Below are 72089 nucleotides of genomic sequence, written 5' to 3' on the forward strand. Positions count from 1 at the left end.
TGAAGTAGAAGTGATGTACAATAAACTTCACATAAGTAAAGTGTACAATTTGATGAGTTTTGACATATGTATACATCCATGAAACCATCTCCACGATCAAGATAATGAACACGTCCATCAGTCCCAAAAGTTTCCTTGTACCCCTTAGTCATCTCCCCCTTCCACCTCCCATCTCCAGGTGACCACTGAGCTGCTTTCTTCTTAGCTGTTTTCTGACCAGGAGCTCTCACCTGGTGTTGTCCCAGGCCAGTCACCCTCCTGAAATTCATTCTGCCTACCAGTGTTCTGGGTTCTAGCCTCAGACTTCCTCCCACTCCTACCCCCTGGCATATCCCGTCAGCTGGGGTCGGACAAGCCCTAGTTCCAACCTCTAGATGATACTGGATGCATTTAATTCATCCTAAACATGATAATTCTTCAGTTAGGAATTCACTTTTGGTGGCTAATATGAAGTTACAATAATAAACACTATTTATAGAACAGCTCATTGGCACCAGGAATTGAATTACACAGTAATATATAATAATAATTTTTTTCTCTCATAGCCCTCACACTAGCCATATAAGGAAAGTCCTCATTCCTCCATGTTGCCCATGAGAGGATATCATGACTGACTTAGTCAAACGCCTTGCTGAAATCTGGATATACTATTCTGTAGATTCTTTGCTACAACAATTTGAAATCCTAGCCATAACAGACTTTTTCTTCTGAAATGCACTATTTCCCTCATTAGAAACTTTCCTGGTGTGGTGTGCTATACTCAAGATAAAACAAAGCGTTCTCTTGGGGGCCAGCCCCGTGGCTGAGTGGTTAAGTTCACACATTCTGCTTTGGTGGCCCAGGGTTTCGCCGGTTCGAATCCTGGGTGTGGACATGGCACTGCTCATCAAGCCATGCTGAGGTGGCATCCCACATGTCACAACCAGAGGGACCCACAACTAAAAATACACAACTATTGCTGGGGGCCTTTGGGGAGAAAAAGGAAAAATAAAATCTTAAAAAAAAAAAACACAAAAAAAACCCCACAAAGGGTTCTCTAGATTCAGAGTCACTCACAATACTCTATTATTCTGTATTGATCTTGTTTCTAGTAGACCAGGAATTTTAGATGTTTTGTAGGTAGTCTGTATTTGAAATAAATATTGCTTGACTCTTGATATGGCTGATTTCCAAACTGATCAGAAAGAGACCTCTGTTTGCCTTGGCAGGGGATGTGAAAAGCAGGATAACTCCTCCTAATCCCACAAAGATGATGTGTGAAGTGGATTCTCCCATTTGGAATTTATTTATATTAGTCCCGAATCTGTGGAACATCTGCTTTTAGCATCTGATGCTAGCATTTTCTTCTCATGAAAGGTGATTTTCTGGGCAAAATGTAACAAGAACATTACAGGACTACTAGGATTTTTTTTCTAAATTGTAGCAAAGATATTATCTAAAGTCATAGACGCTTTACCTCCAAAGGTAAAACGATACAGATTAAATCTACATTAAAGATTTGGAAATATCAACAATGGCGACAGCAAAATACATTTGTTTTAAGATGCATGAAGCTAGTTCATTCAGTTTCATAGACATAAACCATGAGTGAATCTAGTGTCATTTCATTGTAGGGCCCCTTATACTTGTATCACCCTCGGGGACATGAAATAACTGGCCTGTTATTGAGCTCCAAGACTTTCCCATTAGGCCCTTGGACAGCATGGTCTCTGGTCCTGTTCTATCTTTAGGGAAGTGCTTCCTTCCAGTCAGTGACTACATATAAATTTGGTTTTCTATAGTTTTTTCAGATCAAGCTCCTTTGCATACTCATTCATTCATTCAGCAAAGATTTCTTGAGCATCTACTATATTCTAGATGCTTGTGATGCAACAGTAAACAAAAGAGAAAAAGTCATGGAGATGATATTCCAGTAAGGAGACAGATAGTAAACGAAATAAATCAGTAAATACACATGGTATGGTATACGGCGATATGTGCTGAGATGAAAAATAAAGAAGGGAAGGGGATGGGAAGTTGTGTGTGTGTGTTGGCAGAGGGATTACAGTTTTAGAAAGTGAGTTTCCCAGAACACAGGGCTTAAAACTAAAGCTTATGGGTTTTTACCTCATTGGTGAGAAAATTCTAGGGAAGCAAGAGTGAGAGACAGGAGTAGTGAGGCAGAGAAGGTGGAGAATCAATGCAAGGATGGGTCCCACAGTAGTCACCGCTTGACTATCCAGAGTGACTTACGGCTGCCTCTCACAGGACCGACTTCCAAGAGGACGTAAGAACCATTATGTCTCAGGGCATTTTGTCCAAAGAGAGGAAGAGAGAAGAATTTTTCTGTGGGCTCCTGTATCCCTTTGGGGCATTAACTTCACCACAATTCTGGGTTGCATGTATGTGGGCAGCAAGCAGGTCCTGTGGCATCTTGCATAAGTGGGGAAGTTCTGAGGTGTGAGATGAGGGGCGTATGGTGTGGGCATGAAGGGAGGTATTGCTGGGTTGTGCCCATGTGACATTGGTGGGAGCCCCCACGGGGTTGGATGTTGAAGTGGCAACTGGAACAGAACTAGTGGCCAAAGCCCTGGAGACAGGAGAAACCAATAGGATCTGAGGGGCTGTGTATGAAGTGTCTGATACAGAAAGAGTGGCCAAGGGCAGGAGGCCCATCAAGAAAGTGACATTTAAGTAAAGGCCCTAAGCTGTGTGATTATGTGGAAGAAGAGAATTTCAGGCAGAGAGAATATGAGATAAGGTGGTAAGGTGGAGGTATATCTGGCATGTTCGAGGAATAGGGGAGGCCAGGGCATATGCAGTGGTATGAAGGGGAAGGAAATAGAAGAAGAGGAGGCTGGGGAGGTAGCTGGTGGTCAGCTCACACAGGGCTATAGGTCTTAGACAGGTTTGGGGTTTTACTCCAAGTGTGATGGAAAACCATTGGGCAGGGGGAGGTCCCTACCAAGTTCTGGCATGATCTGAGTAATGAAAGGATCCAACTCTGGGGCTGCTATGTGGAGAGTAGACTCAAGAGGCCAGGGTAGAAGCAGGGCAGCTGGTCAGGAGGCTACTGTGGTGTCCAGGTATGAGGTGGTGGTGACGTGGACCAAGGCGTGCAGGTGGTGAGAGGTGGCTGGATTCTGGATACACTTTGAAGGCAGAATGCCAACAGGATTTCCTACTGGATTGGATAGAGAGGACATGAGAGAAGGAGAGGAGTCAAAGATGCTTTCAAGGTTTCTGTTCTGAGCAACTAGAAGAGTGGACTTGCCACTTCCTGAAATGAGGAAGACTATGAAAAGAAGAAGGTTCAGGGCAGAATGACAGGAGCTCAGCTTCAGATGACTAATGCTTGTGGTAGCAAGTGGGCAGCTGGATGGTGGAGAGATTAGGACCAGAGATGTGACTTTGGGAGTCGCCAACAGATAGATCACGTTTAAAGCCACCAATTTGGATGAAATCACCCAGAGGGTGAGTGGAGGTAGGAAAGCAGAGAGGTCTTAAGCCTGAGCTTAGAGGTGTTTAGAGGTTGGGAGGATGAGGGGAAAGAGCAAAGAAGATTGAGAAGGTGTGGCCAGAGATAGAGAGAACACCAGGGAGGTGCCGGAGCCTTGAACCAAGTACAGACAAGGCTTCCCATGTTTGTGAATTGCAGAATAATAGCAATTATGGTAGAAGGCTGCCCCCTTCCTTTGTGGGTACCTCTCAAGGGGGAGCCACCCTAAGTTTCCACTTTATTTCCTTACCTGTGAAAGGGTAACAATAGCATCTCTCTTAAAAGGTTGTTGTTAGAAGATTCCACAAAGAGTCTCATAAACTGTTAGGTAACATGCTCAAAGAAGGCTTCACAACACATGTTAGTTACATCAATGATGTCAGTGCTCAATCTGGTCCTTCTTTATTTCTCTCTTGTCCTCTCCTTTGTCTCTTTCTTTTTTTTTCTCTTTCTCTCTCTCCTTCTTTTCCTCCCTCTCTTCCTTCTTCATTCTTTTTTCTTTTTTGGGCAGGAAGAAGAACCTGGAGGGCAGAGTTTTGCTTTGGAGGGTATTTCCTCCAGCATGTATAATAGGATGTTAAATGCAGCGTTTTATGTTTTTTCATGAGTTTTGACTTGTGGCCAAGTCCCCAGAAGCCTAAGAATAGTGAATGTCAGATCACCATAGAAGAAATGCTGAGATTGTGAAGTAGGTTTTGTGACCCTCAGCTCACGTTGGGGTATATAAGAAATCTGTGAAAGAGGCAAAAATCAGAGGGAGAGAATTTCTTTGGAGAGAGTTGTCAGGGTGCTGGGGTTTTTCCCTCACAAGAAGCCAAGTGAGCCAAGAGTACCTTTTGGGGACTTGACATGTGTCCCTGGACATTGGGGCACTCCAAGGTCTGGCTCCTCACGCATGTCTGAAAATCTAAAGGCTAAAGACAGGCTGAGCAGCTGGCCAGCAGCAGAACAGAGAGACAAGACAGCTCAGTAAGCAGCTGAATGCCCAGAGCTGTGCTCTTCTAGCACCAGTTTTGACTGCACTGAAGAAATCCAACTGAAAGTCATCTTGGAAGGGACCCTGGCTGAGAGGACCACTGGGCACGGCGGGGCAGCCCCAGTAAGGGGTGTGCAGTGTGAGGGTGGGGGACTGCCTGAGGCCAGGGGAGGTCATAAGAGCAACATGAGGCATCATTCAAGTCAAGGGGAATGGAATCTTCTTGCCATTGGACTCCAGAGCTGGATTGCCCAGGTTCAAGTGCACGTTCTGCCATTTTCTAACTGTGGGCAAGTGACTTACCGTCTTTGTGTGTTAATTTCTCCACTGTGCTGTAATAAACCTATTCCCAGGGAGCACCTGCACCAGGTTACATCCATGCAGGTCTTTCAAACTCTTTCCTCTAATCCTTCCTGCCCTGAGCTCAAGTCTAAGGTTCTTGAACCAGACACAGTGAGTTGGAGGGGAAGATAGGGAGAAAGAGGGCTTCCTCCTTCCTGATGTTCAAGGCTCTTCCTCTCTCCTCCCCAATAAATTTCCCAACCTAAGGCGGGCCCAAGCAAGGGAGAAAGGAGGATCTTTAAATAAACACAAGAAAAATAAAAAATGAAAATATGGGTAAGAGATTGCATTGGTCTTGCCTAGAGTTGTTATTATCTGGAAGTGACTGGAAAGGCTGTAAGATCATCCTGAGACGTTACCCAGGGTGGGGAGGACAAAGACCAGAAGGGGCTTAAAGTGGGCATTCGCAGAAAGGAACCAAGTTGCTTTTTGCTCATAGCGAGTCACGTCTGACAAACTTTCAATAAAAGTAAATTTAGGGCTTGTTTTGAAACTGGCTTTTCCAGGAATTCCTTCCAATTCTGCCCATAGGCCTTTAGAGCAGAGAAACGTCTTTCAACCCTCTCACTCCAGGGATCTGGTAAGCAGTGGTATTATTTCCGGGAGTGGTCACTTCCCTTCCGTGATCTCCAAATGTTGCTTGAAATATTGGAGTTTCCGATTTCTCTAGGAGAAACCTGGGCATATTCTGAGATGAGGAAAGGTGGGACTTGTTGGCCTCAATGCAAATCATTCACGAAGAAAACTTTGAAAGCCTTTTTCATAGCTTTGATTTTTGGCAAAAAGCTTTGCTAAGTTATTCCCCAAGGTATAGGAATTTTTCTGGGTTTTTCTAAGTGTCTTGGCTATTCTTTATTCTTGAGCAATTTTCTAATTTTATTTATTGTTATTTTGCTGTTATTCATATTCTTCCAAGAGATCCCCCTGTGGCTTGAAAGTTCCAGCTTATATTTAAAGTTGCCCCTGAATCGTCTGTCTTCCTTGCCTTACTGTTCAGGTATCTGTCATTTTGGCAAATAACAGTTACCAGCTGTGATTAAAATATGGAGCCAATACTTTAGGACTGACACAGAAGATGGTCTTCCTGCAGGACAGATGGCACCTCCGGCATTGCTCAGACGGGCCATCTAAGCCCATGTGGCCTTGGATGGGTGCCTGAGGTCAAGGGTCAAACCAACTTGTAAGTGGGCTCCAGGCCAGCTTAACAGATGGATGAGGATGGAGACAACTAGCAGACCACACAGGGCCTAAAGAGAGTCTGTGCATAGGGAGAGACTGTAGCATTTTACTGTCTCCCCAAAGAGGCCCTGGTACTTAAACACAAAAATTATGATTAACCCCAGGAGTGAGGCATTTAGAGAGAGATTTCTACGTGTCCCTAGTCAAATGCCCTCAGGCACAGAATCAAGTGAGAGAACTCTGAATCTCAGCCTTTGTCTGAATTGACCAAAACAGCTCCTTTGGGGCAGAAAACTGGGACTTTCCATGGTCTGATAATGTTCTCTCTTCTGGCAAGTCCTGAGGGTAGAGTGAGCACTCTCTGTCTGTGTGGTCCTGGGTGATCTGGACACTGAGTGATGGCCCCTGCTGGCTACGGGGGCAGAATGAGGGGTGGTGAGGCAGCCCAGGACTGCGGCGGAAATGGGTTTTCAGGACTTTTCCTCTTCCTCTTTTATAACATTTTCCTCCTGTCTTTTTCTTCTGCAAAGTGTTTGTGCCATAAATACCCTGCCTGTTGCACAGCTGACATTCTGGAGTCATCTCTGTCTGTGGCAGTTGGCTGGCTCTGGGTCCTGCCAGCCAAGTGTCGCAGGTGCCCTTGCAGAGGACAGGGCTGGGACGATAAAGAACAGCATGTGCTGGTCTGCAGATCTAAAGTTATTTTTGTTCAACAGGCAACACGCTTACCTGGCCAGGAAGGTTGGAAATGCAAGACGTCCAATGTGTGCATTCCAGGACACAGGAGCGAATTTCTAGGGAAAGCTAGAGGCAGGCCAGGGAGGCAGTGCACCTGGAGGCTGTGTAGTTGGAGAAGGAAGGGAGATGGACCCTGTGCAGACAGATGAGCTGGAGTAGAACTCTGCTGATGGCAAAGGAAATGTGCCATGATTGGCATGTGTTCTTCCTCATTCCAGGTGACAGAAAAGGCAAACAAGTGGGACAGCTGAGTGCACTGGTAGCTAAATTTTTCAGACTCAGTTCTACTTTAGGCTGCATATCTGAGTTAGAAAGGCTTGATTTCCTCCACCCAAAGAAGATGGCTTACAATGGTGTGCAAGATTCAGTAGGGTAATCACAGAACTGTCTAATAGAAGAGCTGGCATGCAGGTGAGGCCCAGTATCCTAGGTGTACCTAGCTGGGCGCCACCTTTATAAAAGTGTGTGGGGAAAGGTACCTACTCCACGTTCAGCACTACACTCATAGCCTTGGTTCTTTGCCCCTATCCAGAACTTATTTTACAGACCTCACTGTTGGCTAGACGTTATCCTCAGCACATTACAGTTGTCAACACATTCCATTCCCTGTGACATAGGTACTATTATCGTTTGTGTTTTACAGATGAGAGATTTAGAAACTATTGCAAGGTCACACAGCTAGTGTGATGCAGACTGGAATTCAAACCCTGGCTCCAGAGTCCATACTCTCATCTATTTGACTGTGTTCTACACCCCATGACTATAGGTAATTAGCAATGCTCATGTCTTTGTGCATTTCTCCCCCACCAGATGGAGAGCTGCCTATGGACAAGAATCATGTCTGGTTTACCTTCATTTCCTCCCAGCAAGTAACACAGTGTTTGGTACCTAGTTGGCACTCAGTGAATGTATTTTTAAACCACAACTCTTGGTGCCAGTGGCCATGCCATTATCTCCTCTGTGGCACAAAATGTAGAATAAACAGCTTTCATTTTTATTTTGCATCCTGGCTCCCACTCAGACTGTTTGCCACACTCCTCCTGGGGCTCTGTGCCCTTGACTCTTCCTGAATGTTTATTACTGCAGGAAGCAGCTCAGGATGAACAGCCGGCTGCCAGCTAGGTGTGACCAACCTCTCGGGTCTGTTTGTTCCGGCCACAGATAGCCACCCACGGCACAAAGCGGCACTTTGGAAAGTGCCTCCTCCCTCAAGATTTCTCTCCTCTGCCCCGGGAAGTTGCCTAGCAACCTCACTTCTTCTGTCTCTCCCCGCTTCATGTGGAGCACCATTCTTATTTTCATTACTCCATCACCAACCTCCAAACTCTCTTCTGTGCTGTTAACCCTTTGCATCTCTCTGCCTCAATGTCCCCTCATCAAACTTTACGCCATCTCCATTTTCAACACAAACTCAGCCTGACCCAGAAAGCGTCCCTCATTTTCTTGTCTTTTACAGCTTTGCAGAAGTCTTTATAACATCCTTTTAGTATTAACCTCAAGATCAAACTACCAAAGAGAAGCAAAAAAACCACATTAAAACAAAAAAATGACTAACCGGAATTTCCTAGGGGATTTATTCAGGCTTCACATAACTCTCTTTTTCCCCCTTTAAAGAAAAATCAGATCATATCATATACCCATGATGTATGATACCATCACATGTGTCATCTGTGGGACATAAAGATGGGATGTGATATAACATAACATATGAAAGTAACATGCAACATTTTCACTTATTCTGGCACCGTAAGATGTTTTTCCTCTGTTTGCCCCACTTCAGGGCCTAAAGAAAGGAAAACTCCTGCCTCTCTCTTGAAGGCCATCAGCAACAGTGGCCTGGTAATTGCTGGTATATTTGCTGCCATTTTGCCTGCTGTTGGCTAAGGGTGCAGCCATTGGAGACAGATGACAGCTGGCGCATCTCCAACCCCACCTCTTCTACAGAGAAAGGCAGGCTCCCTGGAAAATAGAGGGAGAGTCACCCCTTCTCAATACTGGGCCAAGGCATTTCCTTGGTCCCGGCCCTGAGTTTTCATAAATACATGTATGTCTCCTAGTTCCTGACTCCAGACTATTTCATCTGCTAACCAGAGAAAAGTGCAGCATACTGCCTCAGTCCTGCTGTCAGAGGAGGAAACAGGAAGAAGACGAGCTGGTTAGGGTCCAGGGCTTTATTTCACCAAGAACACACAACCAGTGACCTTCTGCCATCTATAGCATACAACCAGCAACCTCCAAAGTGACAAACTGCTGATAGGATAACAGGACTCTACCACTCTGGTGGTCCCCAATGTTGCTTAATATTCAGAACAATCCTCAAACACAGATTCCAACCCTGTGTGGCTTCACAGGGACCTCTGTGATCTGACCAGAACAGCCTGAGAGAGGGGCATGGGTAACATCAAGGACAGCACAGCTAGGTGTGCCTTTGCCATTTGTCAAAGGGGAGGGGATTCTAGACTCTTTCAGGATCACCTTGTATAGTTGTTTAGGTTGCACACCACACAAGCTGCACAACCACGTGAGACAGCTCTGGACCTTTTAAAGCTCATTCTTATTCAGCTGTGGGGAGTGTCCATAATTCCTCCACCTTCATGCTCCATAATTTTTCTGTCTCTCGTATCTGTTCTACTGAACAAATAGCTATTTGTATAACCATATTTGCTTCATATTGGACTTTAAAATTGATTCCAAAAAATTCTAATCTGCTTCTCTTCTTTTTGCTGAGGACTGGTTTCCCAGTCAGGAAGAGGCAAAGGTGGATGGAAGCAGGGGTGCCATTAGATCCAAGCTCAGGCTCACCTCTCCTTGGCTGAATCCAGACTCCCAAGTTCTCTTTCTTCTCTGGGTGCACAGCCTCGTGTCTAAATCTAGTCTAACAGCAGAAGTGTAGGAGGGGGCAGGTGGGAGAAGCCGGATCCCGGGTCCAAAGAGAGCTGCACAATTTCATAATAAGAGTCTTTATCTAAACTCTCGTCCCTCTGGTAGTTGCACTAGACTAGTTCTTTCTTCCTTATCTCTTGGGCTCAGGAGACTGGGTTGTGTTAAAATTACTGCCACAATCCATGGCAGGAGAGCTGGCGGGCGCGACGGGGCGGGCAGAGTGAGGTTGCACGCAAATTTATGTCACAGGATGAATTCTTCTCTACGGTGTTTCATTCCTGCAGAATTGTTTTCAAGACGTTAAGTGCTGAGCTTTGGGGGAACTTTGCTCAATGGAATGAGACTGGGGGAGAAATGTCACCCTCAGGAAAGACAGGTATTATATTAGCTTTATATTCCTGTTACATTGACAAAATCACGACTGTTTACAGAGTGCTTGCTCAATGCCAGGCACTTAGATAAAGACGTGTTTACATTAATTTTCTCACTAGTTTCTGTGAAGTAGATACTGTTAACTTTTCCTATTACACAGATGAGGAAACCAAGGCTCACGGAGACTGAGTCACCTCTGGTGGCTAGAGACCATCCAGATGTCAGAGCCCAAATGCCTCCTTCCAAATGACCTCACTTTAAAAATTCATTCTGCTCCGAAATAATTTCTCCCCTAGGGCAGAAAAATCCACAACCAACAAAAGAAGAATCAAGAAATACAGTTAACTGCTGACAGGCAGCAGCAGCTGGGAATGGCGTCTCCCTGGACCTACAGGCCCTCCAGTGACTGAGTCGGTTTTGAACACAACCTCTCCCTTCTCCTCTCAGCCTCCCCCTGATGCGCTAGCTTGGAGCACAGATGCTGGATTCATTTGAAGGAGGCGCCCATGAACCTCTTTTCCCTCCATTTCTCTTTCCGGTTTGCAGATTAAAGGAGGAACCATGTGATCCTCAGATCAAGAGACACATCCAAGGGTGGTTTGGCTACATCTGCTGCTGTCTCTGTGCTCTCATCTCTGCTGCTGGGTCTGGCACATGCTTCCTTCTACACTTGCTTGAGGTTTGTAATCTGAGGTCCACTGCATTTCTGGGAGAAATAAAGTAAGCTACCTGGTCGGCATAACTACTCCTGAGGACTTAGAATTCACAGTCAGAGGAATGGAAACCAAGAGAAACAATAAGACAGTTATCTCCTCTTGAGTCATCTGTAAGCAGGTTTTGATCAGAATAGGGAGACACAGAACCACCAAACTCCCACAAAAATCGAGTCGTCTGGGCCCCAAGACTCAGCAGTATAGACCAATCATATTAAAATTGGAATCAGACTCTCCATGCCAATTTGCTGTTCCTCCCAAGGACAGCCCCACATAGTTGTGTAGGTTGAACACTGAACAACATAGGGAGCACCACCACGACATAAATACAGAAAATTTGGATATCTATTGCAACAAATTTCTGGCAGAGAGCAGCAAAGTACCTTGATGAAGGGATGCCTTATTGTAATTCATACAAAGCTGCCCCATGGGCTAGTGGTGAATCTTACTCTTCCTGGTGAAGAAGGCATATGGCTCAGTGGCAGGGAAACCCTGAAGTGAGGACAGCGGTAGACAGGAAGTCTGCGTGAAGAGGTGAAAGAGCACCCGGGTTTGAAGACTGCTTTGCCACTTACCAGCATCAACTCTGCATAAGTTCCTTAACTTCTGAGTCTCATTTCTTATCTACATGATGGGCTTAATGATAGTAGTACTAATATTGCAGGTTTATTGTTCAGACTAATAATATACACGTGTGTGTGTGTGTGTGTGTATGTGTGAGTATGGTAGGCTATATCTATCTATCTATCTTCCTATTATCTATCTATTGCCTGGCCTATGTTAGTCATTTGAGAAATTATAGGTGTTATTATTATAAACCAGAAAATTCGAAGTTAAAGCCAAGATCCTTGGTTGGCAATATGCCACAGCAGGTCTGCTCAAGTTTTCCAGCTAGCCCTCAAATAAGAAAATGACTTACAGGTGACAAAATTGGTCAAGAAATTCAATATAAAATCAAGGTTATCTATGATCTATAGCCAGAACATCCAATACCAACATGAAAAATTTTAGAGCATTCATTGTTTGCTATGATGAAATTCTGTTGAGTTGCAAAAAGAAAATGAATAGAAGATAGTAGGATTTCTGAACAGGTACAAATATTCACTTATTCCTTCTTTGACAAATTGCTTACTCTGTGGCGAGCACTGGGCTATGAGGTATTGAAGCAGATAAAAAGGTGTTAGTATGGATTAGGCTAAGTAACAAATAGACCTAAACAGTAAATGTGTCAAGACCGTAGAAGACTGTATCTTTCTCATATAAGTGTTCTGAGGGGGTGCTCAGGATGAGAGAGCAGGTTTCTTCCAGGTTCCTCCCATCTGTGGCTTCTTCATGCCTGAAGACCTCATCGTCATCTGCTACTAGCCAAAGAAAGGGCAAAGAGCAGAGGAGCAAATGTGATGACTTTTTATGGTCCAGGGCAGGAGGTAGCCCATGTGACTTCTACTCACATTACATTGGAGAGAACTGAGTCATGCAGCCACACCTAACTGCAAGGGAGGCTGGGAAATATTGTTTAGCTTTGTGCCCATGAAGGAGAGAACAAATATTGTTGGGCAGCTAACGGTGACTTCCCAGGAGGTCAATCTCAGGTGATGGGACCATGCCATACGATGACTGGGAATTCCTGGACATGGAAAAAGAACATTTGAACAAACTGTGATTGGAAGTGAGGGGGAGAACAGTGCTGTGTTCTGAACAGAGTCACTGGGAAGGCTGTGAAGTGAAGAAGCAAAGCATGCCAGCTTCCACAGAGGGAGTTGGCAGCCACGAACAAACAGGCGTATCTTTACCTGTGTACAGGGTGAAAAGAGACCGTCAGCCACCCAGGAGAGTGTTACCATCAGTGGTGCTGTTTGCTGGCACTCAGGATACCTTCCTGACCTGCCTCAAACTGTTCCCAACCAAGGTCAAGTTGCTCAATCTGGGTCTTGCTGAATATACTTCAACTATGTCCTCTGTGCGGGGAGAGGGGAATCACTGACTCGGAAGAAGAACTCTACAGGGGAAATGGATGTGATAAAGAAATGGATGTGATAAAGGGCACATGTGCAGGTGCTCCAGGCCCGTGAAGACCCATCTCTTCAGCTCATATGGAAAACTACTGGATCACCTAGATCTGAATTCTGGTCCTTACAACAGATCTGTGGATCTGTTGGGGTGGGGGGCAGAACTCTAAGGTGGCTCCAAGATTCCACCCGCTGATGTACACACTTGTATAATCCACTTAATTATATGTGGAACCTGTGAATGTGATGGGATAGTTGCCCTCTTGATCAGTTTATGATAAACAGCGAGGGTGCTGCGTAGGCAGTCTCATTACATTATACTATGTAAGACTCACAATTACACATTATATAAAGCTTCAGCATAGCAAAATGGAGAGAAACTCTCCTGCTGGGTTTGATGAGGTAAGCTGCCATGTTGTGAGATGCCATGTGACTAGCACCCAAGGATGGCCTCTAGAGCTTAGACTGACCCCTGGTTAACAGCCAAGAAGAAGACAGGAATCTCAGCGCTACAACTGCAAGGAACTAAATTATTCCAGCGACCACGTGAGCTTGGAAGATAGCCCCAAGCCTCACATGAGATTGCAGCCTCTGCCCACACCTTGATTTCAGAGCAGGAGACTCAGCTAACTTGGGCCTGGCTTCCTGATGCACAGACACTTTGATATAATAGATTTGTGTTGTTTTAAGCTGCTAAGTTTGTGGTAATTTGTTACACAGCAATAGAAAACTAATATAGGGTACCTAGGTAAGTCACAACTTTCCTGAGCCCCCAGTTTTTTGTTTTTTTGTTAACGTCTAAAATGGATGTTACTTTTAGATTTATCGTAAGAATCACATGAGATAATGCATCTAAAAGTGTTTTATAAATGATCAAGTTACCCACACTGGTAGAAAAGGTTTATTAATAACAGGCAGTAACACCATAAATTTACGCTGAAGGGAAAAACAAGGAATTAAGCATTTGTTTTAAAAAAGTGTATCTAATTAGTGTTTATTTTTAGAAACCATTCTGGTCTTCCCTGCTATTTAATGATCTATTTTTTCACTCCTTAGCAATCAGAGTTAGCAAGGCCTTCTGGCAAGAAATTCAGTGTGATTCTGGGGCTGCAAACCAGAATGTCTCTGAGATGGATCGCATTGTGTAGGTTATTCCTATTTAAGAAGTAGCTGCGAGAAGGTTCTAAACATATTCTGCCCTCCAGGGAACTCAAGTTCCAAATCTTTCTGGAGTTGCTTTCATAGTGAAAATAAAAACTGGCCCAAAGACTTAAGGACAAGACAAAATCAGCAGAAACTATCAGCGTCATTGGCACATATTAGTTGAATGACCTTTTAATTTGTAAATCCTCCAAAGCTTTGTCTGTTTGACTGAATGGAAATATAGATATGAAGTGGTTTTGGAGAAAATTTGGGAGATAGGAAGAGAATATTGTCATTGGTCAGCCAACAGGTTTTTTGGAAAGATCAAAGAAATAAAAATCTTCATCATTGCTATTGAAGAATTTGCAATCTTAATTAAGAATTCAAAGTGGTCCAAAACTTTGGAAAATATTAGCCAAACAACTGACCAATGATTGGAAAGTATAGGTAAGCTAAATCTACATACCCTGAGATTACAGAGTACAGAGGTATTGTTAATGAAACCTCATATTTGCATTCTGATTTTGTAGCATTCCAATAATTTTAATGCATCCTACTCCATGTCTATCAGAATGGCTAAAATTAAAAAGTTTGACCATAATAAGTGTTGGATAGGACATGAAGGAACTGGAAATTTGACACACTGCAAGTGGGAATGTAAAATAGTACAACCACTTTGGAAAACAGTTTGGCAGTTTCTTAAAAAGCTAAACATATGCCTGTCAATGATCCAGCTATTCTGCTTGAGATATTTACCCAAGTGAAACGAAAGCATACGTTCATACAAGAAATTGTAAACAAATATTCATAGCAGCTTTATTTGTAATAGGCCCAAATTAGAAACAATCCACATGTCCATCAACAGGCAAATAGATACACAAACTGCGGTATGTCCACATAGTGGATTACTACTTGGGGATGAAAAGGAATGAGCCTTTGGTGCACAGCACAAGATGGAAGAATCTCAAAATAATTGTGTTGAGTGGGAGAAGTCAGACAAAAAGTACATACAATGTGATTTCATTTATATAAAATTCTGGAAAGTGTAAAGAAATTTATAGTGACAGAAAACAAATCAGTGGTTGGCCAGGGGACTGGTGGTGTAGATAGGGGTGGGAGAGAGGGATTACCAAGGGGCATGGGGAAACTTTTGGGAGTGATGGATGTATTCATTATCTTGACTGTGGCGATGGTTTCATGATGTATCTGTATATTAAAACATCACTATACACTTTAAACATATGTAGTTTATTTCATGTCAATTATACCTCAATAAAACTGTTAGGAGCAATTATTTTTACACATTTTTGAAGTTTGATTCTTATAATAAAAGTTCTGAAACTCTTAGGGAAAATATTATTTTCATCTTTCAGATAGGAGAAATATGGTTCCAAGGGAAAACTTAGGTTCCAAAGGACTCAAGTTAGGACAAGAATCTTCTCTATTCCAAGAACGTGTTTGCTACCTGGAGCTGTCTCTGCGATATCTAACAATCAAAACAGCTCCAGATCATTTCTTCTTGATTCTCTATTTCTTGGCATATTGGTTTCTGTATGGTAGCTGTTCTCAAAGTATGGTCTGCAGACCCCTGGGGATCCCCAAGACCTTTCAAGGAGTCTATTGAAGTCAAAACTATTTTCATAATAACACTAAGATACTTGCTTTTGTCTTGTCTTCACAGTTGCCCTGATGCTCCAAAGACAATAGTGGGTAAAACTGCTGGGTCCTTAGCACCAATCAAGCACCAAACCATATTAATGGTCATTATTTTCTTTACTGCTAGGAACTCATAGTAAAACAAACATAAAAACACTGTAAAATCAAAGCCATTTCTATTTAAGAATGTTCTTGTCAAAGCAATAAAAATTACTAATTTTATTAATTCTCAACTCTTGAGCATATGCCTTTTTAATATTCTGTGTGACAGAATGGGAAATAATCATAAAGCCCTTATGTTGCATACCAAGTTATGTCTATTGTCTCAAAGGAAAACGCTTGTGTGATTGTTTGAATTGCAAGCTGAGCCAGCCACTTTTTTCCACTGGATCATTTTTCTTTGAAAGAAGAGCTGACTAACTACGGCTATTCAGACTTGGGTATTAGGCAGACATTTTCTCAAAAATGAACTAAGTGAGCCTGTCACTTCAAGGAAAACAAGTGACAGTATTAGCTGTCAATGATAACATTTGAGTTATCCAGCAAACATTAGAAAAGTTAGAATTTTGGAAAACTTGTTGACATCTTCCCAATACTTTTCTAATAAACTAATGGTGATATTAATGAGTATGCTTTTTAATTACCGTATAATGAAATGTGTCAATATGTGGAAGGTCTGTATAAATTAGTGAGTCAATATTTTCCAATGACCACTTTATAACATGATGTTATAAAATCACACATGGATAAAAGAGCCATTCAAATTGGATTCAAAGTAGGCCAATGGGTTTACTATAACAGCATATGAAAAGTCCATGGATATGTTATCAGATTTGATTCTATATTGCAACTAGCCTCTAAGAAACTATCTCTTGTTGAGTTTTGGTGTAGTATCAAAGAAGAATATCCACAATTAAATCTATTTTGACTTCAATAGAAAAGGCTATTAAATATATACCTTCCTTTTCCAGCTACATACCTGTATGAGACTGGATTTTCTTTACATAGTTCAATCAAAAAATATCACAACAGATATGAGAATTCAGCTATCTTTTATTAATCTGGACATTTAAGAGATTTATAAAAATGTGATATAATGTCACTCTTCTTACTGCCTTTTTTTTTTGTTTGGGAAAATAAAATTATTTTTCATTAAAATATGTTATTTATGTTAACCTGTAATGAGTTTGTTACTATTTTTTAGTGGATTAATAAATAAATACTGTTTAAATCTGTTTTAATTTCTAACATGGCAGACATGGATAGACATAATCCACATAAACAAAATCTCTTTGGGGTCTGTGGTAGGCTGAAGGGTGGCCTCCTAAAGTTGTCCACATCCTAGTCCGCAGAACCGTGAATGTTCCTTGATGTGGCAAAGGAACTTTGCAGATGTGGTTAAGTTAAGGATCTTGAGCTGGGTGATTATCCAGACTATCTGGATGAGGCTGATGTAATCACATGGGTTCCTGTAAGATAGAGGCAGGTGATCGGGGGAGCTGTAAGGGATGTGATGACAAAAACAGAGAATGGAGTGATGCGAGAAAGGGATCATGAGTCAAGAAATACAGGTAGCCTTGAGAAGCTGCAAAAAACAGGGTTACAGACCCTCTCCTCAGAGCTTCCGGAAGGAATCAGCCCTGTTGACACCTTAACTTTAGCCCAGTGAGACTGATTTTGGACTTCTGACCTTCAAAACTGTAAGGTATAAAATTACATTGTTTTATGCAGCTAAGTTTGTGGTAATTTGTTACAGCAGCAACAAGATAAACAATACAGGGTCCTCAGTAATTTTTAAGAATGTAAAGTGGTCCTAAGACCAAAGAGTTTGACCTCTCTACAACTCCCTACTCTATGGTAGCCCAATGACAGCTTCAGTGGAATCAGATCCTGGACAGAGAGGAATGGCCCAAATACTACCCCATGGTCCAGAGAGGTCATTAGTGTAAGTGGTCCTTAGTGTACGACTAATCCAGTCTCTTCTGGAGCCCCAGGGTGATCGAAGATAACCTCGGAGTGCCTTCAGAACCTGGAACATAGAATGTGCTCCATAATTATGTATTAAATAAAGGAATTAATAAATGGGCCTCCTGTTCTTTGTCACTTAAACAGCCACTCAAGACAATAATATGGTTTATGGAGCACCTCCTCAATGCCAGGCACTGTGGGCCACTTAATGCTATTAGCTTTATTCCATACAGCAACCTGCAAGGTGGGTCCAGAGGGGCTGAGGGACTTGCCTGAGTCACATGGCAGGTAAGTGGCAGAGCCAGGTGTCAAATCTATGTCAGTCTGACCCTCAAACCCAGGTTCTTTCCTCCATGGTCTCCGTGGATTTGGAAGAATTTACCCAGTGTCAAATAGGCAGTAACCGACAGGTGGTATTTATGTATTATACCACATTAATTTCATCTGGCCAGAAAGTAAGGATGAACCTAATCAGAGAGACAGGCCTGGGTGGGGATGGGCAGATAGGAAGGGTGAGTGGGCAATTAACATTTCTTGATTGCTCGTGATGATCATCAGCTACTTTTATTTCGTCAGGCATTGTCTTCTGAGCTGGCAGGATCTCTTTGGCAATTTGTCCAAAAAGCCACTTGTTTTCATGTGGATGAATTTCTTCCTCTCAGATTTTAAATGAAAGGAATAGATAAGTTCATAGTAAGGAAACAATGGCTTAGTTGCTTGTATCTCTGTGACAAGCATTATCTAATACAATTTACTGGAAATTGTTATCATTATCGGCCGTCTTCTGGCGGCAGTGCGCACTCAGAATGGAGCGTTACCAGGGTGCCTCTGATCCTTAACAATTTTTCTTTTTGTTCTGTTTCATTAGTAGATATTTTCTTGCTTTGCCCTTAACCTAAAATAAAACATCAGAGGGCTGACCAGTCCCTAAGGGACCTTTAGCAGTTTCTTCACTGTTGGATGGCTAATAAGTTAATTAAGCTTCCTGTTAATTAACTTTAATAATTAGCTTCGATATGGTCCTACCAAATGGTTATTACCTTGGCTACAGACTGTTAACTCAGTCTGTCAATCAGAATGTCTGCCCACATTACTGAGGGGCAACCTGACCTGTTGGGCAAGAAATACAGAACTTCGCCAGCTCCTTTTGTCTTTGGGAGAGCAGAGCGCCAGAAAGGGAAGGAGGATCTGTATCCAATCTCTTAACATCCAGACTTCTGGCCTTCTTAAGGTATCTGTCTTTTAATGAGGCATTGGCAGAATGAGTCATCTTGTCCTAATTTAAATCTAATTCCAAAAGACAGATCTGGTAAAAAAAAAAAAAAAAAAAAATGGACCGATTTTGGAGGGTTTTTTTTTTTCTTTTAAAGGAACCTTTCCTTTTTTAGAAAGACTGACTCACAAGAAGCCCTCAATGGTAAATCAGTGTCTGTGCTGGGACTGCCTTTCCAGTACGCTATTTTCCAACCCCCCATTGGCTTGGCTTGTCCACGCCTAGAGACTATCACTGCCCTGCAAGAACACGGGCAGACCGGCCAGCGAATAATGAACGCAGGCTTGAAAGCAGCACGCAGCGCTCTCTGGCCACAACGCCCTGCTAATAACTTTTAGAACTGCTTGATGTCAGGCCGCACATGGTGTGGAGATGATACTTGTCAACTAATTTGGCTTTTAATAGTCTGAACATCCTGACTGATCTGAGGTTTTTCTGTAGCCAAATCGTCTTGCCTGTTAAATGTGTAATGAATGTATTTAGGAAACTTCATTTTACGTGTTTAGAAAAACGGCCTTGAAGACTCGTTCGTGCTCTGGCCGGAGAGCCTTGGGGCTACTGGAGCCGGGTGCTGACACGCAGGCACACGAGGGGGCAGGGGTGCCAGCCCGCCTCCCTTGAAGCGCTTGCTGCCTTTCTGTTCAGAGCTTCAGAAGAAAAAAATAATCCCAAATGCTGATATTTTTAGTTCCCACTCACTCTTTGACTATGAATAGGAATAGGATTGAAATTTCCACCAGTCTTCAAAGCAGACTTACCTTTAAAGCAAATACCAAGGGTTTGAAAACTCATTCTAGGTGGAATAATGTCCACATAAACAGAGGAGGCCTTAGAAAAGAATCAAAGAAAACAAAAGCCCTAGAGCTTTCAGCAGAGTTGGGTTAAGGTCACCTCCCCAACCCTTATGACCTCCACAGGGAGGGAACAGCAGTGGCTTCCAACCTGAAAGAGAATACACCAGTGTCACGGGAGAGAGGGGCCAGCCTGGAGTCAGGGCTGGCCCCGGTGCCTCGGGGCGGTCCAGCTCTCTCCAGGGTAATTGGATCCCTTGTAAAACCAGTGCTGTACTCAAGGAAATGACCTACAGGGACATGCTGGGGTGGATTCAAATATTTTCTTGTCACCCTACAGCACCAGAGACTGGAGGGAGGCAGGGATAGAGAAGGGAAGGGAAGGGAGGGGAGAAATGCAGAAAATAAAAACTAAAACATGGCCGAGGAGCAAACACATGCTGATGGAGTGTGAGTAGAGGAGAGACCGCTCAAAGCCCTTTTGGCTTTTATATGTCCGTCATTACCAGGACAGCTGAGCGCCAACAGTGGGAAACCAAATCAGGATGTGCCTTGTAAACTTTCATTACCTCAGCCCTTCTGAGGAAGTCACCCAGAAGCTCATTCCAGCTGCCTATAAAACCTGGTAGGAACTGCTGGCCAATTCCATTAAAAAAATTTTGGGGGGGGCCATGAATACTCAAAAACACCAACATCAGATACATTACTTTTCTTTTTCAGATCACAAAGAGGAGAAATCATCATGTTTCCTATATTAATTTAGGAATCTGGAACATATGAAAAAGTTGTAAATATCATCTAGAACCCCTCATAAAATCTAATATATGGTCCAACATGTCTCACACTCAGCATATCTTCAATTCCTCTGTTCCCTTGTCCTTCTTGGCACACCCAATAAAATCCCAAGCTTGGATCAGATCTGCTGTCCGTCTTACTTGTTCCTGCATCTAGTCTGCAGAAACTGTCAACGTCATGCAGCGTGGGGCCAATATAATATATAATTCACAACCTCTCTCTTCAGCTGGGCCCTCATTGGCACTTTTCATTCCTTTTCCTAAGCTTGGGTTCCAACAGCTCCCCATCTCCTCCATGACTCGTGCAACAATCTCCCCTAAGTCAATAATATAATCCCCACCAGGCTTCTCCGTTCCTTCTCAGTCCTCTGTTTCCTGTTTTACCCTCTGCCCAGGCAGCCAGCTCAGAACCCAGAGAGGCATCCTCAGTCTTACGCCCTTCTGTGTCTTCATCCACTTCTAGTCTGCAAGACCTACCAGAGCTCTCTCTGAAATGGTTCTCCTGTCAGCTCCCCTCTCTCTGTCTCCACAGACACAGTGGGTGTGAACCCAGGTCTTATCACCTTTTGCTAGATTACTGCAATGGCCTCCAAATGTTTTCCCTTCCTCCTGTCTGGTCACTGTATTGTCACCTCTTGTTTCTTGCCTCACATCCTTTGTCCGCCTTTTAAATGAGCCATTGCTGTGACAATCAGCTTCCAACAGCACCTCACCTCAGCTGCCCTAAGGCTTCCCTTGCCCAGAGTGTTTGGTGCCTGCCAGAGAGCCCTGCACTCATGGACATCCTGTGGGGCCTGCAGAGGTGAGGGATTTATTGCCGCTCTTGACCAGTGAGGGCTGGAAGCCCCTGAACACATGCTCTCCTTTATGGGGTGGTGACCACCTGAAGAATGCATCCCCTAGGGGGCTGGCTCGGCGGCCGAGTGGTTAAGTTCGGGCTCTCTGCTTCAGCTGCCCGTGTTCGCGGTTTGGATCCTGGGCATGGACCTACTCCACTCATCACGCCATGCTGTGGCGGCAACCCACATACAAAACAGAGGAAGACTGGCACGGATAGCTCAGGGCTGATCTTCCTCAAGGACAAAAAGAGGAGGATTGGCAGCGAATGTTAGCTCAGGGAGAATCTTCCTTACCAAAACAAAAGAATACACTCTTGTATTGGTTTTCCCTCCTTCCACATTTTCCCATCCCTATTCCTGGAATCCCTTCCCAAAGTAAAGTACCTACATCAGCAGTGGACTCAGGCTCAGCACAAATGTAAAGAAGCGCAAATCCCTTCCTTCTAGGGCTCACATCTGAAGTAGGAATGGACCCGTTGTCAGATAAACATAAAACAAACACGGCCCAGGCAGGCATCTATCGTGCACAGAGCTCCCATGGAAGCCCTGGGGAGGGCACAGAACTTGGCCTTGGTGGGTCAGGGAAGTGTCCTCTGCTGGGTCAGAGGTGACGTGGAGGGTTGGGAGTGTGGGCTGGGGGGGCGGGGCCGATGTGCCATTAAATGCTTTGAATGAGCAAATTTAATGTTCTTAGGCACCTGGATTTCTTAACAAAGAAAAAAGGTTTAAGCTGCATGCTTTATTCCATAATATACTCTCTGGCTTGCCCATATTTTAGGTCCGTTAATTCCCACATGACAAGAATGTTACACACCTCACAGAGCTAGTTACTTAGTTGGTGCATATCGGAGTATTTTATGGCAGTTTTGCAAAAGCTGAGATGACTGAGGAGAAGAAAAACCTAGCTGTCTCGACTCAACCTTAGCACTGGGGTGGTCACTACCCTAATAAGCAAGCATGTTAAGATGAATTAGGAAGCTTCCCTATTTTCCTGTTGACTCTTTTACTATAAGATGGCAATCTCTAGATCAACCAGCAGCAACGTACCCTGGAACGTGGATCCAGCACAGCAGGGCATATACCAGGCACCCAGCATCTGGCCAATGGGAGTCACTAGGTTTCTCCTGGCAACATTGGTCTACAACTCAAGCTGTGATGAATGCCTTCCCCTTTTTCTCCCCTCCCCAGCACCCGTCATCTCCTCCAGGGATGAAATCAGCTCTTTTCTCTATCTTTGCTTTCTGAGTCACCGCTCATTTTTCTCACCTGGGGTCTAACTTGAAGGCTTGGCAAAAGATGAGAGTAATTTATAGATACGTTAGACCTTGCCACCTTCATTTGAGCTTCCCTTCTGGTCTGGAGAGAGGCTGAACTTTAAGATTAACTAGGAATAGAGCTCCCTTTCTTTCCTTCTAAAATTGTTCTCCTTCTTTCTCTGATCCCCACTCCATTTTGGGGTCACGTTCTCTTTCCCACATATGCCTGTGTTTGGAGCTTCCCGGAGCCATGCAGTTTCAGGATGCTGGCTGATAGAGCATCAAATGAGGGAAAGCATTTTCTTTTTCATCCTTTTTTTTTTTCTATCCTAGTTTGCACCTAGGAGAAGTCACATTGAATACCAAGCTGTGCCTTGGCTATATGTACTTTTAGAAAAATGAAAGTAGCTTTATATATTCTGAACAAGGTTTTTAAAATGTGTCCTCAAGTTCTTTGATACTCCTGACATCAAAAGGTGGAGGCTAGCTCCCTTTCCCTGGAGTGTGGGCTGTACTTGGTGACTCATTTCTAATGAAGAGAATGTGGTGGAAGTGATGTTGTGTGACTCCTGAGGCTAGGTCATAAAAGGCACTGTGCCTTAGTCCTTGCTCTCTCTCTTGGATCGCTTGCTGGCGGGAGAGGTGGGGGAAGGCTCCCTAGAAGCTGATGCTCTAACCCCAGTCAAGTCTTCAGATGACTGCAGCCCTGAGGGGGCTGGAGGGGCTAAGGCAATATCTCTCTGTTACGTCAGAGTGGCCAAGGCTGTTAAAGCCATGACCAAAGACAGGGGTTACTTAGGAATTCTTAGTTTGAGAAGCTTGGTCCATGGACAGATAATGGAACTTGTTAGTTTTTTGTTTACTCTCTCTTTTCCCAAAGAATGTGCAGCGACTTACAGCAAAAAACTATGTACAAGGAAGCCATAAGTACAAATAGGAAATAGAAAATCAGGACCAAACAAGGAAATGATAGTTGCTGAGCATAAGAGGCAACATAGTTGCAAAGTTTAAACTTAACCATGACTGTGGGCTTCCTAGTAGCCATGGTAAAAATGGAAACTCAGCAAGCTCTGTAGCTCTTATTACTGACAAGGAAACAAAGCTTTTCTTAGCATCGAATTCTCTCGTGAGCTTTAATATAGAATCTGATCTAGGTAAAAGACAAGGCTCTCAGTCATACTTTTAGAGATGTTGTATTAGCAAAGTTCGTTTAGTCGTTGCTTGTGTTCATTAGGAAAGGGGGAAGGAAAGTGATAGAGCTGAGCACATGGTGAACTACAGAAAATAAAAGGAATTCCTTTGACCTAAGTGCTGCTAGGCTTTCTGAACGTGGCAGGTAAATGTATGTTAAAATATTTTTGATCTGAGCTGAGCCACTTGCTGTCTTTTCTCTTTTTCTGTTGGCATATATAGAGCATGAGATCACTTCTTGGGCAGTAATTTAAAATAGCCCAGTTTATCTCTCTGCTTATATTCCAGGTCTTGGTTTTCGTTTATCAATTCTTTCTGCTATCTTGGACTTTGCCTGAGAATGTGAATCCTGCGGCACATCCCATCGCATTCCACCAATTCCTGACCCCCTGTTATCCTCCCCACCCACCCTCGGCTTTGTTCAAAGGCCTGCAGGGAGGCTGCATGGGCAGTGGAATGCACAGACAGCAGTAGCTGGGCTGTGGGGACTGTCTAGGGGCCTAATTCGTTGTGGCAAGCTTTCTGAGAGCCCTGCTCCAGTGCATGCTTCTGAGGGCGAGCTTGCTGTGTTACTGGGCGACGGGTGCCATGCAGCGGGCCCAGGCCACAGAGATAAAGAAGACAAGTGCCCGTGCAGCTGCAGAGCCTGGGCTAGCGTGACGCACCTGTGCTCAAAACTGAAGGAGGCATCTCTCTCAGGGTCGGGCAAGGGCGTCTCTCCTGCCTCATCCTGGTCCTGTGTGGCTGTATCTGTTAGGGTTGAAATTATGAGCTGAATTATGTGAAGATGTCCAGCATGTGGCCTGGCAGGTAGTAGATTTCAATTAACGTTGGTTTTCCCCTTTTCTTCTCCTCTTTTCTTCTCTATCTCTTCTCCTCCCTTCTTGCTTTTTTCTTTTTCCTTCCTCTCCTTCCTCCATTCTGCAAGAATCTGAGAAGCAGAGCTGATGTGTTATGAATCCTTTTCTTTAAATCTTTGCCCTGGCTTTTCCTCCATCTGGAATTTTAGTCCTTCTCTTCGCTTAGTTACTCCATCCTACATATCTTATAAGGATAAGCCTTTGCTGACCTCCCTTTCCAGGTCAACGTTCCCCAGTGACTGTTTCCATTGCACTGAATAGCTCTCCTTTTTCATTCTCATCACATCGATTATTTTAATTTCATTAGTATGATTACCTGATCAAAACAAATTTTACATTTATTTGTATGATGACTTCCTTGAGACTGTAACATGATCCTGGTCACCTTTATATTCCCAGGACTCAGGACAGTGCCCGGCACGTAGCAGGCATCAATAATCATTGGTTCAATAAACCAATGAATCAGTGAATGAAAACGTCGAGTTGCATGAGTTGTGCCAGGTGTAGGCCAGTGATTCACGGCTTCTGTGTGATGAAGATGAATATTTCCATCTACTGGGGTGTGCTCAGCACTGAGGAGACCATGGACATCTCAGGCTGCTGGGCGCCAGATGCCCAGGGGACCAGAGATGTCACATCCTCACGTTAACACGGGAAGGACAGCAGGGCTAGATTAGGTGGCCTCATAAATAAAGTACAGAGTCTCCAGATCTTTCTTCAGTACTCACTACATACCTGTATTAGTTTGCTAGGACTGCCACAGACTGGGCGGCTCAAACAATAGAAATTGATTTTCTCACAGCCCTGAAGGCCAGAGGTCTGAGATAGGGTGTTGGCAGAGTCGATTTCTCCTGAGGCCTCTCTCCTTGGCTTGCAGGTGGCCCCCTCTTACCACGTCCTCACGTGGACTTCCCTTTTGTATGTGTCTGTGTCCAATTTTCTTCTTCTTATCAGGACATCAGTCACATTGGATTAGGACCCACCCTAACAACCTCATTTAACTTAATTACCTCTTTAAAGACCTTATCTCCAAATATAGTCACATCTGAGGTCCTGGGGGTCAGGACTTCATCACATGAATTTTGGGGGAACACAATTCAGCCCATGACAGTACTGCTACGGTGAACTATTGCTGACCAGCTGAGTGACCACAGGCAAAGTGTTGAATGTCTCTGTGCCTCTATTTCCTCATCTGAGAAAATAAAAGTATCGCCTCCGTGAGTGATGTGAGGTCAATGAGTTAACACCCGTGAAGCGCTTGAGACCATGGCGTGTGATGAGTACTCAGTATGTGCTCGCTATTAATGTTATTACTTAGCCCTAAGAAAATTATTGTGGGCAATTCAAGTATCACAATTGGTCTCTACCCGCAACATGTTTGCAGGACCCTTAGACTGAAGATAAAACTCATAAATAAAAGCAACTTGAGGCATTTTTCTTAACAGGTGGTTTCTCGGCCACCACTTGGGGAAGGGAAAGTTAAGGGGAGGAAGAAACCATGGCAACCAGACTTGGGTCCCAGCTGGGCCCTTCTAGCCCCTCAGGGCTGCAGGGCTTCCAGGCTCATTGGCCTCACACAGGGTGCTGGCTGAGAGGGGCCCCAGTCCTTCCAGGATTCAGCACTCTCCGTCTTTGTAGTCACCACCCATGGCTTTGCCCGGAGGGATGGATGCCCCTGTCCCCAAGTGTCAGAGCCCACTTTGTGGGCTATCCCCAGCTCTGTACTCTCTGCTCCTAGTATCCCATAGATTTTACTTATATATCTGTTTTCTCTATTACCATGTAAAATTCAGAGAAGGAGGGACTTTTGTCAGCTTGATTCATTGCTCTATATCCAGTTCCTAGATAAACGCCCAGTTCTTACTGGGCATTCACTAAATATTTGTTCGGTGAATGAATGAATGAATGAAGAATGAATGAATGAATGCGGCGTTGTGAGCTCTTGGCACCCAGGAACAGACTGAGGGTCAGGGACAGTGTTCCCTGAGTTCCCTGAGTGTTCCTATCCATTTACAGGCTTTCATTGACTGCAACAGGCAGACGTGAAGGGACCACCCAGTGCATTTTCCATCTGGTTCCGTCGGTCAGGAAGTCAGTGGACCTCCCCCCAGGATTGTGGCCATAGGTGATCCATCCCAGCTGCAAGGGTAGTAGTTGTAATAACTAACCTTTATCCTATTTAGACTATTTATAATTATAATCAACTCATCTCAAAAACTCTATAAGGTGGGTATTATTATTATTCCCAGAACTGAAGCACGGAGAGGTTAAATAACCACAGCCCACACTACACAGCTAGTAAGCAGCAGCTCGAAAAATTGAATTTGGATCTGTCTGACTCCCAAGTAGTTGCTTTTACTGTGAGCTCGCATCTCTTTTTGTTTTTGTAGGTATTTTAAGCTGTGTCAGGGGCTGTTCACCAGATGGCTTTTTAATCTCTCTCCTGTTGCTACATTATTAATCTCTAAATTGTTTAGTAGAGAGAAGAACTGGTACAGAAAGGAGGCATCTACACGGGAGAGGCTTCTTGGAAGAGCTGCTGACATTTCACGTGGGCCTTGGAGGGTGGGCTCGGTCTGGGTAGAAGAAGGCGAGACAGAAACACACCATAGCTGAGGAACAACACTGGAATCCATCAGTATGGCAGCTGCCATTATGGGGATCAAACAGACATAACCCACGTTACTAGCAACACGAAGCTGTGAGGCTGATTTTGTCAAATATTTAGCTGGTGATTGCTTCCTGCTTTTGTCTGCTTGGAAAGGGATAAAGAACTCCTTGCAATCTTCCATTTTCTGAAAATTCACAATGCACTGGATTTTCGGTACTCTTTCTGGAAAATGGTTGATGCTTCAGGCAGAGTTCTGAAAAGTAGCAAAGTCCCACAGCCTGGAAGCTTTCCCTGGGCATGCTCACTCCTCAGAATGCATCATGCTAAGCTTGGGACAGACAGCTGCCACATGCCCTTTGAATAGGCTGCGTGTAGGAGGCTGATAGAGTTCGATGTGGCTCCTCTGGAAGCTAAGATCCAGGAAGCTCTCTGGTCCTTGCATCCCCACAGGATGGAGTGGAAGGTGCCCACAGATGAGTAAAGTAGATGAAGGCTGGAAATCTGCAAAGCTAATTAATTCTGCCAAGTGTAAAGCATTTTGAACTTGCTCCACCCTTCCTATTTTCCATCTGTCTCATTATTCATCACAGTAATATTTGGGCATTTTGAAAAGAGTGATATTTTAACATGAAGCTATTCCAAGGAAAAGGAAAAATATCCTCATTTGGCATAAACCAGCCATGTAAATTAGCCTAAATAAATATAAGACTAAAGGCAACTTAGAATATTATTGTACTTTCCCAGGCTCCTGCCAGTCACTGCTTTCAGCTGTAGCATCTCCCCATCATGGTGACAGTGTCGCAAAGTGGGACTTAGGATTCCAGAGTGGTTGATGCTAAAGAACCCACTCAAAAAGAATGGACATCAAAGATCCTGCATTCGGGTAGAGTTGGAACAAGCCCTCGAAGGCTACCCCAGGCACCCATGATGGGGCTTCCTAGAGTGCATTCCCATGAGGTCCTATGTTTGGCTCGTCACAGACCAGCCCATCAAGGACTCTGACACTCCCTCTGTTTGTTTTGTTCCTGGGAAACTACTTAAGCAGTGTGTGTGTATTAAGGGCTAAAGCTATGCAAGCTGTACAGACAGTTTCTCTTTCTGGATGAGAAGAGAATGCAGTATGTCAGGACCTCCGGCACAGGGAGTCTTCAGAGCACTGTTAACAAATCGTTATTCTCATGCCCCCAGTGGCAATGAAGCAGTCACTCTGCTTTCTCTCCATTTTCACCTTTGTCTCTCTCACCTTCTCTTCTCCTTACTCTTCTACTCTTTGTTCCCTTCTTGCCTTCTCTCCTTCCTTCTTTTCTGGGTATGCTTTATGTTTACCCTGGGCTCCAGGATTATTCTGGCTGGAAGCAATAAGCAGGTCCAGAATTGAGGTCATAATCCATAGCCACCCATGACAATGAATGATGATTTTTATTATTAATTTCCTCAAGTCATTGTTGAAATGGCGTCATTGGATACATTCTGAACATCCTTCCCTAAGCCTAGTTTTATTTGTGAACCATTCTGAAAAGAGAATCTCAGCCTGCTATATTTATTTCAAGGTTCTATTTCAACCAGGTATAAGACAACTGGGACAACACCCTTACTGGACTGGTCACAAAGGAGACAAACATGTCACATCTCTAAGTTCAAAGGTCATAAGGATGGGAGTGGTTACATACCCTGCTGCAGCTTTGATTTGTTGGGGGGGATTTTGCAATTCTACATGAAACCAACAATGCTGACTTTTGAGCTTCCCTTTTTTAATCTTTGTCTTTTTTTTTTTTGCTACCAAGACCATGATCTTGCAATCTGTTTTTGGTCTAAGAAATATTTCACTGAGGAAACATGCCAAGAGATACATAGAGAAGTACTGAAGTGTTCCATCTATAAAGTTAGTTTCCCAGTTAAGTCAGGGAGGAGTCCGACGAGATTTCTAAAGTATCACAGGGACTCCCTTCCTCTAGATGTTTTTGTTCACAAGCTGAGCTTCTAATCTTCTATTTCTTTACCTGAGTGTTTTCAGGTTTCCCTCACTAATGATATTCTTCCCGTGCTTCTCAAACAGCCTCATTTTCTCCTTATCTTTCTTTTTAACTCTCAACTTTTGCAACAGGTTGGATTCCAGACCTCAGCCATGTGGCTAATTTGTAACAAAATCCTCCGTATTTTGTATGCTCTTTGATCTAGTAATTCCATCTGGAGTTATTTCTTTATATAAGTATGTGCAAATATTTAGGGATAAAGGTGGCCATTGGAACATCGTGATGAGATGAAAATTGGAGACAAGAAGACATTTATTGAATAAATTATGAACACTGATGAAATGGAATATTACGCAGTCATTTCAAATGATGTAAAAGATTAATGATATGGAAAAATATCCCTCGTGTATTATTTAGCAGAGATAAAAAGAGAGTTATAGATAGTATTGTCCAATTTTGTTAAAAACTTGTAAATTATGGGGCAGGCCTGGTGGCGCAGTGGTTAAGTGCACACGTTCCACTTTGGCAGCCCAGGGTTTGCCGGTTTGGATACTGGGTGCAGACATGGCACTGCTTGGCAAAAGCCATGCTGTGATAGGCGTCCCACGTATAAAGTAGAGGAAGACAGGCATGGATGTTAGCTCAGGGCCAGTCTTCCTCAGCAAAAAAAGGAGGATTGGCAGCAGATGTTAGCTCAGGGCTAATCTTCCTCAAAAAAAAAAAAAAAAAACCTAAAAAATTGTAAATTAGACTTCTTTTCCCCAAAGACTGTCAGTATATACATCAAAATGTAAACAATGGTTGTCTCTGAATAATAAGATCAGAGATTACTTTTATCTTTTTAATTTTTGGTTTTTTGCTTATGAATTTTGTGATTTTTATTCTTTTGCTTATATGCATCCTCATATATATACACACATACATATAGTACAATTTAAATTTTATTCTAAAAATAAACTTTATCTCCTTATTAAGGTATAATTTGCCACTTCTTCAGGAAGTGAGGACTAAACTAGGAAGGCCTTAGAGAACTTGTGGAGAGCTTGAAGGTAAGCCACAAAAATGGTTTGGGCACGATGGGGGGAGAAGTGGAGTGGGGAGAGGAGAAGTAGAGTGGGAAGAAGGGAAGAGAAGAACCAAAGACACAAGATGAGAGGGCTGTGGTATTCCGTTCCACCAAGAAGGCTGAGGAGAGATTTGGTCAATCTTTGGATCTGGAGAGCTTCTTTCACAAAGTGGTGACCCAAAAAAGAAGTGAATCCAAAGTCTGGTATAAGGAACGGGGGAGGGTTTCCTATTAAGAGGTGCTGGAAGAGGATCCTAAGAGTTCTGGAAGACTGGGAGTTTCCAGGTGTCTGTGATGGTTTATTACTTTGAAAATAGAACAGAACCAGTGTTGGGAGCCAGATTTCCGAAGGGACAAGAGGTCTGGACCATAGGAAATTACCAGAGACCTTTGCCAGGAAATTACTCTAGGGATAAACAAAATTATCCAGGGAAAATCCACTTTAGTTGAGTTACAACCCTCTTTTTAGGTTGTGTAAGTCAGTGTTCTCTGACCAACCTATCCTTGTGACAGACCCTGAACCAGATCGTCCCTAGAACACTAAACGTGGGCAGATCAATGGCCTTCACTCTTTTCAAGATTGCGAGAGGGCTGGAGGAGTTTGTCAAAGAGCAAGCCAACTGACAACATCACTGGGAAACTTGGACTATGGAGAAAGTTTATGAGAGAATTGCAATTATTTTGCCTAAAGAAATGATGTTTGAAAGAAGAAATAAGATAAAACTACCTAATCTCTACCAGGATGACATAAGAGGGTAAAAATATCTTTTGAAGGGCGATAGAAAAAAGAAAGTCCAGAGACTTATTTTAATAGGGAGTCAAGACATTTTGAGAAATTGGAAAAGCACCAGAAGAGAAGTCAAAATATGACAGTGGCAGAAAAAAGAATTTTTTTTTTTAATGAAGAAGTAAAATCTCTACTCACTGGAACCCAACTAGCCCAATTCCTAAATTAATCAGAGAGTTCACACTTAAGGAAAAATGTACAACGTTTAGCCCTAGCAGAGAATGCTTGACGGAATACATGGCCAGTCTGATCTGGTATGGCAATTCCCACGTGTTCATTTATTTATGTTTAAAAACTTTGAGCGTCTTCAAAGTCAGCTCTGCTGCCCACACCTACAGCTTAAAATGACTGCCCTGAGTATTGCTAGATTCTCAGTCATCAAAGAAATGTTCCTTCATGCTTAGTGGAATCCTCTTAAAATGGTAGGAACAGCCAATGCTATATTTTAAGAAGAGTTTTTCAATCGTGGGTGTAGAAGTTCAGAGAGGTTTTCTGTAATTGTTTTTCTTTTTGGATAAAGCTTCCTTTGACAAGAAAATTAAATAAACCAGAACATAATTCATTCATTCACTTATTCACATATTCAATCACTCAACAAATGGTTATTGAACATGTAGTATGTGCCAGGAAGAGTGCTGGTTGTTAAGGATAAAGAATAAAGAAGAGTTCCTGCCCTCAGAAAGTCCACAGTCTAATCAAAGATACTTGCTGACTGGGGGCTTTTATGAAATGTACACCAACATTAAATATGTTAAAGAATCCAACAGAGCTGATTTCATCAATTCCCCTAAATGAATATTTTTAATTGTTTTGCAATATCTTTGAGGTATCATTTTCTTAAGATGAATTAATTTCCCAGTAAAGGTGTGCTGGCTAATCTTCTATTTGCCTCTCCAGGTCCACTCTCTACCGTTCTCCACCTTGTCCCGCCCTTGGATGACCTGTGCGCTCTCTGGCTTTTGGTTGGGTTCAGCCAGTGAGAGGTATGGCAGGAGATGAATGGGTGAGGGAGCAGTATGATCGGGGTGTTTATTATCCCAGCTCCCTCCCTGCCATATCTCTATAAAGAGCAGCAGGTAACCCTCTCCAAACACTGTCCTTCATGCCTGAGGGTAGAACGGCTTCCCACTATTGATAGTCTGGAGCACTGTACCATCCCTGTTGGTTTCCTAAATCCAGCCCACATCATTGTAAATAGTTCCTTTTTTAAACTCTTCTAATTACCTAGCTTCAGGGTGCCATCTGTTTCATGCCTTCTTGATACAGAGGGGAAAAGACTTCTTCATTAAAAGAAAAAACAAGATATCTATTGTAGATTATTTCTGGGACCGTATTAATAGAATGCTTAGAGGAATCCTTAATTCAAACAATCCTTGTTCATAATTGTTCCTTTTCTGATATGCAAATCAGTAGCATCTTATGAAATGTTAGTGGAACATAGATTTTAAAGCCTTTCTTCCTTGTTTCTTTCACCACCTAGGAAAGTGTAAACATGCTAACTCCATGACATCCTTAAGTTCTCAGCCTTAATGTATAACCTCTCACCCCGCAGCTAGGAACACTAGTCTCCCATCTTCAGGTTCAACCTGACCTGATTTCCCATAGCAGATCCTGACCTCACGCCTCGGGACTTGGCATCAAGGATTGCTGGTTTCTATTGGCTGTGACCTTGTGCTCCTCTCCTTACCCTAGTACATCTCTGTCCATTCTCTCTAGGACTTGAAATCCTACTTTAACCAGTATCCCTGCCGGGAATCCTGCAGCCCGTGGATGGCTGCCTCCAACTTGAGTACAGTGGCTGGGACCTGGGTCTCTGCTAACCAATCACCAACTGACTGTCAATGTGGTTGGGTCTCCAAATGGGGCCTGGTCTCTGCTTCCAGATCTCGCCTTCATAATAGTCCACAGCCACCCTGTACATAAGGAGATAAGATACTTCTGTAAATGCCAACTCAGTCATTTATTAAGTGGCTACTCTTTTTTTAGGCGCTGTTTTACGTCTGGGGAAGACTGGTTTCATATTGCGTTTAGAAGGTAGGAATAGACGAATGCATTCTACTTTTGGTAACAAAAGGAAGGGGGATAACATATACTTAAGTCTTAACTTTAATTCATCGTATTGGTTTCTTCTCTTCTTTTCCTTGGAATACACGTCTACCACATCCTTTCTGGTTTTCTTTTAAAGCTAGTTCACTTTCCCTTAACAGATAAGTAAAGCAATTATATTTTTTAAATGATTGTATCCAAGGATCTGATTCTTCTATAATTCTAGAACTAGTCTTTACTTTCAAAGACCATAGGTCTAAAATCATCAAACCTCTACTTTCAAACTCTCACAATGTGGATCAGGAGATATATTCAGTATTTTGCCCACTTATATATAACAAGGATATTTCTGTCTTTTCACTAACTATACAAACTGGCCCTGATTTGCTGAGATGGATTTAACAAATTCTTTTGAATAAAATAGTCCATACAACAGCTTTAGTAACAGGTTGCCGTCCATTTAACAGATTTTAAAGTTTTATTTAATAAAGCTTTTGGAGAAAGTTTTTATGTACAGTTTGGGTGACACGACTTTTGTTTCTTAATTGCATAACTGATGATTTGGCTTTTATAACCACTTATTTTTTTAAGGTAAAGACAAGTGGTGGGTAAAGAGGGTTTTCCAGTCTTGATTCACCAGCTGTGGAAGGCAACACGGCCAGATCTTCAGTATGAAGAGTTCACAGGGCTGTTAAGAACATTAACGAGGTTTCACTGCAGCCCCTAGGATGGAAATAATTGCTTTGTAAACGGGAAACTGGCCTTAGAGGGAACACGTCAAGAGTATCTACTCTGAAGCTTAAAAGAGACAGAAACAAAAACACAGCTTCTGATTCGTGTTCCATTACTTTAATCGCTAAACACCACTCAGTTTAAGCTAAAGAGATATAATGGTGCATCTGACAGATGCCTTCACATCAAGATGAGATAGGAGCCCTGAAAGTCTAATGCTGAACCTTTTTACCTTCTACCGAGGATGTCACTCAAAATCTCTTCTCTCAATTCTTCTTCTTTGACTGCTCACGGAATTCAGAGCCATTCCTACTCAACCCAACGCTCTCCTCAGATTAACCCTGCTTTACACCAAACACCTGTGTGTAAATAACACAGTAATAATTCAAGTTGTGTTCTAAATGTACCATAGAGATCTCACTATTGAAAGGAACACAGAAATAAACGCTTTTGTAAGGCAGAATACCTCTTTTGTGATGTAAACAATATAAACATAGATAAAGCTTCCAATTTATCTAAGTTTAGTTTTTTACATATTGGGTTTCATTAAAGCAGAACGTATCTGTAAATGAAAATATTTTAAGCCTCAGCCCTTTGCCCATCATAATGGTTTTTAAAAATCTCATTACAATAAAACCCATTAGTTGGAATAATTAAATAAAAAAATGCTTTCCGGCAGCATTGAAATTTCTGATTTTAGTAGGAAAAAATCACAACTGAATGCTTTGTTTTTAAGCTTCTATTTCAATCTCATTTTAAAATGGCAGAGTATAATGACTTGTATCACGCAGAAAGTACACTGCAGAGTGGGAGAGTGATGGAGGAAAGACGGCCAGCGCCTACGTTTAAGACAACAGAGGCAGATGAGAAGTGCCTCAGTACTCCAAACCTTGGAGAATGTAGCAGCTGGTGGTCAACGTGTGTTACCTTATTTCAATCTCTACAACGCTGTAGGTGCTATCACCTCCAATTCCACAAAGAAATGGAAGCTTGGAAATGTTAAGTAACGTGTCCAACGTCGCACATCTAAGCAGAGGTCAAAATTTAAACTCATGTCTCTACATCTCAGATAAGGGCTCTTAATCCCTCTGCATACTATTAGGTTGAAATTTAAATTGTCAATAATTGTACATTTTTCAACAACAAAGATGGAATTTCATATGGTTCAACGAAAATCTCTCTACCATACAGAAATCAAAGCAGGAAAAGGTAGAGATGACTCACAGTGAGTCTGTTTTGTAGGATAGAAGGAGGCCAGATCACTGCTGTTTCTCACCTCCAGTCCTGCTTACTTCATGCCCCTCCCACCCACTTTTGGATGTACTCTGCACATTCCCCTTTCACTCAAGAGTCTTTATAGGGTGCCATATGCACACTAGGTCCTTTGCGAAGTGCTGGGGATACCAACCTGAGCACATCTTCGTCCTTGACCTTGAGAAGCCTGCAGCCTTACTCTTACGGGAACAAATCAAGAGTATACAAATTGCATGAACAGAAAATTGTTTCGGAGATGCGTCCACCTGCCTTTGTGTATGTGGTAATGGCCACACTGAGCTAGCACACCCCCTCAGGACTGGAGAGGAGGCAGCTGGGCCACCCTGTGTCCTCTCCAGACCTCCTGATTTCCAGAGTCTCTTCATCCTGGCAGCAAAACAAAGTAGCAAGGGACATAAGGAGGATGGACATAAAAAATCCAGAATCCAAAATGGAATGTTGCTCATTCCTCACCTCATTTGTCACTCTTAAAGACCCATCACTTCGCGGCTCAAGTGAAGTCAAATCTCACTGCAGTTTATTTCCTTGGAGGCTGAAGGTCCAGGTCTGGCTTCTATCCCATATACTGTATTTAACTTTCACAAAATCCCAGCAAATAAAAGAATTCGAAAAAAGCTAGAAGTTAATGAGATTTACCTTACATATCCATTTACTTATGTGTTCACCGAGGAGAGTTTACTAAAGCAAGCTGATATTTCACGTAGCTTTAAAACTAACTAACCAACTAACTCATTTATTTCTTCTAGAATATTGCCTCACAGAACACTGGATGGCATATTCCTGCCTAGCGCCCATGATTTCACACATGCCTCATAGCCTTGAAGTGTTTTCCTTCAGAGCATGGTCTTTTCAGATGTTTTAGGTCAGACATTAAATTTAGTCAGTTATTATGTTTAGTTCAGAGCAGAAAATAAACTCACCTTGAACATTCTGGGGGATTTTTTCTTGTTTAATGTCCTTCACTTATGGCTGGCCTTTAGTACCAACAAAACAAACTCTTATTTATCCTGCACATTGGGCTGGGATGTCATGGAGTTGATAATTATTAATGACAACTAACGGCAGGGAGTTATTGATGACATTTGTGAGAGCAGGATAAAAATAATAATTATAATAATGTGAGGTGTCATGAATAAACAATAATTGCAATTATGATTGCTATTATAATAATGAGTGAGAAAATGATTTTAGGTTATTAAATCAATATGGGTAACAGAAGCCTGCATGTATGTGTGTGTGTGTATATATATACACATATATATGATTGTGGAAGGTTGCCAGATAAAAATAATAATCACTCTTGGGGCTGGCCCCGTGGCCGAGTGGTTAAGTTCGCGCGCTCCGCTGCAGGCGGCCCAGTGTTTCGTTAGTTCGAATCCTGGGCGTGGACATGGCACTGCTCATCAGACCACGCTGAGGCAGCGTCCCACATGCCACAACTAGAAGAACCCACAACGAAGAATACACAACTATGTACCGGGGGGCTTTGGGGAGAAAAAGGAAAAAATAAAAAATCTTTAAAAAAAAAGTTTAAAAAAAAAAAAATAATAATAATAATCACTCTTGATTGAAGACTTACTATGTGCCAGGCACGGTGCCCGAGGTGTTGCACACATTATCTCTTTTAATTCACAGCGACACTGCAGAGTAGATACTCTTGGTAGCATGATTATCCTTGTTATGCTAACGAGAAAACAGACGTCTAGAGCAGTTATGCCATTTGACAATGGTAACTTAGCTAACAAATGGCAACAAGGGAATTTAAATCTGGTCTAACTAACACCAGAGTCCATGCACTTAACCGGTATTCTATGGTTACTGAAAATCAACAGATACATTCTGTTATCTAGGACGACCCCAACATCTGCCGAACTGCCAGGTCCCCCAAGGGTGTGAGTCTGACTGAAAAGTCATCTTAGACCCAAGAGTCCCAGCTGGCATTAGGACCTGCTGACAGAGCGGTATGGCAAAGACCTCACAGAGACAGGCTTGCAGAACTGCCCAATGGAGAAAAAGTGTTTCTGTAAAGAGGAGGAACTTGGCTTACTCTCCTGGGTTGGGGATAAAGCCTTATAAAAATGTGCCTCCTGGGGATTTTTTTAAATCAGAGCTGTGACCTAAGCCATCTCTTGACTCTCTCCCTACAACCAAGTGGCAAACTGACCTCCAACGACCATGACTTGTAAGCTCAGAAAAGGTATGTGTTTGTACACGTCTGTGTGGCCTTAAGATTGAGCAGTAACTTCATCATGATTACATCTATTAAAAACCAAAATTCTGAATCCGTCAATGATTTGTTTTAAAAGCAACTCTCATAGCTTCTATTTTTGAAAGATGTCAATTACTTTTTTCCTTATTTGACAATGGGATAATACGATGGTTGGTTGATATTTTATCTAACCAGGAGTTATCTACATATCAACAAAAGTTATCAGTTTTGTGATGAATTATAACAAAATCACAAACAACCCGAAGCCTGTGGTGAGCATGATTTCGTCTTTGATGATTCTACAGGCACAGGATTGCGTGGTACTTGGAATCATCATTAAGAGCATCACTTGTCACTACGTAGGAAAAATATGGCCATTTGAGCATCACACATGAGCTTTTGGATAAATGGGCACTCGCTACTGACTTTGAAAAATGATACTTGGGAATTAATAAGAGCTCAAAATAGTTGAAAATTCGCTTTAATACAGATGAAATATATACCTTTTTACTAAGAGCACAATTGTGCGCCTGTTCCCCTTATGAAAATATGATTACGTTCCACAACGAATGGGCATAAATAAGAGTGACATACACTTGAGGGCTTCAGGGTCCATCCGGTTATTAGTTCTTCAGCATATTCTGGTCTGATGGAGTCGCACAGTTGGTGGAGTTAGAGTTTATTTCCAAACCAAAGCAAGGAGGATAATCAAAATGACTTTTTGCTGGAAGCTGTGGTGAGCCCTAAGAAAAGGGCTCATTCTGGGTTTAGGACACACTACTTTGCAGAGTGAATTAACTCAGAGAGCCAAATAGGAGAAGTTACCTCCCTCCCACAAGCCAAAAAGAGCGCAACTCTAGTAAGGCAGGCACAAGTAAAGATTCTGAGCAGTCATGCAATGCTAAAGTTAACTTTCTGAATTTGAGGCCAATGTGCTCTGGTTGCAAATACACAGCTTACATAAAAAATTAAACAGTCTTGAAAGACACTGAATGATCTATGTTATGAAATTTGCGATTTTCCCTCTTCTTTGCATCCTGGGTTAAATTTCGTAAGTTAATGTTTCATGAGTGTTATTTCAGTGAGTTTCGTGTACATGTTTAAACAAAACAATGCTCATGTAGAATCATGTGAGGATTTGAGCACTTGGGAACGTGGAAACGACTCGTGCTATGGACTTTCTGTTTTGTGGGGAGAGAGGGATGCTGCACATGATGGTAAGACCTCCTTGCAGATATGTAGTGTTTTCTGGCAAAGCGTCCTTTGTCATTTATCTTCATTGCAACCTCTCAGGTAGGCAGGGAAGGGGTTATGTTTATGGCAAGAGTGATATGATAAAAATAATGGCAACAAAGAGTTTCATAAAACCAGTAAAGCTAAATTCTAACCAAAGTGCCCCAGTACACAGGGCGGAAATGCATTGCAATGCCCAGTCAATAAAGTGATAGGCCACATTTGGGTGAGATACTCATTAACCATTCTCCCATCTGCAACAACTTCATCGATTTCACTCTTCCTTCACTTATTCGTCTCTAGTAGGAACATTTTCATCAAAACTGGGTATTTAGTGTTTAAGAGTTCTCCTGACACTGCTTCCTACTCACCAAATAGACTTATAATCCTTAGCATGTGACTTCAAAATCCTTTACACAATAACCAATTGCTTCCCCAAAGAGGATTGTGACTTCAGATGGAGACTAAGCTGCTGAAGGAAATTAACTCTCAAGAAATGAAAGTCCTGTTTCTGTGCACTTGGAGGCACGAAAAGAAAAATCCAGAGACTGTCATACAAATGCCAAAGCATCCTTTATTCTGCCTATAGAATGTCAGGACCAGACAGGTTACCCACAAGGTTACTCCGCCTTCTGCATCAAAGCTGGTCGGGGAGAGGAGGGGTAGGACTCATTCCCTGGAATCATTTGACTCCTTTCAGTAAACTTGCCCGAGAAGCCATGGCTCTTTAAGATCTCCTCAATTCCCTAACAAAATGATACTCAAACCCTTTCACTTACTTTCCCCTTTAGATTTTTACGCACTAGCTGGATCCTAAAAGATTTTCTGCATTTTGCACTTGAAGAAGGGAGGGGAAAATCTCACAAGTGAAAGGAAACCAGCACATAGCATTTAGTTTGGAAAAAAGAAAACACAGATACACGGTTTGAAAAGTGGTGTATGCATTCTCTTGATCAACATGTTTGCCCTCAAAGTCAAATTAGCAAAGATTATGACAGCAAATCCACAAGAGCATAGAAATGCCACATGAAGTCAGGCAAATCCTCCGCATCTCGTTCTGTGCCCGATCTTTCCAGGGGCACCAATCAACAACGGGTGGACAGCTGTGTGGAGGTGGATGAGCTTGGTGACCAGGGTCGAAGCTCTGAGTTCTGGCATCACTAGTGGGTGAACCTGAGCAAGTCACTCACCTCTGCGACTCTAGCTTTCAGCTGGACTGTGAGGTATGGGATAATACCTGCTCCTTCCTACTTAAGGGGTTGTTCTGAGAGGCAAATTAGACAATGGATAAGAACACGCTTTGTAAACAGTATGGTTAACATCCTTGCACAAAATGAGGTACCCAGACATCTGGATGAGGAGAGATATGAAGGGGTGCTCCCCAGCACCCCCGTGCCAGCACCATGGATTCCCAGCTTCTCCACTGCACGGTTATCAATATATGGTTCATGTCCTTTCCAGCCATTATTTCAGTTAAGGTAACCGTCCTGGGTGGCGTTCCCAGAAGCAGAGCCTGAGATGGAGATTCTTGCATAAGTGACTATGGAGGGAGTATACTCAGGAGAGAAACTGTGAGGAAGTGAGGGTTGCAGGATGAGGCAGGAGGGGAGGTGAAGGAGAGACGTGGTATCAGTTGAAGACCAGACTCAGCCAGATCCACACAAGCTCTGGAGCATGAACAACTCCACAACATGAGGCAAGGGGCCAGCCATCTGTAACCTGGATCAGTCAGTCCTTGGCTGTGGGCTGCACCCACCTCTCCCTACCTGCACGAGTGAGGGTGGGGTGGGGGTGCCATAACCTTCCAGGTGTTTCCAAGTGATGTAGCTTTGCTGGCAGAGGACAAAATCTCCAAAGGGACAGCTCTGAGCTGTTGGCAGCCAATACTCACAGCAGCTAGGGGAGGTGTGTAATGGCCTGGTGTGGACCACCAACAGCATTAACAACACCTGGGGAGACTAAGGCTCAGAAAAGATAATCTTGTTGGCCTCAGTGCCTTCACTTCTGCCTGGAACTCTCCTCTCCTCCCCCTTCACTTGTCAATTCTTATTGATCTGTAAATTTCAGTTCAGAAGTCATCGTTTGAGGAAACTTTTCTCCCTACACCCCAGATTGTCTAGGTCCTCCGGATGTTCTCACAGCACCTTGGGCCTGCCCTTGGAGGCCCTTATCAAAATTGTAATTTAAATAATTATTTGCACAATCATTTATTTGATATCTGCCTTTTCTGCTAGACTGTAAACTCATTAAGGGCAGGGACCATATACCTCTCATTTGCTGTTAGAACCTGTTGTGTAGCTCAGCGCTGGTACATAGTGGATGTTCAATAAATTTTTGTTGAATGAACTATGGAAGCCAGCTCAGTAAGAGAGTTTAAAACCAGGTCTCTCTGCTCAAAACCACATTTTTTCCCGCTCTGCCTTCGATCATGCAAAATCCTTGTTTATTTATATTTAATGTCTGTACAAACTTTTGGAAATTCAGTCTCAGAAGTCAGTTTCCTGCTACATTTGTATTTACATTTATGCTATACCTTATGCCAATAACGGACCTGCCGTAGAAAGCAGTACTTTGGTTCTTTATCTTAAAACTACATCTCGTCAGGTTTCAGGATGTGCTCCTTTGTATGGGTTTACAAGTTTCAGTGAGCCAGACTGTCTCTTCCTCTCCCTCTGTCCTCTTCATATTGTAAAGCCTTTGATCACATCTTGCTCAGCCTTGGTGCTTCCAGGCTGAAGAGTTCCAAACATTTTAGCTTCTCTTCCTACAAAATTCACATTTCCTTGGTCATTTTAGTTCTTCTCTTCTGGACATTTTCTAGCTCCCTATAGCTTTCTAGAGAAGTCCAATGGCAGCTGGGCTCTAGGTGAGCCATCCCTTTGACCATCCCTCATTGATTCTCCACATGGTACAGGGAGGATGAGTTTCAGACCGTGCAGTCTCTCCTCCAGCCCAACACCCACTCCCACCCAGCAAGTTCAGTGGTTAACCTCTCGCCTTCTCCTTGCCAAAAGATTGGGTCATCCTATGGAATCCCTCAGTCTTGACTCCTGTCCTCTCAGCCTCTCTTCAGCTTCCCAGGAAAGAACTGTTCTCCTTTCAAAATTCCATTTTTTCCTGAATCCTGACAAATGCTGCTCCTAGACTTAACTTGTCCCTCTCTTTCATCTCATCCTCTCCTCCTTCGAAACAATTGATGTTAGCTGTTTTACCAAACAATGCCCCAAGTTTCAGTGGCTTAACACAACAAAGACTTAATGTGTCACTTTCACAGAGTCCAATAAGGGTTGGGTGGCCTTCCTCCATTCTGAAGTGATGCTATCTGGAACATGATGGCCTCCATGGTTGCCAAGTCAGGGAAAGAGGGTGATGGAGAAGGCTCATTGACTCTTGCTAACCTCCACCCAAAACTACAAAAGTCGTAGTCTGCTCATAGTCCTGCTCATAGTCCATGGCCAGAAATTATCACATAGCCCCAAATCAATATGCAAAGAAGGCTGGGAAATGTGGGAAAGCATATGGACTATTTGGTGAATGCCAACTGTCTCTGTTACATCTTTACAAGTGCACGAATGTCCTGTGCCTTGAGAAAACTTTGCCTAATCCTCTTGGCCCTCAACTTCCTTTCAGTGAGAAGCTTCCTAAATGAGTGTGTATTTCTCCTCTGTGTATTCATTCATCAGCCACTCTTTCTCTAATCCTCTGCAGTGTGACCTTTATCCTATTGTTTAATTACAACACACTCTCAGAGGTCACTAGTCACTCTTCCTTACAGTCCCCATTTCTTTGGTCCATTGGGAGTCTTCAACATGTCAGCCTTTCTTTCCTAAGGAAATTCTCTCCTTCTTTGGCAAATGTCATCACCCACCACTTTTTCTGGTTTCCCTCACACCTCTCCATTCACTCCTCTTTCTGGTCCTTCCCTGTAGGTGATTCCCCAAACTCAACCATTGGGCCTCTTCTTTGACTTTATACTCTCTGAATTGAAGAACTCATTGTTTTTCATACTTTGAATTATTACCCTTGTGCTCCCAACTCCTGACAAGAATATGGGTTTGAAGTCAGGTAGACCTGGGTCTGCCACTTACCTTGGACAAGTTGTGTAATTCCTCTGAACTTCAGTTTCATCTGTAAGACTAGAAGAATAAAGCATACCTCACAGGATTATAGGAAAGATTAAATGAAAGCATTAGTGAAAGCGTTGGGTTCAAGAAAGGTATTCAATAGATAGTAGTTTCTCTTCACCACTTCTAGTTCTGCATTCCACCTGAATTTCATTTGTTGAAGAATATAATTCATTCATTCCATATTCCTTTTACATCTCGACTACCTCCTATGTGCCAAGCTCTCAGGATAGAGATGGGAATAAGGCAGACCCTTCAATAGCCCAAAGTGGAGTGGATATCCCCACTGGGTGCACATGCGAATCTACTACAGTGAAAGTTCTAATAAACATCTAATTCATTTTCATGCAAAAACTAAGAGAGAAATTAAGCTTTGTTAGTAATTCGTATTTCTGTGGACAGTGATTCTTCACTCAGTCTAAAAGGCAGCCAGGAGTGGGTCATGTGTTGTACACAGTGGCTCTTGAAGGCTTTAAAGGATGCCCACAGGAGGAAAGGTTGGTGGTGGGGCCGCCGCTCATTGAATGCAGGTGCAGTCTATTACTGCATATATGTTTACACGTACCTGTTAAGTGGATTTGCAGATTGTACCATCTATTTTTGACTAAACTAGCCCACCCAAGGTGGACAAGTGGTTTAAAATGTTTCCTGCAATAAAACTGTGAATTGAAGATAATAATCATAATTAGCATGATTTCCTAATTTAACATCCAAACAGTGACTCTTTTGAGAGTAAAAGCGGCACTATTAATCATTATGCCAGGAAAGTGATGTGAACAGGGAATATCTTAAGCAAACTGGGACACGTGGGTTCACCCTACAAATATGCAAGCTCCAGCAAACCACATGAAGACAGCAGAGCTGACATTTTTACTCCAGATGCAAGATTTCCATCAACCAGATTCAAGGTAGAAAAAAAGTCATAATATAACAAAGTCTGTCAAGAAACTAACCAAAATGTTTTTAAATTATTTGAAGTATGAATTTATATTCACTATCATTCACAATAAACTTCACTCAGAGTTTATTGCTCTTTAGACTATTAACGTTAGTTAATCAAATGAGGTCATATAAACAAAATATTTTAAAATATTGTCTTTTTCATCTTTATCATCAATTTCAATTTTTATGTATAGTTTGTAATGTATCTAATACGTAGCATAGTATTATATGTACAAAATTTAATAATAAATAATAGCAAAAAACATTTTACTGACCAGGGTATATGACGGAAAATGTTTGAAGACCATTGGTCTAGAGAGTGCCAACCTAGCTGCAGTCCCATGGCCCAGCATTTTGGTCTCAATGTCCCAATGTCACTCTGAACCCAATAAGTTCAAAATGGAATATATCCTTTCCCCATCAAGAGAACACACCTTTGGCTGCCCATTTTCCCTCACTGGGAAATTTCCAAGCTCAAGGCTTTTAAGAGAGCTTTGAGTTTGCCTTGTTCAAGACAATTCCCCCTAATACTTATTCTTCAGGCTGTTTCTTCGCTTATCTCTCTCCATCCTTTCCATTTTTCCTGCCATTACTTTCCTCCAGCCTCTCCTCACATCCTCTCCTTAATTATTATAATAGTTTCCTAACAGCTCTCCCTTCCTTCAAGCTCCCCTTCTCCATCCCTTTAAGCACTTGGCTACCACATTTACATTTCTAGACTACTAGGGTCATTCTGTCCCTCTCCCAATCCTAACTGAAAAAGCATAATAGTAAGTCTCTCATTATCCTTGAATTTGAAGAGGCTATAATCTAAAACCTACCTTCTATAATCTGACCCCACCCTTTCATTGATTTATTTAGTCAAAACATATTGATTGAACATCTCCTTTATTCTAGGCACTGTGTGGGTCACTAAATGTACGTTAGTGAATAATGGAACAACAATGATTTAGTAAGTGCCTACTATGTGACAGACACTGTGCTGGTGAATAAGATAACCCATAACACTGGCCCTTCACACAGACTCATCAGGCTACACTACAAGGGCTCATACTTTCTATCAGATCTTATATTTGACTTTTCCTCCATTTAAATCCTTCAGCCCAAATCCCTTATTCCTTACAAACTTGCTAGATTCATTTTCTAGTTCTCTCCAGGGTCCCTCCCCCAAACCCTCATTAGTCTAGCAGCCTCTCCCCGCCACAATTCATCCAGTCTTTAAAGTACTACTCATTTCCCATGACCTTTGTAGAGTTTTCCTTGACTGCTAACCCTTAGTCCTTTCTTCCCTCTCAAGACCTACGTCATTCAGCCTGTATCATTCACTGACCCGTTCTACTCATTATATGCACATGTGGGGCCTTCCCTCCTAGCCTGCAAACCTCTTACTTTATGCTTCTGTTGCTGTGGTGTTTGTTCCACCACACTGCATCTACTATTGTGGATGCTCCTTAAATATTATTCAGTTAACACCAAGATGGACGCAGTGGTCTTGGTAGGGCAGGGGATTATGGGAGTCTTTTTTTCCAGTATATTTTTCATATTCTCTATAATGTGGCTATATTACTTTTATAATAAAAAAATTGCCAATAAAAACAAATAAAATACTTCTTTAATTCAATTTAATTGAAATCCAGAAATAATTGTTCTCATTTGGTAGTTAGACCCTGGCAGTACTAGGGCTAATTTAGACCAGATTGGAAAAACTCAAAAGTGGTTATTAGCATACACTAGTTCCTCCAAATATAAATTGCTTTTTCTCAATGACAGACCAGATTTTCTGGGGCACGGCTAATTTTGCCCTAGTTCTGGATTTCCTGGAACACCCTCCGGGGTCAGGCCAGGAGCGGCTGTCAGAAATGCCTAATATCAGGATTCACTTATAACCCGTTAAGCCTATAAAAATATGTATTCATGTAGGTTTCTAGCAGTGGCCATATGGATTTTGAAGGATTTCTGCTTTCAGTGTATCCTATAACAGTAAGTTGGAAAATGAAAGAAACCCAAATTACCAAGAAAAGTGGGAGTAGGTGCAAGGTTGTTTTCTCCTACTGCTGTCAAAAGAGAGAGGCATGATTTGAATGGGGTGATGGATATCCTTGGTCTAACTGGCTAATACTTTAAAGTAACAGAAGGTGGGGAGGTGAGGCAGGTGGACCTCCTATAAAATTAACAACCAGCCTGAATTCTGCAGGTGAACCAAGCAGGTTGAGGTGACACTGCAACATGAATGTCCGCTTTTCTTCAACCACCCATCCCTCCACCTCCTGCCTCTCCGAGTGACTAATTGAGCAGGGAAATTTATTGCTTTGATTATTTATGTCATATATTTTTATCTCTCTCCCACTTAACTCTCCCTGGTCCATGAAGGGCAGTTTTGATGTCTAGCTCTGTTGAAATTTGCTGGACTGCGTCAACGGACCATGTATCTGGTGTATTAAGCTGCAGGTGCCTCTCCCCACCTCGGTTCTGCTGAAAAGAAAAATGCATTTTCACCCCACTTTTCCAATAAAGAAAGTCCAGAGCATTCAGCTCTCTTTGGATGTAGATAATAAATAGGGAAGACAGAGAAGCTTAGAGGCCTGAAGTACAAGCTGTGTTTCTGCTCAGGTGTTCTTTGCTTGAAGATCATATCGTGGGGGTGTTAAAGGTGGAATGGAAAACTTCTGGATCATACAAAACAAGCACCCCAAATGCTTTCTTTCTCTGAAGAGGTATGACGATGGCATGCGGTAGGGAAGTTGTCCCGGATGATAAATGCTCTTTCTCTTCCAGCTCCCACCTCTTCTCCCTTCTACAGCAGAGAAAACGTTAGCAGGGCTATGATGTGCGACACTGTAAACACTTCTCTTCAGTCAGTTCCAATTGCAAAACGAACTATGGGTAGAACAAGATAATGTGGGGAAATCGAGTGTCCAAGGACTACAGAGTTCGGCATTCTCCCCAGCGCCATCTGAGTAACAGGGCTTCCAGGGAGCGAGAGCCCTCCAAGCGTGAATCCGATGCAGGATAAACAAGGCAAGCTGCCAATGGCCTTCTCTTTCCCCAGCAGGTTACATAAGCACCTTCCCACTTTTCCAGAAATTAGAAACTCTATTGATTTAGTGCTCACCATGCCTCGATGTGATTTATGACCCAGAAGATGTCTGACAACATTCAGGCTGCCTGGTGAGGTTCCAGGCCAAAAACACAACGAAGAAATGTAGAAGGAACTTTCCTCTCTTGCACTTAAGCCTCTGAAAATCTCACCTCTGTCTTTCAACTTGCCTCTGCTTTGCTTAAGGCCTCCTTTAGATAAATCATGGGAGAAATTAAACTTCAAATCTGACCACTTTCTCTGCAAATGTTTATCTCTTTGGAACTGAAATACCATGGCAGCTGCCTTATTCTGTTTTCTGATGGTCTTTTCAACTCTTTTCACCCTCCTGTTTGAGAAATTTAATTTTTTAATGTACCATTGCTTATTTCAACCAACATTTGTCGGATGTCTGTTTTATGCCAGCACCATGATATATTTATGAAACTAAGGAAAATGAATGCATTAAAGCTTATAGTCCTTCCTTCAAAGAGCTGGTAATATAGCAGGTGTGTAGCAAATGTGGGTAGCTGTCCAACAGACTTCATGCAACCCTTCCATAGTGTAGAATGTCATTGGGAGGTAGCCGCACATGCAAGGACTACATTTCCTAACTTACTTGCACCTAGGTAGAGCCACTTGACTATTTCTAGTTCTAAATGTGAGCAGAAGTGTTGGATATCTTCCAGCCATGGCCCATAACTCCACCCCCACCCTCCCAAACACATGCATATATATTTCTCCATTCTCTCTTCCTCTACTGTCTGGGCAGAATGAAGGCGAGTCTTAGGGCAACACTGGAAACTATGTATTGAAAATGGCAAAGCTTCCACCAGCCTGCATCCCTGAATGACTATGTGGAGGAAGGGTACTTGCTGACTTGTTCACCTTCCCTGTACGGTTATTACGTCAACAAGAAATATATTTCTATGGTATTTGAGCCAGTATATATTTTCCAGGTCTGTTAATTATATCAGTTATAACTAATATAAGGGAAGAAAGAAATGTTTTCAAATAACAACAATTCAGCATTACGAACAAAGGAGCGGGGAAAAGCATGGAAGTAGCCAAGGTTCAAAACCGGAACAATTTTGCAGTGAAATCCTTGGGCCAGGAGCAGCATCTTAATGTTAAAGCGGCACAATGGACAAGGACATCAAAATGGGGCAAAGGAATCCTTCAAAATTGTGTTTCCCAAGTGTTAAATGATATAACAAGTCAAATAAGTTGGAATAACTGGGTTAAAGAAAGCTTTACAGATTTCTTCCTCTCAGAAGTTCCCAGGGACTTTAATATCCCACCATGTACTGGATAGAAGCTACTTAAAACCTTCCAGTGACTGCCTGTTCTAATCATAAAAGCGAAGTCCTTGCCATGATTTCCAAGACCTTACATGACCCATCTCTGCCTTTTCTCTGACCTTACCACGTGCCATGATCCGCCAGAGTTCAGGCATTGAATGACTTGTTCATCACTATGTCCCCAGCACTTAGGAAATAATTTTTGAAAGCATTTCCCAAACTTGATCAAAGTACTCTTATTTGAAGAGCATCTTGAGAACTAGCATTCTGTGGAACACATTTTAAAACATGCTGGTTTAGAGAAAGTCCTAAATCTTTCCCTTTAACTTTATGCGGATTCAGATATATACATAAATACAGTGGAGAATTATAGTTCATCTTATCAGGCACTGGGGATAAGGAAGTGTCCTTTGCTGTTATGAAGAAGACTTTGTCAGGGAGTAACCCGACAAACAGGTTCATAAAGGGAATGTAAAATGGGGGGCTAGACTCTCCATAACTTCCTTGCTTCTCTCCTCAACTGCCAAGATATTGATGATGAGTGTTTTTTCCAGGTCAAAGAATCCCCATTGGGCTTAATGGCCAAGTGTCAACAGCACTTAGCTGATTTAATCTCCAGCAATTCATCAAAGATCCGACCTGCCATTTGGTTTTGAACCAACTTAGTTATTATCATTGGCTTTGCTATAGCAAAGTAGGGTATGTTCAGCTTTGGTGAACCCTCACTTTCCTTGTCCACTTTACACAGCTTCCTCCAGCACGCCAAAGTAGATAGGGCTCACCTTCCACATGTGTTACCCTTTGGGGAGTTTGGCATTGCTGAGAAGTCAAATGAGTTTCATCATCATCATTACCCCCGCAGAGTATGTGCTGCTCACCTCCTCCGAGGCTCTGCGTGCTATACATCTCTGCATAGCAACCTCTCACGAGGTTGGCATCTTAAGGTCAAAGAAATGAGGGAACAGAGTAGTTAATCATGTGCAACTCCCATCTGTTAATAAACAATGTAAATGGGACAGAATTCATCATTTGCTTTTGGAGACACAAAGGTTAACTGCTTTGTCCCACCCTACAAATCAAGGAACTGTCAGAGCCCAGAACGGAATAGGGAGAATTGACTGGGCTTTCTCCAATCCACCAACACCTTCTCTTTCCACAGAAGTGTGAGTTGGCTAAAATAACTCCTTGGTGGAAGTCAGCAGATGGCAGTTAAAGGAAAACTTAAAGCACCCGAAGCAATTGGTGAATGCTTGAGGTAAAACTATGAGGGAGAGTCCAAGTAGAAATGTTCAGTCAACAGATTCCCATCGTCCCCACATTGAAAGGCAAGTGTGATTTGCTAAATCCCATTCCATTAAGACTGTAAAACAAATGAGTACCAGTTAAAGGAAAGGTTTCAAAATTCTCCAATCATATCGACTCATTTACTCCTCATTTTCAGGCTTGTTAAACAAGGCAGAATGCCATCTCATCACATCTGAAAGTAGTTTGGGCAAGATCTAAAAAAAAAATGTATATGGACATTATTCGTTATACAACTTTTTCTTAAAGTGCCAAGGGGCAGAGAGAAATATAAAAAACAGAGTGTATTAGTTGGCTGTCAGTCCCCTCCCCGACTCTTAGCTTGTATCTAGCAAGGTTCATACTGTATGGTTTTGGGACTTTCCTGAGAGATATAGTCTGGGTCAATGGACCTCAGATGCAGGAACCTCAGGTCTCTGAGGTCAGAAAGATCCTGACCTACCCTTCCCAGACTTTGGATTTCAAGCTTCTAACTTAGGACAATGCCTCATTTGACTTCTTTTACCTGATAAGGCCCCTTCTTTCCTGGATCACTATACTATTTTTCCAAGTCAAAGCAACTGCTAAAGGCATGGATTCATGAAGCCAAGGACAAGGTTTGATCCTCAGATGGATACCTTAGCTTCCCTCTGTGTCATTGGCACAGGGCGCATCATCTTGGAATCCCATTATTTCAGAGATGAAAGAGTGAGCAAGTGTGGGTGAATTAGAAGAAAGCAACCTTCTTCCAAAGGCTGCTCATTATCTTTGAGATCAAGGCCAAATCCCCTAGTATTGTTGAAAAGATGCACCATAGCCTTGGTCAATATTTCCAGCCTCATCTTTCATCACTCTCTCATACGAACCCTTGGCTCCAGCCTCGCTGAGGTGCTTGCAGTTGCCAGAATTTTCCATGCTCTTTTTTTCCTCCCTGACTTTTACCACATGCTCTTTGTAGTTTACACATGATGGGAATTCCTCAAGGAAGTACGAACGTCCCTTCCTCTGGGAAGCACGTGCCAGGCAGAGTTAAGGGTTTCCACCTTTGTGCATCCATGGTACCTTGAAATATACTTCTTTTGAGCATATGCTATTTTGTGGAATTTCTGTGTTCACATATTTCCCCTCCACTGAATCGTGAGCTCCTGGAGAGAAACTGGGCTTGGTACAATACAAGTACTCAACAAATGTTTGCCAAATGGAGGATTTGATTATTAGAAATACAGCCTTAAGTGCAATTCCTAATGATAGTGAGTGGGAAGTCTTGTCTTGCCTGCATATTTTTACCCATGAGCTTTAGATTTTCATGCTGTAGATCCTTCAACTGTGAGTCTGAGAGTCTGCTAGTGACACTTTGGAATGACACAGACAGAGTCTCATAAATTTAATAGAGAAAAAAAACTATTAAAAATTCCTGTGGAAAAGTATTTCAGTTTACTTTATATTTGCATGCAGTGTATCATATTAGCAAAGCTGTTCACTATTTTAGTGAGATTCCATTTTGTTTCTGTCCATCAAGGAGAAGTCCTAGGCAAGGAATTCACCAAGAAAAGAATGGTAAAGTAAAATGATGCTACTATGTGTAATTTTTTTAAAGCTGCAGATATGGAGAAAAGAATGTTCTGAGATGTGTTATTGCGTGATTTATAATCCTCTCAGTCCTAAGAAGCAAATTAAAGTCTAGCAGATGGTTCTCTGAAACCCTGTAATACAGTTTGTCTGTAGCTATAGCTACAAGTTTTAAGAGTCAGAAACATCTTGGTAAATTGTTATCGAATTGTAGAGCTTCTCCAAGATGTGGAAAGTCTTCTCCACCCAGAAACGTCGGCCAGAAGAGGATGTGTGACTCTGAGGCAGCCAACCTCTCTAGCTCATTTCCTGGCAAGTATTTTCGCAGCTGTCTGAAGCTGCCCTCCCCAGGCAGCTCTTGTCTCAAGGAACAAACCACATAAGTCACCTTGGTCTCATTTGATGGATGAGGCTTGATGTGGAATAACTGATCCCCCTAGAATGCAAGTTCCATTAAGGAGATAGTTTTTTGTAGCTTTTGTTCACAGATGTATCTCAGTCCCTGGAACAGCGTTGATATACAGCAGGCATTCAATAATTGTTTGTTGAATGAACGAATGAATAAAAGATTCTGATAGTCTGTCCTCTTGGAATATCTCTGTGTGACCATCGTGCTCATGTGTGTTCCCCAAGCACTGAGAAGTTCTTGTCAGGAGGGACAGGATCCTTGAACTCCTGGGCTTAAGCTCTAAAGAGCACGGGTCTGCTTCTCTCTCTCTACCCAGTACTCAAGCTGGTTCTTGCCCAGATTCCCGTTCAAGTCTCCTTCATCTGCTAGACATCCACTCTTTTTAGCTCCCTGAGAAAATGCTTTGCTTCTCTATGGCTGGAGATGGCTGCTGTTTGTTTTGCCTACTCATTGAACTTGCATGGTACACAAACCACGCCTCCTCTATAGGGTGTGATGACAGGTACTGGTCTTTCCTCAAAGCCCCACCTCCCTGTGAGTAAACAACCATGCCTGTCCAGTGAGCCCTGAGATACACTAAGTTTTGAGAGAAATTATGAGCCCACTGATACCCTGGCACTGAAGCAAATGAGGTCATCTGAGAGAATTGTGGATGCCTCTGTAATTGGACACTTGAGCTATATCTTTACATCAGTTGGTATATTTTTCTAATTCAAGCTTCCTTGCTTGAGACAGAAACCCCAGAGGACTCAACTTCTCCCTTTCAATGGTGCTTTTCAGACAAGACCCTTTAGAGATTACCAAGGGTCATTTTAATCAAAATGAAAGACATCTCTTATTACGATGGCTTTGCTGACAAATAATTAAGATGAATTACTAGCATATACTTGTCCCAGCTGCCTCATTGGTGTCCATTTGGAGTTAGCATATGAAGCTCAGAGTCCATGCCTCAGCTCTTTAAAAGCGATTTATAACGGAACTCACCATCCTAACTACCTGAGAAGATTTTAATCCTAAACCTGTCACCACCCATTATTTTCACGGGGTCCTGACAGTTCTACATTAAAACAGTTTATAAGTAAAAGTTAACAAGGCCTAGAGAGAGTGATTTATGTTTCAGTGTGTGAAACAGTCAACATTCTTTCTCTGGCCAAAGATAGCCCAGAGCTCTCTGTGGACTGAAAGAAGAAAATTATCTCAGAAAGATGAATGGTTCGTGCCTTTGGGCAGGTGGCTGATGTGTGGTCCTGGGCCCAAGGCCCAGGCATCAAGCAAAGCTTATGAATGTGAGGAACAAAATGCAGCCCCTCGTGCCCCCTCCCCGCCCTTCCTTTCTGGCATCACTATCCTTCTGGGTCTCGTCATCTCTCAGGTATTTGGCAGTATGAAGGATGTGGAAGACTTCGCCTTTGTAAAATGTTGATGACTCAGAAATTATCCCTGATTCATTAAAGCCAATAATGAGGCGTCACTAAACTGTCCTGTTTGCCACTGTCTAATATGGTTGGGTGAGTCAGAGGAGGCAGCAGGGGCATTTATGAAGTAGACCCCTCTCCCGCAAAAATCCACATTTCAGGGAAGGTAGAGAGGTTGATGGTTTCTTCAACCCTGATCTCCTTCCCCAGTGCACTGAGAAGCTGTCCTCTCCATAAAAGGACGCCTCACTCCCACCCCAGTTGTGTCAGTCTGCTCGGGCTGCCATAACAAAATACTTTAGATTCGCTGGCTTACACAGCACAAATTAATTTTCTCACAGTTCTGGAGGCTGGAAGTCCAAGACCAAGGTATTGGTAGGTTAGGTTTCTTCTGAGGCCTCTCTCCCTGGCATGCAGAGGGCCACCTTTCTCTGTGTGCTCACACCGTCTTCCCTCTGTGCACGCACATCCCTGGCGTCTCTCTGGAAGTCCAAGTTTCCTCTTGTAAGTTCACCGGACAGACTGGATTAGGGCCCACACTAGCAGCCTCATTTTAGCTTAATCACGTCTTTAAAGCCTTGACATCAAATAAAGTCACATTCTGAGGTCCTCAGGGTTAGGGTTTCAATACGTAAATTTTGGGGGGGACACAATTCAGCCCATAACACCAGCCAATGGCAAAAGCTCTCCAGCTGAAAATACCTTTAGAAGAAATATATCGAGGTTTCTCTAACTTCTGATATGGCCAAGATAATCCCATTTTGAGGAATCAAGGACAACCCATCTAATAAAAGGAAACAGAAATGCTGTTTTAGAAAAAAGGAAGTTGTCCAAGCACTTATAAACAGCTCAGCAAAACAAACTCCCCCTAAAGATATTAATTGTGTTTCCTTCCTATGCTGCATCATTGATCAAATCTCTCTCTCTCTCTTTTCTCTTTAATGAAGGGGCTTGTCCTTTCTCGTTTTATTCAAGTATATCATTAAGGCGACATCCTCTCTTTGCCACAACTGCATTCCATTTTTGGTACCCAACTTTCTAAATGTGAACTGAAACTAATTTAGAGCGCTCAGTCTGAAGCCGGAATGGTAGGTATTTCTCCATCCATTATTTCAAGTTATAATAAGCGGTGTGATTGGAGCTGCTCCCAAGATAAGCAGGCCACAATATTTTCACTGTCACCATGATCACAGACTAAGATAAGAGGCCAACATGCTATTTTTACTCCCTATTTCTTACTCCTGGTGTTAAATACAAGGAGAACAAGTGGAAAACAAACGGCCTCAGCCTCTGCAGCAGAATACAAAACGCCCAGCCTCTTTCTTTTTTTCAAGTTGGCCATGATGTTCCTCAAGGATGACACAGATACTATTGAGGTGATTCGGTGCTCAGGAGATGCCTCTTAATTGTATTTGCAGCCCAGAGCGGAAAGCATGCCCATTCGAGGTACTTGTATCATTTTTAAATCAAGGCCATCTTTTTCTCAGTGGTAAACGTGAAATGTTTTTAAAGGCCAGACTTAGCATAAAATCTATTGGTTGCTATGGATACCACTTACCACACAGGACCGCGCTCTGTGTTCAACTGTGTGATTTTCTCTATTCAAAGGTTCAGCATTGTCAAAAAACAAATTACTTTTTCTGTTGTTTATCTCAAAGTTCATTATGGGGGAGGCAATAAATAAGAAGATATTCACGTATGGAGGGGAGCGACGTGGGGAGTCACTTGGGCGCAAGGCCTTAAAATTCAGTATTCTACAATAATTATAGCCAAATTGGCTATTGTTAGGAAATAAAATGCATTTTGATCTTTTTTGTGTATGTGAATATAAAGTAAACCAGGTACTTGGAAGTCTGCTCCCAACAAAATTACATGGTAATAAGGCTTTTCACACCTACACAGCACTTAGCAATGAAGCTCTGAAAGCTCGAGATTCGGCTCTGATAGGCTGGAAACTTGCTACCTGAGGCGCCTGGCTTTCCTCTTTATGAGAGAAAACGTGGGTTCAGGACCTGGTGCTCACTGAATTATTCATGCCATCTTTCCACCACGTATCTTTAGGGTTGAAACCTGTTCGGCTGCTATTACTAAGTGCATAGGGCCACCCCGCTCTACTCTGACACAGCCCAGACACTGGCCCCGCCGGCCTGGCCCCAGCCCTCTGCTAATTAGCTTGACTTTTTGCAGCTTGCAACTCCTTCCAAGCCCCACCTCTTCTTCCAGCCCACCTTCATTCCTCATGGAAAAGCGGGAAGGAAAAAACCCACAAAGAATTGACATAAGTAGCAAGAAGGAGTTTCTTATATTACTGGAGGGTATTCAAAGATAATTTGGTGTCAGCAAGTTCCCATTGGCTGAAGCCTGTAGTATTTTGCTATAACTCCCAATTCATCAAGGAATGCCCTGAACATGACTTGTTACTTATTTAAGATGTTCTCCTAGCACCTCTCCAGCACTTTTTAGACTCCTTGATTTGGGCTATTTGCATGACAATGAGGTAAAGGGGAGACCTTCACAAAGCCATCTGTTTTTGAATGTGCTTGTTAGCATAGGATGCGTGTAATAATCGCCTGGGGGCAGGTGGAATTCTTATTTGGGTTCACTGCAAACCAGTACACTGATGCCTGCTACTATGCAAATTCCTACTTGTCACAAAAATTATGCCTATAGCTGGTGGAGTCGTGGAGGCTGCAGTGCAATAGTCAAATTCTTGCCTGGGCATAACTACTTGCAAGATGCACTGGCAATTAATTTACATATTGCAGACAGAAAAACAAGGCAAAAGAAAAGCGAGAATGCCCAAGGAAAGTGCAAGTGACATTGACAATCTCCCTGTGCATTTGCTCTTGTGGGAAGCTGGCTGGGTCCGACTTGAAGTTTTAGGCCCGCACTGAAGGAACTGAGACGAGAGCCTGAAAGCCAAGAGTTTTGCTCACAGAAAGTCAGAAGAGGCGGCTGTGAAGGAGAGCGCAATGAAGGCAGGGCTGTAATCTGTTTTGTTTATCTATGGATCCATGGGCCTAGAATATTGTCTAGCACACAGTTAGAAGAATGAGAAATCTTTGTTATTGAGTTAAGCAGCAGGCAGTTACTAAGAGGCAGCTATATCAGTTGCATCTTTCTTGCCAGAAATAAACACCTGCACTGGTTAGCTTAAGCAGAGACGTACTTACAGCCACTCCATATAGATAGGTAAAAACCGGACATGAATTAGGGCAGTTCCAGGAGTCTAGGTGGCAGAAATCAATGGAGGATCTCTTTAGGATGCTGCCACTGGGATAGATCAGCTCCAATCATTTTCAGTCTTTTTGCCATTCTGCTCAAGATTCAAATTTCTAGAGAGAGTGTTTGAGGGAGAGTGTCCTTTACCTTAGCTCGGATTATGTGCTCACCTTTTGCCTAGAGTATGGCTGGAACACATGGGGCCTGGCTAGAAACTTTATGTTCCAGCCTCCCTTGCAGCCAAGTGTAGCCAGCTGACCAAGTTCACACTAATGGACTAAGACTCGAAGTAATAGGTAGCCACTTACAGGGCCGGCACTCCTCCATGCTCCCTTTCCTTCCTGCTGGGTGGAAATGGCAAAGACTGGGGCAAGCTTGGAAACCGGATGTTGAGAATGGCAGCTCTGACCTGCTAGCCTAAGTGCCCGGGTGACTGTGCAGAGCAGAGTCTGTCTACTGGCTCTGGATTATTATATGAGAGAGAAATAGCCTACTATCCTGTTTGAGACATCACATTTTGGAGTCTCTTTGTTATGGCTACTAAAGCATTTACTTTAACACAGGGCATGGAAGGGAAGCGTTCCCCTCTCCAAAGCAATCCGTGGGGTCACTTTCATCAGAAGACGGAGAAACGGACACTTGGAAGCAAAAGCAAGTGTCCATTACAATAGTTGCTATTATTGGCCATATGATCATCAGGCATAAGCTACATTCAGCACAAGTATTCACAGCTCCTGCTTCCAGATAGACTGTCTGGTTTGAAATTCCTAACCAGAAAGTGTCTCTTTCTTTGTCCCTCAAACCCATGACTTGCCCCAAGTGTGCAACTCTCCTTTACTTAGTGAAATACCAATCATAGAATTCCTCATTTGAGGGACTGATGAATTAAATCACAACCCACTATAAAATGAAAAGAATGGAAGTTTCGTGCCTGTCTTCTCGGCTCTGTAGCTACCACCACTTGAGATACAGACTAATCTCTAACACTGATTAGCACATGCCCAGCCTCAACAAGCACCATTTTGTACTAACAACTCCTGAGGAGAAGCCGTCACCGGCAAAATCAACAACTCATTAGTGTGGGGAAAGAATGGTTAGGAGAGGCACGGACTCCTAATTTGTATTTTTATCTTGTGATTTATTTTCAATCAATCAACAAGAACTTATTGATTGCTTACTATGTGCCCATCACTGCTTTCATTTTGAGTAGAACGATGTATTGTTTTCAACACGAGTATTGTTATTAGCATTCAATAACAAAACGTTACTGAATTTTCTCCTAGTTAAAATACACACACACACTCATGTATTTTAACTCTTGCTGCTTTGTTAAGGTAACTTTCCAATTTCTTGCTGGAAGTCAAAAGGAAAATGGGATTTACTTAAAATAATTCCATTCTAGGGGCTGGCCCCATGGTGTAATGGTTAAGTTTGGCATGCTCCACTTTCACGTCCCAGGTTCATGGGTTTGGATCCCCAGAATTGACTTACACCACTTGTCAGCCATGCTGTGGCGGCGACCCACTCACAAAACAGAGGAAAACTGGTACAGATGTTAGCTCAGGGCAAATCTTCCTTAAGCAACAAAAAAAGATTGGAGATGGGTGTTAGCTCAGGGTGAAACTTCCTCAGGAAAAAGAAAACAAAAAACACCTAAAATAATTCCATTCTACAGTAAACTTTTTCTGAAACGTGCTTATTTCATTGGAGAGGCTTTATTGTTTTCCTTTTTCTTCAGTTTACTTGTATCCCATTCCTGAGTCAATCTCTTTGCCCACATTCTGGAGTTGGACTCACCAGCCTCTCTGCTCACTTCCATCTCTCTCACTCTGCAAATCTTTAGATATGGTCTTTCACGCTTTGGCCAAGAACCCACTTCTGATTAGCCCAGCTCTGATCATTAATGTCTGTACACAACATCTAGATGGCTCCCCCAAGTCTAACCCTCAGATTCCTCCTTGGCCACGGCGCTGCTGGCCCTCACGGGGGCTAGCTTGCTCCTCCCTTCCCAAAGGAAAAGGAGAAATCACTTCAATGCTTCAGCAATCCAGCAGAGAGGTACAGTTCTGATCAGAGGGGGAGAGGCGGCTCTTTGGTGTAGGGAAAACCTTTGAAGAAACTTTCCTTACATAGAGATGAATGGAGCCTCAACTAGGGAGGAGGTTTAGACAAAAAAAAATTGTGGTTTTTTTACGCATTATAAAGGAATGGAAATATGGAGGGAGGTGAGTCCAGAGCTAGAAGAGGAGTCGGGGTAGAAAGCCTAGGTCAGAACTTTCTGCGATGATGGAACTGTTTCAATTCACTGCTGTCCAACATGGTGGCCACTAACCACAAGTGGCTATTGAACACTTTTAATTTGATTTAATCTTAATACATTTAAATTTAAATAGCCACACATGGGACTGGTGACTACCCTGTTGGACAGCATAGGTCAAGATGGAGAAGGCTCAGCAATTCAAGTTGAAGTCTTAGAACAAAACAGCCAGTGAGAAATTGCCTGTGGTGAGGATGGCTGGAGGCCTTTGGTTTTCTGTCCAGTGTCACAACAGTCAGCCACACAGAGTTGAGAAGGGAAGAGGAGGGCAGAGGATTTATGCGACAAGGGAAGAGGGAGACAAAAGGTCGGTGTAGCAGATGAGAGGGTGAGCAGGGAGACTCAGGCCAGACATGTCTCCCCGTATTTAGCACCCAGTTTTGCCTCATTTCTTTAGGTCCCTGGTGCTTATAAGGTACCTGTGACCCATCACTGCCCTTGGTCTGAAACCAGGTAGGCCTGGGCAGGGAGGCCAGCACCTTTGAGCAGCCCACAGCCCACAGCAGCTGTGACTGGATGGGGCAACAGAAGTGGAGTCTGACCTGCTTTTACCCACAGCCCTAGGACCTCTGCTCCCAGCTAGCTCAGGGCTGTCTGGGCACGAGAAACAGCAGAAGAAAGCAAGATTGCAGAGGAATGCTAGCTTCACTCAGCTGTCTGTTCCTCCCCTTCAGCACGTGTTCTGAGTGGCCACCAGAGGCGAGATTCTTTGGGTTCCTCTTCTGCCTGTGGTGGTCACCATCAAAGCCCAGACTAATGTGAACCCTCACATTCATAAACCTCCACTGGTTCTGAAGTCACAGTGCATCAAAGAGGTGGCACTAGGAGGTGGGGAGGACTGTAAGAAAAGAGATTTACTTGCAAGTACAGATGGAATAATATCTCCAACTTTTCACAACTTTTTGTTTTGTAAGAATTACCCCATGCTAGGAGCAGTAGATGCAGCTGGATGTTGGTGAATCCAGAAATAAAGAAATAAGCACATTATTTATAATTATGGTGGTAACTATAACAAAAATGAAAATCTTTGCTTAAGAGTGGGATGGGAAGATGGAAGAAAGAGAATTTTCATTTTCCTTTTATACCTCTTTGTATGGTTTGAACCTGAATAATTTTTTCAAGAAAAGTCTGGCCATGTTTATACTAATGTTGATATTGAGGAGAAGCAACAGGTCATGAGACAGTTCATTCCTGAAGGCTCTTAGGGTAAGAATGGAGAATTGGAAATCTAAGATGGCATTTCTTGGTGGTACATGTCTAATCATGGGAGGCAATGTGCCAACGTTTTAATGGAACTGTGGATCCCAAAGTGTGGGAAGGGACTGGGATAACAGAGGGCAGAGTCTGGACTTGAGTTCTCTGCAGAAAACCTCAGAATCTTGTTTAGAGACATTCTGTGGACACATTCCTACAGAGCCACCAAATAGGGTATCAGAAGAGGCACAAGAGGAAAATCTGAGGTCTTTACAGAAAGGTCCTTTGAACCCTGGTATACAGAAGAGTGTGACTTAGATGAAACCAATTCAAACGGAGGACAGAGAAAGTTAGAAGTGGGCCCATAAGGGCTTGAATGTCTGATCTACAGGTTGATGTGGCAAAGCTAAGTGCAAGTAATGAGACGGGGCTTGAATTCTGTTAATGTGGTTTGCAGGACAAAAGTCCCACCCACTGCATTCCATGGCTGAACTTCAGAGGATGTGGTAGGGAGGGGAGGACTTGCTGGACACCCACAGGATAGACAGCCCCCCGGGGCCTACTTTCGGGGCAGAAATATTAATCCCCCAAGTGGTGGAAGCTGGGTTACCCAAGCAGAGGTCGGGAGGCCTGCCCTTCAGAAGCTGCCAAGCGTTGAGCTCATCCCAGAAGGTCCTCTCCTGAAGTGCTCCAGTCTGCTTCATTTCTCCTTCTCCTCCTCTTCCTTCCTTCTATTACATCCTGAATCCTACTTACAGAGAGGAAATGAGCAGAATCACTGAACACCCACGGGATGAACTTGCAGCTACAGTGGCTGCCTGATAAATTTGGAGGCAAATCAGTGTGAGCATCCACTGATAAGGGACCTGAGGCCTGTAGCACAGAGCAACGTGAGCCTCTCAGGTGCTCCCCAAATGGCTGGACAATCAAGACATATTCCTCCCTTAGCAGGAGGCCAAGGGCTATCTCCAAGACAAGGGCCTCTGCTCCTCCTCCCGTCCGAGGCTAAATATCTTCTCTGGCTCTCAGTTCACCAGGTGCTGGTCTCAAAGTGCTTACAGACCTTCAGTTCCTCCTGGATCCCACTGCTGACAAATAGCAGGCCAGGCTCTCCCAGGTTGCATATTCCAGCCCTCTCTCGAACACTACATTGGCATAATTATTTGAATTGAACAAATAGGCAACTAATGATGGCAGTTCTGTCAGCCAATACATAATGGAACCACAAAGCTAAAGGAACCGAGGTCCACTGTGAGTGTTTAAAGGCTTGCTGCCTCCGAATGGCTCTCACACTTGGATGGGAGCAGGGGGCTCCCACTCCTTTTGGGAGGGCTAGTTAACGTAGTTAGTGTCAATTCATTGCTTCTGCCTTTTGTGGAAAACCCACCCCCTAGCTCTGCCTGAGTCAGAAGGGTTCTGGAGTGCCTATGATTTCTTGCTCAAGAAAAAGAATACCTTTTTGTATAATTCTGAGAGCAAGCAACACGACTCTCCATCACATCCTGGAAAATTCCGAGATACACAATGCATAAAATGAATAGAGGTCCCAGCACGCAAGCCGTGATAAGGAGGTGTGTGGCATTCCACAGCCAGTCTCCTGCCTGTGAAGCAACATAAAAGCCCAGTTAGTGCTGTGTAACAGCTGTATTTTTCTTGTCTACAAATTCCAGTTGTATGAACGTGGCATGCAACAAGGAAACACCATGTCTGCCAATAATGGAAATTGTTTGAGATTTCTGAGGAATTGGTGAACAAGAGGGGGTTGCAGAGGTGGCTTTGGGGGTTCGTGTCTTGGCTTGAGATTTGGGACACAGGCATCTTGTTCTTAGCAGCCCCAAAGAGGGGTGAGAGGAAAGTTGGTACGTATATCTGGTGGGGGGTTTTGAGGGGAGGGGCACGCAATTTGAGGGTCTGTGGAGGCTAGAATTGCAACATGAGGAGAGATGAAGGGGATAGAATTCATGCCCAACCAAGAATTAGGACCCCCCCCTCAGGTTCTCCTTACCTCTGGCCAATTAGCATATCCTGAGTTCTGCTGAGAGGACCTCAGATGAGCTAGAGCCGAGACACATATGTAAGAAGCTTCTACCTCTGGATCAAGGTGTCCCCCACAAGGAGCCTCTTAACTGTTCTCTCACCTGCGTCTCATACCTTCTAGATGTCAGGTGTGTGGTGAGGGGAGACAAGGGGCATGGAGTCTCACAACCACTTCTGAGGTGGGCATGGGGGTTGGGTATCCTTATGTCCAGCTCTACAGATGAAGACATGGGGACTTCAAAGCTTTAAATGCTCACATCTATGCAGCCAACCTAGAATCAGCAGAACCAGGATTCCAACCCACGCCTTTTGAAGTCACGCTCACTGCTCTTTATTTCCTGCACTGCCTCTCTTGTAGGTGTGCTGGTTTGTGACCATCAACCTACCCTTTCGGCCTCTGCCTTGCTTTGCCCCTCAAAGTGTCCATCTGGCTCTTAACAGCCTGCTTGCCTCAGCTCCAGTCTCCACATGTGCTCCTGTTTCTGCTTACAGGCCTGGCTTCAGAGAGCTTGCTGGTGATTGCTGGCTTTGCAAGTTTCCAAACTTGTGACAATCTATCTGCCTGCTTTCTGACTCCAGCTTCAAACTGCTCTAGGTCTAACAGCCTCAGAGTTTTGCTCTGTCTCTGTGCTTCGTTGGTCATGTTTGCTAGAGGACTGCCCATGAAGCTGGGCCATATTTGGTGGGAGCTGGGCCAGACAGCAGGTCATTAGCCAACGACTGCTCCATGGAGATGCTGGACCAGATGGGAGAGGCAAAGTGAGAGCCAGGAAATGGAGCCAAAGGTGCATCAGGTCCAGGCACCGGGGAGAAGAGGCATCAGACCTGTGTAAAGGTCAGCAGTGTGGGAGCCAAGGGGAGATGCCAGGCAAAGGCAGCTAAAATAGGGGCACTTCTGGAGTTAATTCTGTGAGCACCGGGTGTCTACCCATGGGTGTTCCTTGAAAGCATGGCCAAGCATGTTTTACTAGGGTTTTTACCATATTACGTCGCGTGAGATGTGGTGAGGCCAGATGCAGATCAAGAGACAGAGGCCTGAGAGAGTTTTATAGTTTGTTATTCTCACAGTTCCCTGGGAAGAGCACAGTGCACCATGCAGGACCACGCAGGGAAGCACCAGGGTGGGTCACAAGAGAGAGAAAGTGGAACTGTGGGCAAGGGCCTTGATCGTGGTTTCTGTGGGAAGGAACAAGGGAGGCAGGGGAAGCAGACTTAGGATTGGCTAGTTTGAATAATTTCATTGAGCTCTGGGGCTTAGGGGCTGTCCCTGGCTGTCTAGTGCCCAGCCCTGGGGTGATTAGGACAAGTATATCGTGGCCTAGAGTGCGAGAGCCCCATAAAGGAGGTGGTTGGGGTTGTGGAACTAATTAACTACTTGAGTAGGGGAACTGATCAGCCTCTAGCCAGGGCCACAAAACTGGGTCAAGACAGCGTTTATACAAACCATATTACAACGGGGTTGGGATGCACTCCTAAGGAGAATTTTTGATTTTTTTTTGTGATTACAAAATTAGTATATGGAGGTTTAAAAATTCAACAATACACTGAAAACTGTTTTTACAGTTTTCAACAATACATTGATTTTAAAAGTGACTCCCCAACGTCACAGGAAGATAAATTTAGTAGATAAATTATGTATATAAATTTAAATAGATAAATATGTATTGTTTTCAGAACTTTGGTTATGCCCATAGGAACTGTGTGTCCACAAACACACACATATAGACTCACACATATACATATTGTTTTGTAGTTTATAATAAAGATAAAAATAGGACAATACTATGGCATAATTTTCTTTTTTTTTTAAAGCACAATGGTATAACATGGACCTTCTTCCAATTCAATACATACAGAGGGACATCATTATTTTTAACAGCGGCATAGCATTCCACAGTATGAACCAACCATAATGTATTATGAGTCATTCTACTATTAATTAATATTTATGTTGCTATCAGAGTTTTCCTATTACATTGATTAGTAAACATTGTACACATTTGCATGACTACTCTGGAGAATAAATTCCTATAAGTGCAATTCTTGGGTCAAAAATTACATGCATTTTAAATTTAATTAGGAACTGTTGAATTCTGCTCTGAAAATATTACACCAGTTTATAATCCCACAATAGTTTATCACTGGACATTAGACATTATTGATCTTCATTTTTTCAATCTAATTGGTGAGAAATGTGTCTCTTTGTTTTAGTTTATATGTGTCTGATCACTAGGGAGTTTTGTGGATTTATTAGCTGTTTGAATATCCTCATCTATAAATAAACTCTTCAGGGCTTTTCCCTATTTTGAAATGTTTTCACATATTAAAAATATCAACTTTTCATTATGTAGATCATAAATACTTTTATTAGTCTATTATTTGCTTTTAATTTTGTTGATAGTGTTTTTCTGTGTGAAAACTTTTCTGTTTTGTGTAATAAAATCTCTCCATATTTTCTTTTATGGTCTCTGGGTTTCCTATCCAGCTTTGGAAGGCTTTCCCGTTGGGGGTAGCGTTTTGAGGGGACTAGGCTGGGCTGGGCAATATTCCCAGGCCTGGTATTGTCCTGATAGGAGCTTTTTCTGCTTTCCCGGTAGTCTCCTGGTTGCTAGGGGGCTGGGTAGGGATGCCAAAAGCACAAGTCACTGATTAAGTGGTTCTTAACTTTTCATTTGCTGTATACCTCTTTGAGATTCTGATCAAAGCTATGGACCCCACACACAAGTTTGACTATGATTTCAGAGGTTTTAGACTACCTGAAGTCTATCCTGGAGCTCTGTTTATTCTTTGTCAGATTAAGAACCCTCCCCTACTGCATTTATAAATATCTGATCTAGGTAAACATTTCAAATGATTTCTGCCATCAAATGTATAGTCCTAGTTGTTTCTCCTCTAAAATTTCACCTGGGAAGCTCGTTATGCAGCCCTCCTTGTCCGCTTTGGGTATTCATGACATCCTCATGGCCCCAGATGTAAGGGCAGCAACAGCCCAGCTCAGGACCTGTGTCCCAGCCCCTTCCCAGAGGGCAGCCTCCTCCACTACACCCACGCATTCCCTAGATCACTGACTTCGCACCTGAGTTCAGACACAGGGAGATGACAGCCTGGGCTTTCACAAGCTACACTCTGAGGCGGCCGAGGCAGGGAGGGGGGTTTCCAGGGAGGGAGGCCAAAGGCTGCAAGGGAGTCATCAAGGAGATTAGAATCTACCTATCTTCAGGAAGCCCATGAGGAAAGACAACAAATTTAGCAGCAGGATCTTACAAGGGCTCTGGAGGGGAGAAGCAGAAACTCGGAGGTTCAAGGCCTCTTCTGGGAAAACCAATAGATTGTCATCGAGGGGAAAGGTTCAAGGACCTTGTCAGAGTGTTGGGCCTCCCCAAGTGCCAGGGAGGAAAGGAAATCCATTATGGGGACCTCAAGTCCTTGCAGGTCTAGGAACTTCAAAATAGATGCAAACATCTTCTGCACTGATCTCTCCCTCTGATAGAAAACTTCCTGGACAAATCTAATCAATACTTTAACAGGAGCATGAAGGGGCTGCTCTCAGTTTGAGAAATGTCAGCTTTAAATGGTTCTGATTGCTTTCCATGGGGCTTTGGTCGAGAAAGGGTCAGCTCAGAGCGTAGAGATCGGCACATTCAGCACTTGAATTTAGGAACGTCATCTAAACCCCCATAATGGGAATTCAAATCCCCTCTGACGCAGGCTCCAGCCCTCTGCGGATCTGTTTCTCCTGGGCTTCCCTTTCCATTTTGGATTTCCTTTGGGCATCCATATGCAATGAATAAATGTTTGTCTGGCTAATGGTGCCTCCAAACATGAGCACTCTTGATCATAATCCTCCCAGAGAAATAATTAGCCGAGATTCAACTCAGAGAAATATGGAGAATAAGCCATTCAACTCAAAGGAATGCAGGTCAATCCGATTTTAGCCATAGGCTTTCTTTCTCCCAACTGGCTGTATTTCTTTAATCTTCCATTTCTCATAAAACATTTCAAGTGAAGAGGAGAAAGATTACTACCCACAGTGGAGATCTGGATGAAGCGGAGAAGGCTGCTGGAGTCCCAGGCGTAACCGGTGGCTGCTGGTGAGAGCATTTTTCTAGTCCCTGTTACCATCCGGGTGCTGCTGAGAAAAGCATGCATAATTCCTGCCCTCAAGGGGTTTTCAGTTTAAGAAGCTTCCATTGACAGAAAGGCATGGGCAAACAGTGGCTAAGTGCCATTCAATGCGGTTTTAGATAAAGCATTTGCTTCGTGTACCAACCTAACATGAAGCAGGCCGTACACAAATGAGCCCTGATGGGAATGTGGTCTGGACGGATTGCTGCTTCCCTGTTTTCCCCGGGCACTAAATCCTGACAGTAAGGGTGAGGTAAATACCTTAATCTACATATTCGTAATCAGTGCCTGAGGTGTTTTGTTTTTAACCTTGAGATTTTACCCAAGACAAAAAGACAATCACTGAGTCCACATTCTAGAATAAGAACATTCTAGAAATATATATTTTACTCTGGTGCTTATTTCTAGAGAGTAATGTATACCATATCTTGGAGATCCGATATCAGTTTCCAGTTTCTCCTCTTCAGGGAACACCTGCAGACCCATACTCACTGGGTCAACAAGAAGAGTGTGTTCTGGTCTGATCTTGAGTCCTCTTCATGGGGATTTTCCCAGTTCTTCTTTCATATGTCCTACAATACTATTATCTGGTAGGGATCGAAGTTGGAGTATCTCTTTCTTGTTTCACCTGCAAGAAATCTTTAGTGTCATCTTATATTCTCTGTCAACTAATTTCTTCAAAGGTTAGTCTTTATAAAACTCCTACAAAATGCTGTTTGTCCACAGCTCACCTCACTCTCTCTCTCTTTTGGTCTGTGTCTGTATTCTCTGTTCATTCTCTGCTGCAATCAGCATTCTCCACACTGTGAAGATGGAAGGGGAATTTTACATTTCTTTTGGTGGAAAAAGTCACTTCCTACTTGGCTCATAAAATCTGAATTGATTTTCTCAACTTCCCCTCCTCTTGAGGCAGCAATATGAATGCCTGGTGATGCCTGCGTAACACACCTAAACATCCTTCCCCCCATTCCCCCCCCCACACAATTGCATAAGACCACAGTACTGTAAGAAGGGTTCTTCTTACCATTCTACACCATATTATATAAGTTAAGGGGCAACCCTGGCTAAAGTGGGCAGTATTTTTAGTAATACAGATTCCTGAGCCCACCCTGGACCTTTGGAGTTAGGATCTTAGGGGGTAGGTCCTGAGAGTCCTTATGTCTAGCTAACTTTGGTGATTTGCTTGGCACAGGTGTAAAAACTAGGGTAGTTTACACAGCAAAGAGTAAGTGCTTTGAGGACGTTGCATAATCCTGCTAAGTAAGAGAAGCAGAGAAAGCCTCCCTTTCTTGAAATTGGGGAACGATTCATGGAAGAGTGGGTATTGCAGACCAGCGAATGAAGAGATCTCACAGAGGAGTGGGGCATTCCAGGCAGAAATGGAGCCGGGGGAGATTCAGAAGTGGGCACGGAATAAAGGGGAATTCAGTCTTTTTCCTGGGAGGAATAAAGAGGCAGACTGAAAGGCTCCAGGACTTCACTCTCCTGGGATTCTCAATCTTTGATGAGGAAGTGCTTTCATCCCCAAAGCCATGAATAGGAGGAGGGAAGGCTGTGTTGATAGTGATGAAATTCCCAAGCAGACCAAGGGAGAGCCCTACTCTGCCCCCACCCCAGCCCCCAGGAAATCCCTGGATGGAACTGCACCTCCTGCCTGAGCCACCTACCATATGGTCTACAAGCCCACCCACCGTTTTGCACATTAGAATCACCTGGGAGCTTTTACAAATACCAATGCCTGGCCCCTTCCCCAATATTCTGATTTAATTGGTCTGAAGAGGGGCCCAAGCATAGCATTTTTAAGAGCTCCCAGGTTATTCTAATGTGTGGCCAGAGTTGAAAACAATTGAACTGGTCATCTGGAACCCACCAGTTGGGAAATTCTTGTTTAACCCTGTGCCTCAGTTTCTTCATCTGTCCTGAAGGATGTTGCCCAGGTGTCAGGTCTTCAGTGCTGCTCCATGTCTGCTGTCCCTCTCCTCTTCACAGGCATCTGGTCCTCTCTGTGTTGCTCCCTGGGGTGTCTCCCTCTCATCTTTTCCCCTTCATATCTTATCTGTTACGCTTTGGTTCCTCTGGGCCCCATTTCTGCTAAGTGACAAAGGCTGATAATTGCTTAATCAGATGAACTAATTGCTGTTAACACTATCTGGCCAGTTAGAATTCATTCCCAAAGAGCAGTCCCTACAAAGGGAATTTCAGGCAGGGCCAGCAGTAAACACCAGGGCCTCTCAGTCCCTCCAGCCCTCCCCTCGACAGGCCATGACTGTGGAGGGTTCAAAGGGCAGGGATCAGTCCTTACTAGTTGTGTAAAACTGGGACATCATATGGTCTGTCTGCGATTCAGGGGATAGTAACACATCTTCTAGAATCATTGTAAAAGTCTATCAAAGGGTATGGAATATGGTAGGTGTTCTATAAATATTAGCTTTGTTTTCTTTCCTGTCGCAGGCCAGATCCAATTACGTCTCTTAATAGCCACATCTCACTTTTAACACACAGAGATTAAATCTCCAGCTAAGCCACATCTCTTTCATCCTGCACTTGTGCAGTTCATTTTATAAATCTAGATATTGAATTTCGTATTTTTTCTTGTCAAATTTTCTCTTATTTTCTGCTCAGCAACTCATCCTTTCCAGAACTTCTGGATCTTGATTCTATTAGCCAGCATAGTAGCGAAACTTTCCGGTCTGTGCCATCAGCAGAGATAGACAGAGGGTTCTCAATGTCTTCACCCAAATCTTGGATAACGTTGTTGAATAGAACAGGCAAAAGATAAAGTATTTTTACACCCTAATCTTCTAGCATGATGTTCAAAAATTAATCAGATCTCATTAGTTTTAGTGTTAGTTTCAATCCAACCAAAGTGTATCTTCATTCAGTTTACATGTCCACATTTCTCCACTATTACTTTTGTGGCAGAAACTAGTTTCCTGCCCCAATATCCATTCTTTTCTTCCTCGTTAATAACAGAACCCTGTACTTAGCAGCGCTGATAAAAGCCTCTTTTGCAGCTGGATATGGCCATGTGCCTCTGTTCTGGCCAATGAGTTGTAAGTAGAATTGTTCTGTGGGACTTCAGGCACACCTCCCTAAAAGTGACTGACTCAGCTGGGAGGAGCTAGCCCTTCCTCCTTCCTGGTGCTTCACTGTGGTTGTAATGGCTGAATCTCCAGCAGCCATCTTGGATCATGAGGTGACCTTGAGTATGGAAGACAGAAGAAGCCTGATCTTTGCTGCATGTGGAAACGCTATAGCAGCCTATGAATGCCTAAAGATTTTCTTATAGGAAAGAGAAATAAGCTTTTATTTTGTTTAAACTTCTTAATCTAATCCCAATGACTATACCTTGTTAAAATTCAAATGCTCTTTCTCACAAAGAAGAAAGATGAAAGAAAGAAAGGAAGGAAGGAAGGAAGGAAGGAAAGAAGAAAGAAAGAAAAAGAAAAATAGATGCTGAGTTTTCTCATAGGAATTTGGAATTTCTCCTACATCTGGAAGAGTCCTATACCTCCATAACCTTTCCAACCTTTGAAAAACAGCTTGGGAAGTTATTATAAAAAAGAGAAAAACAAAAAGGGAAATTTGTCAGCATGCATTTGAGTAGATCTTCTAACGTTGGGAGCTAGAAAAGCGTTTCTCTGGAGACCTAGGCCATTTCTCACAGTTTCCTTTGAAATCACTAATTATGCTCTAAAAGAGAAGGCGTCACTGGAGCCAGAACCAGCAGCCAATTACCCACAAGAAATCACTCACTGTGTGGGCTGCCTTCTCTCTCTGTTCGCATAATTTCAAAATGTAATTTCTGGAATCATGCTAAATACTTGTAAACAGAAATTGGTTTAATTGCAAGGAGGAACAATTTCAGGGGATAAAAAGGAGAGTTGTTTTTCATTTTGTCGATGACAGAGCAGTCTTCTTTGGGTCAGACTTGCAGTTCCCATGTGTCTTCCCACCCAAGTCAGGTCCCTCTGTAACTCCAATAAGAGATGCCGCCTTCAGCAGAAGGTAGAGGTTGTTATGGAGGAGTGGAAAGAATATAGCACTTGGAGTTTGAAGACGCAAGTTCAATTCCATCTCTGACACTTGCCAGGCTGTTATCCTTAGCAGGTAACTCAGTCTCTTGATCCTCAGTTTCCTCCTCTCAAAAATGGGACTGCCACACAGGGTTAGGAGGATTAAGTGGGTAATATATGTGTATAAACTGTGAAGTGCTCTACTGGAATGTAAACTCCATGAGAGTGGTGACTCAGTTTTATTCCCTGCTGCCTTTTCCAGTGCCCTGAACAGTTCCTGGAAAATTGTAGGGGTTGGTATCAGTTACTACTGCCACAAAATTGTGGCATAACAAAATTATAAAATGGCAATGGCTTACCATCATTAACATTTGTTTTTCACAGGTCTGCGGGGTCTAGCTGAGCTAGACTGGCCCTGGCTGAGCTCTGCTGGGCTAGCTCTTGCCTCTGCACTCAGCTGGGGCAACTTAGCTAGGACAGCCCTGCTCTCTGGGTTTCTCATGCGCCTCTGGGGACTAAGGGCTAGCCTGGGCCCGTCCTTCTCATGTGATGGCAGAGGTACAAGAGGAAGCAAGACCAGTATGCCTGTGCTTTGTCTATTAACATCCCCTTGGTCAAGGAAGAAAGATGCATGGTTAAGCCCAGAGATGGGAATTGTACTCTGCCCTCCGAGCAGGAAGACACTGCAAAGTTACACAGCAAAGGACAGGGATAGAGGGAGAGGTGAAGAATTGGGCCATTAATGCAACCTACCACAAGATACAATGAACTCTGCGTTGCTGACGTGAATATACACAGTTTTTGAATGACTGAAGACAAATGTGAGATAGCTGAGGTTCTTAAAGCAAGCCCTCACCTTGCCCACCAAGGCTCTCCTTCTTCTTTCTTCTCATGCTTGTAACCCATTAACCCTTTAATGCGGGGGGGGGGGGGGGGGTGGGAAGCAGCTACATGATCTAACAAAGCCATGCGGTAAAAGACATTTGTCTACAGCTCCTTCCCTCTTGCCTCTTGGAGTTCCCTCCTTTCTCGCTCCTTCCCTGTTGCCTCTCCCGGCACCTAACCTAAGTGTTCTAGCGCACTCTTAATGGTTGCCAAGATTGCAATTGATCTCCAAAGTGTTACCTAAAGATGTTGAGCCAATTTAAGAAGTAGAGGGACAACCCAGGTGCAGAGGTACGTTTCTGCCTCCTTTCATCATGCGGAATCACTAGAGAGCTTCCTGAGTTGATGTAAAGAATATATGTCATTTAAAATTATACTAATTATCAAAAGAACCAAAAAGTGGAAACTGTTCATGGTGGCTCCCTTTGAGAAGTAAGACTAGTGGTAAGATAGATGAAGAAGATATTTCCTTTATATTTTATACCTTCCTGTGCTATTGGGGAAAAAATGTTTAACCATATGCATGTTATTTTTATAATATACTTTTTAGAAGGTTTAAAGATGCAGTCTGTGAAACTCCTTTCTTGTAGGTGTACTTTCAAGCCCCGGAGGGGTGAAGCTGTAAAGGTGGGAGGCCTGGGCTACAGGAGGCGAATCCGACCCTGTGGACAGTGGCTTGCCCACCCTACTCACAAGGCCTCCATTTAAAGAAAGAAAAGGAAAGCAATTCACCCTTCCTCATCATAATACATGGAAGAGAGCATGAATGGAATTAACATTCTTGTCTGTGCACCTAGAAGAAAATGTCACTGAGTGAGTAAGAAAGCGATTACTTCCAAGGCTGAATGAGCAAACCATTTAGGCAGATGGGGAAGTCTTGTTGTACTACTGATTTTGGGGTTATTTTCCTTGTCTTTCCATTTCTTCCTGCCTCCTCCAGGCTTCCTGTGGGCCTGGGTTTGCATAAAGAGTATATTTGGGGGAGCATATCCTGGGACGGCACTGGCTTCTTTTTAGAATTTGCAATTTGATTTTTAAATGTTGCTGTACAGCAGGAAGGCACTGTAGGAAAAGGCATATAAGATAAGAGATTTTTTGGAAAATGCTGTGCACAGCTCTCATCTGGGTAAGGCTTGGATGGCTCTGTTCTCAAGGTTTATTTCTGCTGCAGAATAACACCGGTAGAGTACAATTTGTCCAGAGTTTCACTTTGCATAAGGGCTGGATAGGGTCCTTCAGCTACTGAGTCCATCTCTGACATCACAGTTGATCAGAGACCTGCTGGTTTTCTCCTGGGGAGTAGACTCGCCTCAGCCTCCTCTGACATCATGAGAGGGGAACAGACTCTGAAATTCCCGAGTTCCTTATTTATGGCTAAGATAAAACGCTGTTGGGTGTGTGCACGTACTTGTGAGTGTGTGCTGGGGTGGGGGCCCTTGGGAGGAGAAAGTCTTGGAGCAAAATGACTTTTCCAAAGGAGCACATCACCTACCTTGTGCTCCTGTGGCTCAGCCCATGGAGAACAGAGCAAACCATGAAAATGAAGACTCCAGCCCCTGATAAACTAAGACAAATGACCACATGCCTCAAAGTCTCTCCAACCTTGAGGCCACTAAGAATGGGCCTGGAGTGCCAGGTGACCTTGAAACTCATAGCTTGGCAAAAATCTTTCTGTAATAGGGAGCAACAAGTCGTTCACTCCTCGACTGGTTACAAGCCGGTGAGGACTTGCCCTCCAAGACTTGGTACCCGGAATAAGAGGAAGGTTTGCTTAGCCCCGTCA

Source organism: Equus quagga, chromosome 3, assembly GCF_021613505.1.
Source record: "Equus quagga isolate Etosha38 chromosome 3, UCLA_HA_Equagga_1.0, whole genome shotgun sequence".
NCBI classification, from domain to species: domain Eukaryota; kingdom Metazoa; phylum Chordata; class Mammalia; order Perissodactyla; family Equidae; genus Equus; species Equus quagga.